This window comes from Melopsittacus undulatus, chromosome 10, assembly GCF_012275295.1.
Source record: "Melopsittacus undulatus isolate bMelUnd1 chromosome 10, bMelUnd1.mat.Z, whole genome shotgun sequence".
Classification (NCBI taxonomy): Eukaryota; Metazoa; Chordata; class Aves; order Psittaciformes; family Psittaculidae; genus Melopsittacus; species Melopsittacus undulatus.
The window spans coordinates 27673559-27745647 of NC_047536.1; the positions used below are offsets into that span (position 1 = coordinate 27673559).

At 39.3% G+C, this 72089-nt stretch overlaps 1 protein-coding gene across 1 annotated transcript; it reads left to right on the forward strand.

Moving 5' to 3' along the window:
* Positions 1-37631: 37631 nt before the first annotated feature.
* On the forward strand, positions 37632-48600 carry ZFP64 (ZFP64 zinc finger protein). Its single transcript, XM_034067216.1, has 6 exons — positions 37632-37743; positions 38266-38505; positions 39863-40024; positions 40978-41040; positions 41616-41867; positions 45709-48600. The coding sequence occupies exons 1-6, from the start codon at positions 37689-37691 to the stop codon at positions 47004-47006; spliced, it is 2070 nt and encodes a 689-aa protein (XP_033923107.1). The 5' UTR covers positions 37632-37688; the 3' UTR covers positions 47007-48600.
* The last annotated feature ends 23489 nt before the right edge of the window (positions 48601-72089 follow it).

A 72089-nucleotide genomic window follows, 5' to 3' on the forward strand; every position in this document is an offset into this window, starting at 1 on the left:
CCTTATGAACAAGTATTGGCCATGATATAAATGTAGATAAGCTTCCCTGGCCACCTGTCTTTCTGCATGGTCTTTGCTGTGTCCTGATTGAACCTTGGCTTGCTTGATTGTATCCAAGACTCTTACTCTGGATCTTCTGCTTGCTAACCCAGCAGGATTAAGTACAATGAAGGTAAGAACTGAACTTCTGTGTGCACCATACATGCTTCTTACTGCGTATTACAGCCAGTTGGACACAAGGAAATGCAGTATGAAGCTTTAGGCTGACACTGTGTTGGAAGAACTTTATAAAATACTTCCTGAGCCTTTCTAGGTTTAAAATATACCACCATGAAATCAGAGGAATGGAGACAGCAAAGAACAGGAGAGCCTGAAGAACAGGTATGTCAAAATACCTCTGCGTTTCAGCTCATCCAGACACAAGACACAGAAGCTTGTAACTCATTAGGACAGTGCTGAACACACAAATAGCCACATGTGCAGCTAGGGCTGCCTTAAGTATTTAGACACAGAGCTACTACTGCAGACCAGTCATCACAGGATTGAAAATATTCACATGTAGACCCTGCTACTTTTACCTCTCACCCACCTGGCTGTGGGTGTCTGTGCTGGGTGTTTTTTATGGTGCCACCCACTGCTGGTAAACTCGAAGAACCTGACCACAAAACTTAATACATTCTGCTTTGTTTCTGGAGGCTTCAAAACTAGATGTATGGACGAGACAAGGAGAAAAGACTATGAACTGTTAGAAACAGCAGTTGTGTGGGACTCATTATTCACTGTTTTCCTAAGTGGGACTCATTATTCACTGTTTTCCTAAGTGATATATGAGATTTATAAGGTGTTAAAGGGAATTTAATCTCCTTACATGCCCTCGCTGCATCACGTTCAGGTGCAGTGTGCAAAGATGATGAGAATGGTGCAAGAGAGCTCCAAAACTTTCATACCCTCATATCTTTCTTGCCAGTAACCCTACCTAATTTGTGAATATCCAGCAGGCTTATATCCTTCACAGCAGGTATTATACATGTATTGTTATATTTGTCATTGTTAAATATAATGTTGGAGCCAGAGAATGATCACATACATTGTATTTGGACCTAGGTCTAACTTCAGTATCCCCAGTTTTCTGGCAGGAGTCACAGAAGCAGTTCTAGTCTTACCCCGGCAGGGTGTTGAACTAAAGGTTTCCATTCAGACCCTTGACTTATTTTTCCAATTTGTTCCCTATTATCATACCTTCCATAAATCCAGACTGAAGCTTCCCTAACAAAAAGGCCCTTTCTCATCAAGACTGAAAGCAGAATACTTTAAGTAATTTAGAATACAAATGTGCAATGAAATATCAGCCTGGGTGATGCTATGAGAAGGAAGAGTGTACAGTATGCTTTATGTGTTTTTAGCTGTTCTACCCTACACTGCAACATGTGCACCCACTCTTGTAACCTCTACTGCTGTGCAAAGATGATCTGTCATTTCTACAAAATAGATATATATTTATACTGAGGCAGCTTTGAATCCTTACTGCCCTCTAGAGAAATTCTGCTAGAAAAGCTCAAACTGACAGAGTCAGCAAAAAATAATTGCAGTCCTAATCTTAACTACACCAGCTGCATGCAGTGTCAGTGACAAAATCTGTAGGAACAGAAATGCACTTAAAGGACCCTTTTTCTCCATCATTTGATGTTCTGGCCAGACTCAAAAACACTTATCCCGTTCAATGCACAGGAAAGCTCAGCAAAAGCAGTTTCCATTATCCATGGGTTTAAGTGAAAAAAAAGAAATGAAAAAATTCTTTTTAAAGAAATTGCAAGTTATGTTTACATCACCATTTAAACTACACATCTGTAACTATGTGCTTTGTCATTCTCACAGTTCTATCCCTATGCAAGCCTGAGGATCGTGGATGAAAGTAGCTGTGACTGAGTGCAAAGGCCTGGAATGGAGCTGCAAGTCTGCACAGGAATTGAGCTATTCCTCTGGAAAAGGCTGAACTTCCACATGTGCAGGTGAGCTCCTGGAGGTCTCAGTGACCACCTGCACAATTAACCGCTGCAACTACGAGATTATTTTTTGACAAGATGTGTTTGTGTAATTCTGTAAAATCAAAGCATCAGAAGGCACGGGAAAAAGTCTGTTTTACGGTACCATGGGAGTATTTCATGTGGTCGGGCCAACACAGAGGAAACAGCAATTGCAATGTTAGCAGTGAATGATAGCACAGTGCAGCTAAGAATACATTCAGCAAACTGAGATCCTATTTTTACACTGACAAAAAAGAGAAAAAAATATAAAATGTGTGTCTGTGTGTGTATATTTTTTTCCAAAACAGCTGAATCCCACTATCCTGCAGAAACTTATTCATTTAACAGGCTGTCAGTGTAAGTTCCTTTACATAGCTCTGCCTTTTCATGCCTAATGGGGTTTGCCCTGAACCAGACAAAGCCTATTAAACATGGCAGAGAAACAGATGATATGAGAGGCTACTGGAAGCAGTGTTGGCTGCCCTCTAATGGCATGTGTTCCATAAGCACACACCTGAGCTCCCCAGGGATTCTGTGAGGATGCCAGCAGATGCGTTGTCCCAGAGTACCTGGTATTCCCTGCAAGAGGAATGTTCATGCCCTGAACAAAAATGGAAATCTGGTACTGCATATTCAGTTTTTCAGACCGTGACAGCGAGATAGAGGTGGCAAGAGCACTCCAAAAGCACTGTCAGAGCAAAGGGGAAGGTGTACAGTTGATGAAGACACCGGACTGAAGGGCTGGCTTACTTAGGAACAAAAATGTGTTCAGTGTGTGAGTACCAAGCGCTGTGCCTTGCAGCTATCTGTCAGCTGAAAACTATAAATACTGAATAGTGTCAGCATTTTATTTCCTTTGATTCTAGGGGGGAAATTCAAAAGGTTTATGGGTTCAGACTGAGTTAAAACTCCTGATCTGAATGTGTGCTGAGTCAGAATTTTGTCTGATTTGAGTGTGTGCAAATATCAGAGCATGTAGGAATGAGCTGGGCACTACCTGCAAGTCTACTAAACAATCATGAATTTAAATCTGTAAAAACAGAAGAAAATAACCCCCTAAGCCTGAGAGTGCAAAGTTGGAATTGTCACACAGAGAAAAAATAGGAATTATTATTATTGCTGTTCTGTTATAAAAGTAATAAGGGATTCAGTGCACCCCTCTCTACTGCCAGTGTCTCCAATCTTCTAAATAAGTAAGGGCTGAAAAGGAAATTTCAGGGTTCAGTAAGGAATTATTCTGCCCAGTCTCTATGCAGCTCAGAAACAGTGCTTCAAACTGAATCCAGATCTTTTGAATCTCAGACTCTCCCTCACTCCCTGAACTTTTGATGTCCTTTCATGTTCACTGTTACTTACAACACTTTGCTCCCCATGTTGTTTAAAATCTCCACTTGAATCAGATTTTCTAGAAAAAAAAAATTATTGAAACTTTTCTGAAACTTTAGAAAGGTTCTGCTCAGTTTGAGACAAAATTTCAGTCATATTTACTTGATGTGAACCATATCTTATTCCATACATTTATTGTCATTTCTATTGATTCTTTCTCCTCTCCTCCATTGATTAACCTGGAGGTCTGCAAAGGATGAACCAAGGCTTTGAGCTAGCAGGCAATTGTAGTTATTTAGACTTTTTGATTTATTTTTCCAATATGTTTACTCTGAAGCGAAGATTTCTTTGCTTCCTAAATAGTGACCATCATTCTGTTTATGTTACCACTGATTAAAAATGGCTTCTAAAGATCACACATGTTTTCCCCAAGGCATTGATGACCTGCGGGTAAGTACTAATATAGACATCAAATACATGCTAGTTCAGAAAGCAAAATTACCACTCCAAAAGTGTGTCCTGCTTGGATCCATTTAGTAATCTCAGATTTAAGACTATATTCTCAAGGGCAACACTCACCTGTACATCCATGAGTTTTTGTTGTGCCCATAGGAATGGACCAGTGCTATCTGATTCACCTGAAGAAAGAAGTCCATATCTGGGGGAGGCAGAGGACACAATACCTCACCGGAATGGCAGAAATGTGTTCTCAAACATTGATTTTTTTTCCATTTATTCACATTTACTCATCTGCATGTTGGCTAGTGCAAGGATGGAAAAGGGAATTATCACAGCTGGTGGTTGCTGTTGAAATAAATGTGATGAGGGAGTATTGCCTCCCTCCCTGCTATCTGACCAGCGCATGCTCATGGACAGAGTGTTATTTACAACTAACTTAGCACCATGGTCTCCTGGATCCATTAGCACACCTCTTAGGCTGCCGAGAGGGGAATAACAGCACCAGATTTCTGCTTGACCTGGCAATTAAAATCAGAAACCAATCCTTTACTTTTCTGAACCTGAGGAATTAGCTGTTTGACAGCATCTCCTTTCTTCTTGCAGAGTCCAGAGAGGACACCAAGCTTTATTGAAGAAGTCAAATGAGGGAATGGACAATAGGTGCCAGTTCTCACCAGAATAGGTACAGAGAATACAAAGGATGGATTATTTCTGTGCTGGAAGAAATACCCCAGATATTCTGTTTCTAGTTATTTTTTTCTCTCTATTTGCTCACATGTGAAAGAACATACAACAAATGAATTTTAACAAGCAACCAGCATCAAGGAGGTATTTGAACTTGCATCTTTGCTGCTGGTGAGTGCCTTACCTAGCATTGGTTCTGAAGTTTATTTTGCTTTTGGCTAGAAAATCTCCTTGAAACTCAAAAGATCTTCCTGACAAACACTTATTCAAAACTGACACACTTCCACACAATAAACTGATATAAATAATCAGTAATTTCCTGTGAAAACCTTTTCAGGCAAAAGAATACACATATAACTCTATTAATTGACCTAACCCTGCACTACTAGTGATAACTAAGCACATGTTAGATAAGGCCTGCTCTGTTCATTATGAGGACAAACTACACACAGAGGAGCTTTGGTTTGTGACCATTATACATCTGAGCAATCCATTCTCTACTACCCCACCTCATCAGTAATCAGCTGTTTGGCTTCTGTGTTTGTTTTTAGATTCTTTATCACCTTTTCATTACTCATTTTTTCCATCTTCTCTGAAAACCTTTCTGTCACAGTTCATAGGGGAAACGGGGAAATGGTCAGCTGGCAACTTCTTGGCAAGTCAGGTAACTTTTCGCAGCATTTCTCACTGATCCCCAGACAGCGGGGTGCTCTTCCACTGGTTCCTCAGAATAGCTGAATTTCCAATGAATCTTATCCCTGGCCCATTTGAAATACATGTTTACATTTATGTCGGATATGGACTAAATTGGATACTTTGGGGTGGAGTCCAACATTGGCAAATTTTCTTTATGACAATTGTCAGTTGCATTCCTCAAACCAGCTTAATGCTGTATGAATTCTTGCACAAAAATGTAACATGCTGATAATATCCATTCCCTTTCTTCTGTATCTTTGTCTTTCTCCATCATTATAATTCTGTCTTCTAGCTTTTCCCTCTGCTGAGCTTTCAGAGACCTTCCTAATCAACATCAGACACAGTGGGAAAATGGGTAGCACAAGTGTGGGTAAAAGGCTGTACTGTAATTTGAGGGGTTTTGCAGTCATCTTCACAAGTGACGGCACAACCCAAGCAGCAAATACAGCTCACTCACTCTGGGGGAAAAGCTATTTGATTTTAGATATAAATGTATTTATATTTATGTGCATATGCTTGTAGGCGTCAAATATTAATTTCTTTTATTCTAATTTTCTCTCATTTGCATCTGTCCCTGTGCCTCATCATTCTGGGGCTCAGTTGGCTTTGCACAAGCATTGCCTTTGAGATGGCACTGAGCAACATCATCCCAGGGAAGAAACTGTGTGTCCAAAAGGCTCAGTTCTCATTCTGCTTCTCTCTGTCACAGAACAACTGGACTGGGCTGGTGAGACTCTGTCAGTTCACATGCCTGCCTGTCAGTGCTGTAGAGTACTTGGGTAGAGGTTTCCATGTGCAGCCCCTGGTGCGGATGGTACTCTGTGCCCCAGAGCCTGCCAGGCCAAACTATCTGGCCATGGATGTTGAAGCTCATCCAGGCATGACAGGGACATGTCTTACAAGAGCCTAATGCAGATGACAGCAAACCTGGGAGCACACCTTGATCCAAGACCATGATCTCACAGAGGTGCTGGCCAAGCCCAGACATTAGATGTGACACAAACCACCTCAGATTATTAGCCCCTATAATTAGTAATTCTTATAGCAAATATCCTCATTCCTTTTGATCTCTGTATGAGGTCCTTTATGTCCTTAAAAGGGGAAAAATCACCTTGCCTCCCTCAATGCTATACTAGAGGTCACCAGGTTAATTCCATGCTAGATGCATGGATAAAAAGGAGGATTAGAAGAAAGAGTAGGTCATTCAGTGGCAAAGGTTGAGAAGATCTGCTTTAAACACTTTATGGGAAATTGTAAAATTCCTAAACAATTTAATAGATTAACTTCCCCTTTCAGTGGCATCAGTAAAACTGAATTATCATCCTCACTTTAAACTGATGCCTAGACCCAATACTCATCCATCAGGGATCATTTAGTGATAAAGTGATCAATCCTGCCATGGAGCAGAGGGGACAAACTATGTGAGATACCATCACCAAATATCCTTTCCACCCCAAAGCATTCTGTGAGTCTTTGTCAATGAAAGTGCATTTGTCTAGTCTTATCTGCTGCAGTATACATGGAATACAAAGGAAGAAAGTAAAATATGCTTTTGATGTACATGTGCAGATGCCAGACATATTATCAACCCAAGGACTGCCTTTTTTCCAGGAACTGAACACAGCACCTGATAATCAACCACTGCACCACTTCCTCAGGTACCAAATTAATAGATGTGAAAGCAAACATGAAGCTGTCTTAAAATAACGCTGTGATATGTGGAGGATTTGAGAGAACAATGGGAAAAAATAAGTTTCTCCCTTTCCTGACTCCTCACCAGTAACAGTTTTACTTTTGATGCTTGCCTTTCTAGTATATTAAAGATTTATACATTGAGAAGATTACAGATCAGAAATAACTGAAATTTTACAAAACTTTCTGTAATTATTTTAATCGGCATTTGGATTTTATTTAGGTGTGTACAATGGGCACTGGCATTTCAAGAAATAACATGAAATTTATTTTTTAATCAAAATATCCCCACTTTAGGTAAGTAATTGTCCATTTCCACTACAAAACAGGTAGGTTTTTAGTAATATAAAATCATGTTTGAATTAAACATTTAATAAGTTATTTGCTAAACCAGAGATAAATGTTTGATTTTCCTATGAACTTTAATAACATTTCTAATTCATTTGACCATAAAGGAAAAAATTAGGGTAAGTTTGTTTCTCAGCCAGATATGAATTTTACTAACACCAAACTCCTTGGACATTTTGTGAATAATAATGTGGCTACTGGAGCAAAAGGGAACCTTTCCCTGCAGCTGCCTAGGAGTTGGGATTTTCATCAACAAACAGGTTCAGGCTAAATTAAGAGGCTCAGTATAGTGGAGTTCTTCAAAGGCTTTGTAGTTGTTCAACTCCAATTAAAAGTCAATTGAATTGGACACTTAATTCCCGTTTGTGTCTATGAAAATCTCTTTTCTGTAATGTACTGTGTTACAACTCTAGGCTGAAAAAGCAGGTGCACAGAAAAATAGAAAGAATGCAATGCATGTACTTCTTTTGAGGAGTAAGGAAAAGAACAACTATAATAGCAAAACCCTAGGATTTACAATCTTTAACAGAGTGTCTACATAGAAGTACACAAATAACCAAATAATATCAAATTAAGATTTTAATATCTGTATTTATGCATGTGGTCTATCACCCAAAAAGTCAAATTATTTTTATGTCCAGAAAACGTGTTTTATGTTGTGTGCCAAAGGAAGCAAAAGCAGCTCATAAGGGATAGCCAGTACAACAGACCTGGTAGTGACACGCTACTGAATATCTTTATAAGGGAATTAACAGGGGCAGCAACTGTAGTGGGGCTCAGAAGTGATGACAATAGAAAATTCTTCAGGGAAGATAGTCTGACTTTGCAAAAAGTTACTGACATATGTAGGGCGGTAGAAACAGCCCAGGAGCAAATACAAATCCTATCTGAAGATCGTGTGGTGAAATGTATCAGGAGGAATTACAGGAGATGAAAATGCAAAGGTAAAATGTAAGGCAGAATTGCATGCTGCCTGCTGCAAAGAAAACCCACACATCACAAAGATCTGGTCTGAAAGAAGCTAACAGTGTCAGAACTACAGGAGACACTGGAATGGTCAAAATCTGATATTCTGTCTCAAATACTTCTGAATTTCTATGGGAGCCAGGTTGGAGTGTCCAGGCCAAAACCTACCCTAAAGGGTTTTGAATTTGAGAGAGAATCCCAAGTGGAAGTTCTTTATTTCTTGCTTATGATTTGGATGTGAGTGAAAGCTCCTGGAGCAGCCACTCCCTGCAAGGTTGTGTCATTGGGGCTGGAACGCTGTCAGAAATGCTCTTGAACTTTCAATTTCCCTGACTACTGTTGAGCAGACCAAGCTGCCAGTTCATGCTCCTAAAGCAGAGTACAGCAATCCTAATACAAACTTCAAGCTTGCAAATCAGTTCAAGTATCTGGTGACTGCTATATTCCTATTGACCATCCTTCTCTGCTGAGTAGATTCAGTGTTAAACACCATGTCCACCTATGAGCTGCTAAAGGGAAGCAACCCACTGGGAGAGCTGTAGCTCCCCCCATCCTGCCTCTGGTCATGCAAAGTTTCTGAAGGCTACTTCTTCAGCGGTTTTGAGTAGTTTTATTGAACCTGCAGAAAAACCGTCTTTAAGGACACTGGGCTCTGAGAACAGTAATTACACAGAAAATGAATTGCATCCTTGAGGTGTGACCCTGTGGAGCGCCATTTGGTCAGCAGCAGTTTCAGATGCTAACAGCATGAACAAGAAGTCAGCTCCACTGGCTGAAGAATTATTCCTTCAATCTTGAAGTCTAGTTTTACCCAGGGAGTCTTAAGCAACAAAAAGCTCCTGCTATCAGTATGCTGATCGCTCATTTTACAGAGGACATTATCCAGCACGTCACTGTAAAGCAAATATCAGTAGTTTTTATGCATTTCTTAATTCTGTTAACCAGTTGCTGGCTGATAGAAACTTCTGTCATGTATTTGTAAATGATGCAAAGCAAGTTGAAGAAACACAAACTTGCCCACTAACATAAAATATGGTATAATATGCACATATTCTCTGCATGAACAAACAGGAAAGCACAGAACTATAAACAAGTAAGTGAAAAACTCACAATTAACAAATGCAGCAGAGAAACATGTTGACATGGGGAAAATTATTCCTCCATAACATCAGGCAACTGAAAGTTCCTCACACTTTCCTGAGTAACAGGCATTCGTTACATTCATTCAGGTTGCAGCCTGGATGCTCACCCAAGGCAAACCAAACATAGTTTTGGAGCCTGTGGAGGTCAGGGCCTGTCTCCATTGCACAGAGGACTGCACTTTACCCAAAGAGCAAGGCAGGAGGAACAAAAAGAGAAGATGCAGAGCCCATGGGGAACCTGCAGGAGCCTCCCACAGCTCCTGGGCTTGTTCAGCTCTGCACTGGCAATGGCAAACCTCTGTGCCAAACACCCAGTTGATACCCAGCCTGTTGTGACTGCCGTGGTCACCACCGTGTGAGTGGTATCTATATGCATAGGCTGTCATAAAATCTTATTCCAATACATCTTTCTCCAGGCATCTTGTTTTTTAAATACTCCCCTTGGCCCCCATGGAAACCTTCCTGAGATCGACTTTTCAATATTTTTAACAGTATTAGAAGTGACTTCTTGCCTCTATGCATACAAATGATTATAACTATCCCTGTTTATCACTGTGACAGATATGTGTGCTAATTAGATATTCTTTCATATATCCAGCCAAATCCCAACTCTTTTGAAAAGCAGAGCCTCTGCTAAGCTCCTTGAAATGGCTTCTTCCTCTAGGAGAATGCTTTCACATCATGCTGTATCCTACCACAAGGAAATGGTGATGCTGAGGGTGCAAACAAATGAACGCTGATCAAGAAAGCCACAGTAAAACAAACTTTTGAAGCACAATGATTTCTTAATATAAAGGGAAACTGTGGATTGTTTTTACAACCTATGCAAAGGAAACTGGGCAGAAGACAACACATGTCTTCACATCTTTGTGCTATGTTGTACACAATTGAGAGAGATACAGAGGCCAGGGGGCTGCCCATGCAGCTTGATGCTGAGAATTCTGCCTTGCTCCTCAGGACCAGGCACAGGACATCAACAATAAAACACGTGGTAGCAGGGTGCGTGCCTCTGCTCACCTGTGCTCGTGGGAAAGCTGCAGCCTGTATTCACTCCACACACACGCCAGCAGCAGAAGCCAAGAATGATGAGAGTGATTAAAGACCTTCCAGGAGACACACTAGGCTGGTCCTTCTCTGCCAGTGTGTGCACTTGTGATGTGATGCACTTCACTAGAAAACAGTGGAGGGACCCTCACCAGGTGCTTCAGTCCCTCAAAGTGTTCCAGGTCCCACCATAAAAATCTGCACAGCACTCTCATTCCTCAGGTAGCCCTGGGAACCGATCAGGATCAACAGATATTAACAGAGGTAACACTTACATGCAAATGTTCAAAACACCTTAGGGGCAGTTTCGATATGTTTATTACAACAAACTCAAGATTTCCATAAGCATTTTCTTTCTATTTAATTAAATAAGCAAGAGCCAGCTTTTTCAAAGTGCTTCATATATCGCACCCCACTGCGATACCACTGCTGAGCTCTTCTGGGAATCTGGCTGCAAGGGTGTGTGTTGAGTACTTGGAAAATCTAGCTCATTCAGATCTGGCAGGCTGATTCTGAAATAGTATCTGGAAATCCACTTGCAACATTTGTAATAACTATCCATTTGCATATACAAAAGCTGACTTTTGGCATGAATAAAATTTTCTTATACCTTTCCTTTGAAAATCTGATCCAGACTGTCTAGACAAGTCAAAAGTCTCATTTGTGCTTAATATTTTATAATTTATTATTTTGCTTTCCCTTCTGATTAATTTGGAAAGGTCCCTTAGCAAATTTGCTTTCCTTTCAAATTAATTTGGAAATATCCCTTAGCAAAGATGTAGTGATAGAAGGATATAGTTTTATAGGCTACTCGTATAATCCCACTGCTCTGGTCATACATACCCTTGAAGTTTGCTCGAAAGCTTATATACATAAACCCAACCTCATAAATCTAATTCTACCTATTGGCATGTACTTTCCACAGTTCATCCAAACACACACTTATGCATTTGCTTTTTATTTCTTCCTATATTTTTTCTATAGAGGCATTGTAAATGTTTAAGCAGGTGAACATTGTATAGCTAAAAGACATTAAAACCTGCTATATTTTTGCTAAGCAAAGATACCATAGCAAGACACTGAGACACTTCTAAAAGAGTCTGCTTCTCTCTTTTTCTCTCTCCTTCTTACTCAAAATACAGCTTTTACAAATATGACATCTTAAAATTAAAATGTTTGTTCTGAAAGTAATAGCCAAGATCATGGAATATTTATGTGATCATTAATATTTGAATTTTGAATAATGTATACTTATATATTTCCACAAAAGAATGCAATGTGTGTCTTATACCAAAGTCATATTATTTTCCATGTAACAAGCAAAGAAGCAGCTTTATTTGCATTACTCACTTGCAGGTATGTAATATCAGATTACACTGTTAATTGTCTTTGTTTCCTGGAAATATCTATGTCAGGCTTTTTTACTTTGCATACACAAGAGGTCCATATTCATAACAGTCTGTTTTAAATGCAGGAAAGTTCTGTGCACTTAGCTGTAAATTTTGAAACAGCTTCTCTTTTAATTCATTCCATTTCATTCGTTACTAATTGTATCTGCTTCTTACCGAAAGTTTTGTCTCTAGGAAATCTAAGCCACATCCTACCACTTCATCAGTAACAGTAGATCTGTGTGCAAGGACACACAGCTGCATATCAAATAGCACTTCCACGCGCTGCCATTCGCCATCACTCTTCAGGATGCTGATGAATGTGCTGACAGACAAAGGCTAATTGGCAGACTGTACGGAGTCAGTTTTTGATGACACAGGAGAAATAATAGGAGACAGAGCAGGTAACAAAGAAAGTTTAGAGAAAATAATAAGAGAGACATAGACAGAGAGGATTTCATGAGAGGAGTGCACACAGACTGAAATACAGCAGGAGGGAACCAAAGAACCCAAGAAACACACAAAACATGAAAGAGGGGAAAAGGTAAAGGGGAACTAACCCTTTACATACTGCTGTTAAAAACATCTCTGATATGAAACCCAGTTTGGGATGGCACTTGCAAAACAGTGATCTGGTTCACTGAAATGTTTGCTTAGGGTTCATGAGCCAAGTAAGCAAATGTGAATCCATTTTCATAAGAGCCCTGACTTGATATGTATTTTGTATTTCAAATCGTGGACTCAGCATGCAGCAATTTCACCTGATTTTCACCTTGAGATCTGGGTGCAGACACAGTCATTACAAATGCACATTTAAAATTCATTAAAATATTTTGCTGGACATTCATTGGCAAGCAGAATTACAATATGTGAACCAATGTGTTCATAGTTTATTGTGTGGCTACTTGTAAATGGACAATTCTGAGTGTGTGGATATGGAGTTAATTTGAACACAGCCCAGATTTTACACTCATTCATGCTGTCTCTTACTATGGATTTCTATAGCACCCAGTTGCAGGGAAGCCGATTGGGTCTTTGAGCACAATTGTACAATGTAAAACGTGAAGAAGGGATTTTATGTGAAAACCACCTGAGAAAGATGATGCAAACTAATCCAAATCCACTAAGTTGTCCACAGACAGTTCTTCTTTAATTGCAACTGATTGGTAAAGGATTTCCCATACTTAACTCTGTAATTAAAAGAAGATTGACAACCTCTAGTACATTCTTCCATTAGAAATCTTGCATATATTTCCAAAGCTGAATTTTGAGCCTTAGAAAATGCATCTGAAATATTGGATAACATAAATCACCTTTTATTCACTATTCTCAGAAAAACTGCACAAGTTGAGGATATGGATCCGTGTTTCTAAATGATTTGCGTAAGTGCTTATTAGCAGAAATGTGGGGAGGGTTTTCCACGTTCAGCCAACTAATGGATGTAACTGACTGAAGAACATCTGCATTTAAATCATTTAAGCCTGCAGCTGAAATCTTTTGCCACAGTTTTTAAAGAGAGCCAGAGTGCTTGGCATCTTCTTCCCAGCATAATCCCATAGAGCCAAACAGACTGTGGCCAGACAAAGCGTCTGCATTGCCGACTGTGAGGTTCCATCAAGGATTTAGACATCTCCCTGATCTAAACTCCAGTTGTAAATAACTGCAGGTGAAATATGCACCCAAAATTATTGTTTTCCTCACACACACACAAAAAAAAAAGTTGGCATTTGATCTTTGTCTTGTTTTTATTATAAAGCACAAAGATGAAAAAGACACCATCATACTGCGCTGTTCACAGACACATTTTGTCATTTAAGCCTCCAAAGGAATACCAGGCCCAAGCAAATGACCTAATTACTGTGTCAGCATTCAGTATGTCCCAGGTCAGTGTGCAGATATATGCATAAAGGCAATAGCAGCTTTGGGAAATAACCTTCTTGATTATGGAACAGCCATGTACATGTTCTCCTGTGTGTAAATATGTGCCACTCACCAAAATATAACCACACAGTATTGCTGATTAAGTATCAAAAGGGACAAGGAGGATTTTTAAAGCTATTTATCCCCTAAATCACAACATCATCCAATGGGAGTCAGCCTTTTAAAACCTGACCTTTGCATCATGTGTAATGTCTTTAAGTTGGGTATTTTTCTCAGTAACTTACTCCAGATTTAGACGAATAACACCCTCTGATAAACCGAACAAATGCAATCCACGCATTTACTTTTATTTTTCCAGTGTCCATAATTCTGGAGGGTATTGTTCAAAAATGAGCATTTACTACTGCACTGAGGTAGAGAAGGCAGCGTGTCTTTTTCCTCTTCTCTTGGCACATGAATTGGATTTCTAAAAATTCACTGTAGTAATCACAAAATGCTGCTGCAAAGAATTACTTGATAAAACCTTTTGAGATTCAGCCTACCTCGTCCCTTTGTTTCATAACTAGAAGGAGTATAATGAATGCAAAAACTCTGTGAATAGAGCTCAGCAGGGCCTACCTTTTTCTCATGACTCCTGTGATTATAATAATTTGATTTTATAGGTGTCTATCCTAAGACCCCAGCTAGGGAGCAATCTTTACTGAGTCATGAACTTTCACATCATTAAATCTTTCTACATTTATTTTAAACATATCAGAAGTGTCAAATAACTTCAGATCTACTAAATTTTATTTGCATTGGGTAAAATGAAGTTTAGCCACTTGGGAAAATAAATGAAATAGTTTTCCTTAGCACTCAGGAAGGCAGTTGGGCTCTAGAGTCTGCGTGATTCCACCCATGCGGCAGCACAGCCCATCTCCTGAATGGGCCAGGACACATGTTTACAAGGACAGGAATCTGAGTAATTTCCTACCAGTCTGAAGGGAATATTAAACTCTTCTGTCAGTTGGATGTATATTATTTATGTTCCTTTTTTTATTGTTGGTGTTGTTGTTGATTTCAAAAAATATTTCTTTGTTGGTTCAACGCTGACTCCCGATAGAAAGTGATGAAATGCCCAATATGTTAAAAAACCTTATCACTAAATCAGAAGCAGGACTATAAATTTTGGCTTTTGAAACTGAACTGACTGTTGAGGATCATTTTGCTCCTGAAATATTACAGCAGTGATCAATTTGCTGTAAAATTAAGCAGTTTAGCTCTGCAATCTATAGATGGAAAACATGTTGTTCTTGAGCAAAGTTTATGCCCTGCCCAAGGGATAAATTAAATTTTATGGATAAGACATGCATTATTATATGCTTATCTGTTTAACATATCATTCTTTTCCACATCAGTATTATAAATATTTTTAATCATACATTTGATCTCTTGTGCATAGAGTGATATGGTAATTCACCCTGCCCCCCTCAAAAAATATAACCAAACACAGTTAATTCATCACAGAACAGGGGAGAATATTCTAATCTTCCTAAGAAATATGCTGAAGATTGAAGCAGAGGCATTTAAAATTGGGGCTACTTTGCCATCATTCAGTGGAATAGAATTTTCCTGAAGGAAGGGGTGGAGCTATGTTACCTATTTTTATTATGGTTGTTATTATTGAATATTTATATTACAAGTCTCTAATAAAAAGTGGGGGCTGCAGTGAAGACTATTCAGTTATAAAAGTTAGAGAAAGCAGTCAAATATGTTCCTTTAAAAACTTGTTACTGGTTTTATACATTTCTGCTGCCTTTCCTTGAATTCTGTAAACTAGACTCAAGACTTCCAAACTGACCATTGCACTGACTGTCCAACACTGGTAAACCTGTCTTAGAATTCTGCTTTAACAGAAATGGATCTTCTGAAGGAAAGAGTGGGAAGCTGTGACTCCTTTGCCTTTCACACATGAGAGACAGCTTGAAGAGGACCCTTAAGGTGTTTCTAGGAAGAGAAGATTGAGGCATCCTGATGCAGTGACAAAATCATAGGTACAATCATCTGTTCAACATTTATAATATGTGACACAATAGTGCCCAAATTAGAAGCAGATTAACTCCACTTTCCCATGTTTAGCATCAGCTACAACACTTGAATACATTTTTTAAATGGCAACATTGTAGGAACAGAGTTGAAGTGAAGGTTGAAGCTGGTAATGTCAGTCATCTCCAGTACCTTTTCACCACTTTTTCCTTTCCTTTTTCTTTTCCTGTTCCTTTCCCTCTCCTCCCCTTTCCTTCCTTTCCCTTTCCTCCCTTTCCTCTTTTTGATTTTATTTCCTTTTCTTTTTTCTCTTTTCCTCTTTTCATTCCTTTTTGTTATTTTATTTTATTATTTTATTTTATTTTAATCTTTTCTTTTTCTCCTTTCTTTTCCTTTTCTTTACTCTTTTCTTTACTTTCCTCTTTTCTTTTTTTCCCTTCCCTTCCTTTTTCTCTTTTTTCTTTTCTCTCTCTTATCTTTTTATTTTCTTCCCTTTCCCTTTCCTTTCCTCTTTCCTTTCCTTTCTCTTTTCTCTTTTCTTTCTTCTCTCTTCTTTTTTTTCTTTTTCTTTTCTTCTTCTCTTTTCACTTTTTCTTTTCTGTTTTTTTTTTTTTTTTTTTGCTTCTGTTAAAACAAATTAAAAGGGGTAGAATCAAACCCTCAATTACAAGTTAATTCATCTGGTCAGCTTAAATGAGAAAAGTAAACAGCAAAGACATCTTAATTTGGGTATTTGCTCACCAGTTGTCTTCAGCATCTGTTATCTGTACTTGATGTTGTCCACTGTGAATACTCCATATCATACTACGTTTTATGTAAAATCTCTCACCATATATAATTTTCACTTGAGATACATACAAATTCTACTAATTTCATTTGGAACTGTGAAACATACTTCTTTACTTAGCTTTGAAAATATAAAGCGTGGGTCCTTGTAACATTATCTTCGTGGCTGACAGCCCTTTTCTGCTCTCACCACCCACTTGCTTCCTTTCAGTCATACAAATCATCAGTCTTCTAGTTTTGGTGACATGGGTTTCACTGACATATTACCGGATCTGCACTAGTTTCTTACTTTTTATTTCCTGTAGCATATGATTCCATCAGTTTTTCTTACCAGTTATAAATGCTTTAAACTAGCACATTTTAGTGCATAGTTTAGACTGCCTTTAATATGTTTCCATGTGAATAATCTTTTCCCATTTTCATGGAATTAGAAGTTTAAGTTGAATATCATATATATATAATATTCACTTTCCTTTAAGGTGAGACCTATGCCACTGTGGAGAACGTGCTGGATAATACACTGCAGGGGACAACCTTGCTTTGCCAGGATGATGTACATCCTGATAACCTGCCTTCCTCCCTTGTGGTGTTGTGAGGATTAATAAATGAATGTTTCATGACCCTTGGAAGTTGTAAATAGCTACAGAATTGCTAAATATTATTGTTCTCTTCTTGCATCCTCACACTTTATATTCAAAGGTGAATGGTTTTGAGGAGACATTGCAGATACGTCCTTTATTATCCACATTCTCCGTCACAGCAAGGAAGTTCTGCAAATGTACGTACATCTCAGGAGTGTGCTGCCAAAACATAATTGCTGCAGGTGTATAAATGGGCTGCCTTCACCGGCCTTTTGGTAAACTTTAATTCCATTTTTATAAAACCCCTTCTGAAATATTGCTCTCCGGAGCAAGCACTGTCTGTATGATCTGTGTTTGTACAGCTCGGTGGGATCTTGATCTGTGACTCAGTCCTGGATACTAACACACAAAAATAAAACAAAAATGAATAAAAATGTTACTCGCTGAGCCGAAGTTGTATCAGGCAAAAGATTCAAGTCCTAGACATAATAAAGATGAAGAAAACACCAAGATATTCTAACTAGTCTTTATGAAGGATGTAGTGCTGATATGAAATTATGCTATGAGCACTGATTTGTAACTGATTTATGAGCACAGATTTTTACCTGCGCACTAAGGGGAGGTCATTGTACATCTGGATTTTAAGACTCTGTAGAACAACTGCCATGATCATATATAAATGGAAACTATTTGAAAAATGAGCAGACAATAAAATAGTGTTCTCTAGATAAGCACTCTGGTGGCAAATGCCTGGGGTAAATATAAGGGAATAACATTCTTCTCAGGTGATTTGATAAAACTATTTTGTATGTTGAAGATCTAGAGAAGAAAATGCTGAAATTAAAATGTTAGAAAGGCTTCTCAGCAAATGAACGAGGTGGACAGCCCCTGTGTTGTAGCGTGGAAGGAGGCTCCTCAGCTGTGAGTGGTCTGCAAGAAACATTCTCTATGTGGAAAATTACTGTATATCAGGTAAGATAAACATATATATACATGTATGAAGAATGTTTTTAAGAGGTCATTTCTCTAAAATACCTTTTAAGTGAACAAATATGACAGTGTTGAATCTGTTGTTACTATTACAGCTTTATAGAGATTAAATATACTAGATCTATTCAGATCTGTTAATCCCTGTTAATGCAATTCAGGTTGTAGTCTGAAGATGGGAGGATGGTGTGAGGCATCCTAAATGTGATGCCAACTGGAGGCCATAGCTCTGAGAAATCTGCATTCAGAGGCACCCAGCAGACCTCAGACATGTGAGATAATGTGAGATGGGGTTTATGTTCTAACTTACAAAATATCCATTATAACTTTACAACACAACATGTATGGAATTTCACATTTGAAAAAGCCATCCTGTGTGAACTACTCCATCTTGTAAATGCCAAGGAACAAGTTTTAGGACAAGCATGAACTATTGTAGCAGGATATTAACAAAGACTTCAGTACCATGCATTTAGTTCAATGACAATTTGCCACTATCTCCACTGAAAACTGGAATGAGTCCCCATATGGGACACTGAAATATGTTCATACACTTCCTTGTCTCCTGGAGAAGAACAAGACAAAGGAGGTGGTTCCAGGACTCGGATATCTCACCCAACTCAACTACACTTGATTATTATTTGCTTCTCACAACCTGAAAAGAAACCTACTACCAGATTTGTCTGTCTCAACCCTGCTGAAGCTGAACACTTTCATACATATGTATGGATAGCTTAAGTTTTTATGAGCATAATTTGGGCTTTTCAAAATAGTGACACAATAACAAAGCAAAATTGAGACATGCATGTAATTTGAATACTGATTTGGTTTTATCTCTTCCTGGTACTGGCACTTTTGATGCTGCTTCTTTCCATTCCATCTTCTTTCTGTTCTTATTTCCCAATGAATGAAATTAGTTGTGAGTGCATTTGCTGCTTCTACCAATCAAATATGAAACCTGTGGAAATATGCATCTATGACCTCCTTAAGAGTTTTGGACAGTTACTCATTTGCTGATACCTCTGAGTTTTCTATCAACTACTTAAAGACATGTTCCTGATCCTCTGGTCAAATAGGAAAATGAGCACTGTCAAATGGCTAGTCTCATGTTTCGTAGCACCATAAGCCCTGATTTTTATTTACAGCAATGGAGCATTTCAAGGATACTACAGCAAAGGATGCCTTCTGATTATATGTCAAGTCAAATGCCCTCACTGAGCTGTTTGCATGGATTTGGAGACAGAGGGCAGAATTCTCAGTACTCCATGGACTGAACAGAAGCACTCAACAAGCCATCTTGTGGGTCACAATAGTCAGGTGCATGCCTGTCTCTGCTACCGCATCATCTTGCAAGTTTAGAGTTATCAATGGGTAGCTTATAGTAGAGAACTGGGTATGATGAAGCTCTGCAATGCCTCCTCAGCCTTTTTTTGAGGTTTATGAGTAACAGGCAACAACCCAGACCTGTCACACCAACATAACAGCACAGAAGCCCCTTGCATGCAGTGGCAGGCAGGTCCCAACACTTTAGTGTTGTGGAGAATCTGGTTGTAAAGATTATTCATTAAAAGTACCTACTTAATAATTTAAAAGAGAAAAAAAAAAACTAAAAAATGCTCAGGGGGAATCTATGAACAGAAAAAGGGGGTTAAATTCACCTAATGAATTATTAGCAGGTTGAATAATTCACAGAAAATCCAGGACACATTTAGAAGGGTTTAATTCAGTGTGTCAGCCTCTTCTGGAAAGTGAAACCACCTCAGAAACTTCACATTTTGCAAGGTGTCATTCTGGTGTATTGCCACAGCAGAATTTGCATCTGGAGCCAGATGTGTGGTTCAAATTTTTGTCCCTCACACCAGCCAGTACCTCATGGTAGAGGGAAAGACACAAGAAAAATCTTTCAACTGGTTTATTCTGTCACTATCTATTAAAAAGCTTCTTGCATTAGGTAGAAACAGGAATAAAGGAGTTTTTGTAACTGCATTCACAACCTGGCAGATATTTCCCCATGTCTGAACTTTCATAACATGAGCAGAGGCTTGTTCAGTTCTTTAAAGTTAAGCAGAGGTACTAACCAAGTGCAAGAATAAATGTGTGTATCATTTACTGGTCACCTTATCATCTGAAGAATTGTTATGTCATGGGCAGACAGACTTAAAATTACTTATATAAATATAAATGAATATCTAAGACCTTTTTGAAAGCTGTTAAATGTGGCTTGATCTTGTGGCAATGAGTTAAATTCCACACAAGCACTGAGTTTACTTTAAATGAGGATAAAAATTTCAAGATGTACAAGAAAGTAGGCTGAAGTATGTTCAAATGCAATTGAAAGCCTGGCATTTTAATACATAGAGTAGGTAACAAAAGAAACATATGAGACTTCATAAACAGAGATTTTTAAAACAAATTTAGTAATAGACTTTTTAAACTACCAAATCACTGTCAGCACATATGTATGTTAAAAGACTATAAATATATTTTAAAACAATCTATTTCCCTTTACTTAGCTGCCAAGATCTCCATTAGGAGGTTTGTGTTTCCTTCCAGTGTTGAAGAATATCTCTAACATCTGTGGCAATGAATGGTGAAGAGTGTTAGTTCTGCTTCTGAAACAAGCAATGCCGCCATTTGAAGGAGGAAATGTGGAATAATGAATATGCCTTTGAACATAAGTCTGGTGCAAAATAAGATGTGCCTCTTGCTAGGTTTGATCTGGGTTTCTTCTATGCACCAAATACGAAGTGTCACAGAACATATTGCAAGGACTTTATTTCATGTTTCCTCCCTTCTTTTCAGGTATGAGGAAAAAGAAAGGTAAAACATGAGACAATCTCAACTCATCTCATCTTAGTAACCATGACTTGGAAAATGACTTGCTTTTTTTCCATGAAGGTTCACAGAGTTTGAATCCAGAGTTTGCTGGGAGTTTGGGAGATTCATGGTCACTTTGTTTTGCCACAGATGCTTTCTGTGTGACTTGGGCCCCTCAGTGCTTCATTTCCCTATCAGTAAAGGAAAGCAATAGCATTTTCTGATGGTTTAATAACCATCAATAAACGTGGGTATACTAATGACTGCAAAATGTTCAGTCATTATAATAAAAGGGAGATAGGTAAAACCATCACAGGTAATAAAAGTGATGCTCATGGCAGGGGAGCATAACCACATGATCTTAAGGTCCTTTCCAACCCAAACCATTCTATGATTCTATGTCTGCAGCAGCTTTACTGGAACCACAATACAGGGTGCCACAGCTCCTGCTGTGGCATAATAGGACGGGCAATATTTTATCACGTCAAGTATCTTTTTTAAGAAGAAAAATACCCATGTTTAACCTATAACCAAAAAATGTAATAACAGGATCTGCAGAACTTCCAAGGCCAGGAGAACTCACAAACGCTTTCAAGCAAAGTGATCACACTCCTCATTTCAAGACAGAAATCAAAACAAGCCATACTAGGTGTTTTAAACTGTGTAAACGATGTCTAACACTCAAAGATGCACCTGATAAATACTTATTCTGCCTAAAACTGCAGAAAAATTTTAGCATGAAGTTTTTACAAATATTTTAGATATTCCCAAATTTTATGTGAAAAAATTCCTGCAATTATTCATGGAAATCTTAATCTATATAGGGTGTGCTGCCACTTCTGCAGATAAGAATGAGCACAGACTTCCATCACACTCCAGCTTAAAAATAACAAAAAGAAAACTTTTTGGTTTACAATTTTCATTTTAATCTCAGAATCTAATCTCAAGCTGTACTTATAAATAATTTCAACTGATGTGCATTGGCTAGTTTTATACCCAAATGCATATGTACAATAAGATGTGTGTACGTATGTAACTTATAAATACACAGGGGTATTCAAAGGACTGTATTTGCAGATCTGAATCTTTTTAAGAACACTGATTCCCAATATTTGTGTCAAAGACGGACGCTGAAAACCACAGTGGTTAAATAATAAACTGCTTAGTACTCGACCTTAACTAAAATGAAGGAGGAAAAATCACTGCAAATCTTGCTACTCAAGCCTTAATCAATTTTATATTTTGCTTAGCTTTTCCTTTTTCAGCATGTATATGATTTTATATATGATATACACATGACTTTCCATTTATTATCTGTATATATGCTCACCCCAAATCTCTAATTCATCCTTAATTTTTTTTGGTTAAAGTTACACACTTAATGTTATTTTAACATAGGGCTTTTTTGTAATGTAATGATATTTAATTTGCATTAGCACAAGTGACATACAATAGATCATGCTATTATCATGATTGATAACAGATGAACTGGCATAAATTCAACGTTATAAATTGAGCCTATAAATGAAACTATGATTTTACAGGAATTACTGTAGTAGAAAGGCTAAGGACCCTCAAGTCAACCTTAGTCAAACCCACCCTTTAGAGTTTTATATTTTATGCCCGCAATAAATGTTTTTGTGAAAGCCCATAACCTGCAAAAAAAAAGTCATTGGAAGTCTATTAATTATAATAATACTATCCAAAAAGCTGTGAGGGCTTATTTTTGTGACATCACTCTTTGATTTCTTACTGCCTTAAATTATCCCTTTGTTGGCTGGGTGAGGGTAACAGTCATACTTTTGTCATTAAATATAAGGAGTTTTAAAGCCTGATCCACCCTAGCTCTAATTGATATTGCTTTCATTTGGCAGATAGTGACCTGATTTATAATTTAAATATGCATCATTATATGCACCTCTTCTGTATAATGAAAAAGTGAAGTTACTCTCATCTTTTCCCGCAATGTTAACATCAAGGAAAAGTATCTTTCTTTTTTTCCCTTTTATACTCAGAGCCTAATTGAAAACTGTTCATTGAATTTCAACATGATAGAAAAGTCTTTTTATCTCTCAATTTGTCCATTAGCTATTATAATTGAAGTATCTGCTACACAGCTGAATTGATATTGTTCTTGTTTAAATTCTGGATTTCTCTAAGTCTTCTATGAAGCATCAACTAAAAAAATATGGGTTAGGAGACATTAGCTAACAATATTGCCTAAATGGGACATTAGACTAGCACTCCACATGTGTAAAGCTACAGAAAGTAGGAAGTCATCTAATTTTACAGGAGAACGTGTTGCATAATAATCTTAACAGCATGACCATAAGGTTTGCTAATTGCCACATCTGTTTAACAGCTGTCAGATGTTTGCCATATGCTGCCATCAATATTACAACGGAGTACATTACAGGGAGTTTTATTGTGTTCGACTGTTATTTATTTGCCACAGACATTACTACAGCCAGTGACGTCTATTTATGTTAGATCACTAATTATATTTTAAAAGCTGCATGCAAAATCCAGGTTTTTCAGCTTCCTTAGACCCCAGTTCTGATGAGGTAACTAGTAACTTCTTCCCTACAGATCTCTGGACTGATTTATAAATTTCTATCTCTTCTTATGGTAAATAATTCTTCTGCAAAATAACTCATTTATGCTGGTTTTGAAGGGTGTTTCTAAACCCAAGTCATGTTTCAATAGTGATGTTAGCAGGAACTCAAAAATAAACTTCTAAACTTCTCTTCCAAAGAACCCACTACATCCCATGTTTTGGGGTTTTTTTATCAGGGCACAGGTCAAGGATGCAGGACAATTCAGTTGTGTGGCTCAGAAAGTTAACATGATTCTAGTCCGAAACCTACAACTGCCTCCCACCGTGACCTCAATTTATTGTATGATCCTAATTCTGCTTTGCTGATCTATCAGCTAAATACCTGCTGTACATCTGTAACATCAGGACTCATTAAATATCTGTAGGTGATACAGCACTGTTACCATGAAAGCATATAAATATGGCTGATCTCTGCTGTTCTTTCAAACCTTCTTTCAGGGATTTTTTAAATGACTTCTTTCAACTGGTCTGTGCTTTACTTTTTCCTTAAATGTAGCTACTACAGCAATTGAAATAGGAAGCAGAGATTGACAAAGTGCAGACTAGGCAAAATATGCATGATGTGATTTAATATGAGTTGATAGGTGTCACTGATCTCTATTATAAATAGACTGTGTGAATTCCATATGATGTATTATTTATCCATTGTAGATGCCTTTTTGTTTCATTAATAAACCTGGAAATCAGACGTATACATTTCCAATGATGAGGGTTTGGCAATACAAGGCATTGTGGCATTTGTCTGCAATTGCTCAATTATTTTGATGATTTTCTTCTTCTTCCTGTATAAATGATTAATGCTTTAGATGTTTGTTCAAGATTCTCCTGATTTTAGCTCATTTGTCCAGCTGAATTCTTTTTTTCTCTTCTAATTAGAGAAGATTATTGCAGTGCAAGGACTCCCGCTTTGACCTGAATTCCAGCTCCTTTGAGCTGCTGCACTGGAGTACACATCAGTCCTCTGACATAGGTTTGTGTCCAACTGAGGTCTGAGAACTCCAGCACATCTCACATTAACAATGCTGTTTCAGTTTAGATCTGCCTCAAAGCAGAAAACTCTAATGCTGTTCTACCTACACGTAAAAATGTTTCCCTGGCATTTTTGTACTTGAGAAAGTTAAGAAAATTACACGGTTTATTTAGATAAGAAAGGACTTGATTTCAATTTTCTACAGAGAACAGTAAGCAGCAGCCAGTACCTTCCATTTACTCTTTCTGAAGACACTCAAGCAAAGCTATCTTTGAGGACATTAAAGGGCAAAGAGTTTAAAATAAAAGGCAAAGCTGTAGGGGTTGTTCCAGCAGCCCCATCCTCAAGCTTCAGGGTCCTTTGAGATGGGTGACGATGCTGGGGGGGGGGTGTCACTGAAGGAGGACAGTCGAGCTGTGAGTTCAGCCAGCATGTGCCTCAAGGAGGTGTTCAACTCCCATGAGAAATCAAACTGCCTTACATGAATGCTTCCATCAGTAATCTGAAATTTGTCTGCCTTCTGCATTTGATCTCCTTATTTTCCTATATGCTTTTTTAATGCTGTTTGTAGCCATTTCAATTATGTGATTTCCTTATCTGTATACCAGTGAGAATACTGTACAAGACTTTATAAACAGCTACTAAGTTTATCTGACTGTCATTTGGTTTTCATTATGCGAGATAACAATCTTTCTCATATCTTATAAGAAAATATAATGTGATTGTTTCTAAATGGGGAGGGGGAAAAAAGGCTAGTCTGCATTATCCTTAGCCTCGCAGTATTTGCAACATCAGTAGTGTCAGCACAATCTCCAACATTTTTCCTTGCTGTGGTCCAGGAAGAATTATCTCTGTAGTTTTTTGTGTTTGCTGCTATCTCCTCTTTTTCTCCATTTTAGACACATTGAGTTTCTTATCTGGACCATGGCTATGTGGCCACAGATCTGCCTATATTCAGTCTGATCATTCCTAACTGGTTTGTGGCGCTTGTGCACTGAAGGGAGGATGAGAGGCAATTGTCAACAGTTCACTGTATTAAATATGGATAGATATTATTCATGTAATTTGACAGTTCTTGACTTTCAGCTGTATAATGACAGTGAAACGGCAGGAATTTCAGCAGCTGAACTTCTGTCTTACTTCAAGATAAGCTTATCAACTGTAGCCTGAATCCATTCAACTCATAAGCAGATCAAAACTCATGTCATGCTGAACTGCTGTGCTGATTCCTGCTTCCTACTATTGCTTCACATGTCCATATGGTCTTAGTTGTTTGCCATCTTCCAGTTATTTTGCAAGGTTTTTAGGAGACAGACTGTCTCTTGTAGTTGTTCAGCACCTTGTACAGTGAAGCCCTGACTCCTGCGTGATGCCACCAAATGCTCATGTAACATAAATAACATGTAATGAAGTGATAATAGGTGATGGTCAGCCCTTGTAATTTTTTCTCTCTTCATCAGTTATGCAATCGATCTTACGAAGAGTAGCTGCTTTGTTTGGCTTCCCATTTAACATGAAAAAATACCCCGAGGTTTATTCTGTGCTATTTATCCTAGAAGTTCAATGGGATCTCTGAACAATATGCAGGAATCACATATATCACTCCACCACAGCAGCATGGTGTGGCAGCTGCAGACTAAACAATGTCTTTAGGTTAAGGATTGGCCAAGTGTCTGTGGAATTTCCGTGCTCCCTTACTTGCCTTCCAGATTACACTTTCCAAACTGATGGGATTTGGTGTCAGGGGGAGAAAGGTAGATTTGGAGAACAAAAACAAAAGGAAACAGAAAAAGAACTGCAAAAGCAAATGTGAAATCTCTTTTTAGTTATCTCATTTTCTTCTCTGCCAGTTCACTGGGTTTGGATCTTACAGGGGCTGTACACTCCTCTGGGCTACGACTGTCTTTCTGTTTCTGCCTGTACAATGAAAAGCATAAGAGCATATAAAAAGGTACAGATGTTGCTACTGGCTGCAGCCACAGGCTGGTGTCTTATCTTCAGCTTGTCTGCCTACTCACCATTGTGTCCAGTATCCCCCCTCCAGTTTGCCCTCGTGGAGCAAATATGGGACACTAACATCAATCACTACAGATTTCCCAGAGTATTTTGAATTAATTTATATTTATTAAATCCTTGTTGATACATTTTTCCTCTCTGAATTTGATCACTTTTTTATTAGACTTTTGAGCAGCAGTAAACAAAAATTATCATTATCAGAATAATGGAAGACAAAGAAGTTTTGCAACTTATTAATAGTAGAAAACCCTTTGCTATTTGAGTTTTCACTATAATATGTTGGTAGAAGTATAACCTCAAGTTTCAGGATTAAATGCACGCCTCAGTGGCTCAGTTTATGCATTCATAATTATATTTACAATTAGAAATAATGTAATCGGGAACAGAAATATTTTTTTTTATTGGCTGAGTGCACAAAATTACTTGGGGAGAAAATGTAGTTTTAATCCATGCTTTCTTCTCCACAATTTAGGATCGATTAAGCTTCATCTCTGACATACATTAGGAAATCATAGGCTAATGAAGTCCATACGGGGCAGTTATTACAGCTAAAGATTGCTGTGTCCCTCACTAGATTTCCTTCTGCACAGCAAAGCCCCAAATGCTCTGGACGGAGTAACAGGACATTAAATTACCACAGTGACCCAGTGCAGTTACACTGTGCAATGGTTTCCTGTAAATATTTTAATTCCTTTGTAACAGAAAAGTGAGGCTTTAAATGGAAAAATGGATGGGGAGAGGGCGCACGGCATCATGTAATTGAGAATTCACGTGCCCTGCTAGGCAGGGTTAATGGGCATTGCCCTGCAGTAAACTGGCTCCTGTGAATCCTTAAAATGTCAAAGTGGTACAGAACAAGACTGTGAACCAGGTCCTTCTGGTGTTAAATGGAGGCTGCAGGGCAGCTCTGAACCCAAATGCATAATTTGTAGACACAGGATATCATTTACCATTGCTTACCTCTCATTAAAACTAATCAGAATGGCTTTCTGTGAAAAATTGATTTTTAATTGGAAAAGTTAAATCTGTGAACCTGTTTGATTTTTCTTTGCTAAGCTGGGAACATTTTGCTGAGAACTGACTGAGAATGTTCTTATTTCTAGATACTTTCAAAACCACTGAAAGCCTTTTTTCCTTCAGTCTTTAGCCAACAAAAAGTATTTGTTCACATGCTTTGAACAGCAATTTTTGTCAGAAAAGTCACTTTCCATCAAAAAAAAAAAAATCAAGGGATGTTTTCACTTGCCAGATTGAGAAGCCCATTAACGCTGGGATGCAAACAGGAGGGCAGGCTCTTACAGTGGGCTTCCACACTTCTCATGATACTTTTCAACAGGGCTGTCATTAGCTGTACAAGGTGCAGCAATGTCAGTTTTAATTAAAACCTTTGTTTTACCTACTGCACAGAACAGCTGCAGCACAAACTGAGAAGCAAAGGCACCTCAGCTTGTACACGTTCAGGCTTTGTTGCATGTAAATAGGAGACATTACCAACGTGAACACCACACAGTGCTGGTTTGTCCCATAAATTCTAAGAAATGTCACTCGCTTCTCCCTGAAATGTTCCACACAAACTTTTCCTGGTTGTCAAAGAATGTCAACTAGAAAAATGTTTAAGATGAAGCGGCTTTAGGTGACAGATATTTGAAGGTATTAAGTTCTTCTGAAATTTCAGCATGACTCAGGGATTGGCAATATAAAATCTTAGCCCTCCATAAATAAAACTCTCCCCAATCCCTAAGGTTCAATACTGCCCTATGTGCCACTGCTCATCCCTGCCTGATGATCTCACCTGCTGCTCTGACTCAGCTTCCACCACTCTTTTAGGACATTCAACCTTGTATGTAGTTAGTGTAGTTCTCCAGTTTTCACCAGCAGAGACAAAGGAATGACTTGGGGTAAAAACCAAGCGTGGGCAAAGAAGTTGACACAAGTATGTACATTTTATGCTGCCACATCCCATGGGATAAATCTGGCCTGAAATTGAATGTCCATTTGAGTATGTAGGGAATCAGATGGACAAGCAGATGTGACCTGGAAGGAGGTAAGTTATTTCCTTTCCCAACAATTAAAATGGGAACACCAACACCCACACCACCAGGGATAGGCCCTAATCTCCCTGAGGATCCATTATTAAGTAATTACTATAGGATATCATAGGCTGGTGTTTGATAGTTTTTGGTTTATGAATCTGAGCAGCAACCATGAGGGTGTAAGTAAAAATTCACTTTGAAGCAGGTATGTGAGCTACTGTGGGCCAGCCAGCCTCAGCCACCAGCAGAGCCATCTGGGTGTTCCCAAGACATTCCACCCAAAATCAACCAAAATGATTTACACCAGTGTGTTAACTGAAGCTGATTAGGGAGCATTCAGGATGACTGCCCTGTTGTAAGGTGGTGGAAGTGCTTTGCATGGGAAGTGGTGATAAGGACCTGAAAAAGATAGGGTAGCCTCCAGCTGCAGTATCCCTGCCTCTGTTCCCCCTACCCAGCAAAATGCGGTAAATATACTCATCTCCAGGGAGGGGAATATTGCTGATTAGATAAGATAGTCAAGTTATTTTAAACTGAAAACCTGCAAAGTCTGGTGTGTAATGTGTTTTCATTTCTTTGTTTCTCAGATGTGTTTTTTTCTTCCTTAATTTGTGAGCATTCACAGAAATATTGTTGCAAGATGTTCATCTCATTTTCACGAGTATTACATGAAAACCCCAGGGAAAAGCAACCATATTACCTGAATTTACCTTTATGTCACAAGATACAGGTAGCAGCTAGTCAAGAGACACAAAGCAGCTTTAGAATTTTAACTTGTTAGGTGTTCTGCTTAATATAGCTGAGCAAGAATTTATGCTGGCATTGAAGTTTTCAGAGCTAGGCTACGCTATTTGAAATGGAATTTAACACTAATAAGCCTAAAATAAAATAATGTGTGGAAGGAGATTTCAAAGTATATACTCAATTGTATCAGTCGTTCTGTAGAAACAGAAAAATCACAAATACAACCAAACAGCACCCTCTTCCGGACACTGGCACCCATGCAAAACGCTTGATCAAAAATACAGATTTTGCAGCAAGTCGTTACGAGCTATTCTGGTCCTAAAGGAGAAAGGGAGAGAAGGTAAGATGCTACAGATAATGTTTCACATTCCATTTGCCAAGAAAAACATTGAAAATATTACGCTACTTTTAGTTTTCTGTATGTTTTATATTAAATCATAAAAAATTAACGGAAACAGAGCCCATTTTCTTCAGAAGTGGATCCTGGTGATTAAAGATTAATTTTCATCACAGTTTTATCATTCCTGTAAGATTTTTCAGTGGGTCACTCAACAGATCAGGGTTTGTTGGTTTTGTGGGGGTTTTTATCCTCCATTGTGGTCTATTTCTGAGCTTATATTTTTTCCTGCTATCAGAAAATAGTTTGTGCAGCTACATTTATTTTGTAGGGTTTTTTACAAGCAAATACATTTTAGATAGTTGAGATTCCACCTTTTTCAGGAAGGTGCTCTCAGGCTTCTGATTTTTGACTGAATAAATTAAATTCTCAACTTCAAGTTTCCAATGCAAATTTAAAATTTGCTTGCCATGAATATGCTGCCACATTCTCTGGAACTCATGAAGCCCAATAATAGACAAATGTATTTGTTACAGGATTCCTGGAAAGCAAACACGTATGCCCACAGAGAACATTACCATGATAAAGATTTAATTGTAAAAGAATAATGTGCAGCAGATGAAGTGCACATAGTATCTCCCTTGCTCTGACTTTTAAATGCAGATGTTGTTCTGAAGGAACTTAAGATGTTACCCCCTCATGATTGTTACCTTTGTGAAATGAACACAAAGCTAAAGCATTCTTTCAGAAGGATTCTAATAATTTGGTTTTGGGGGGATGAAGGGGAGATGGTAATGTTTAAGAATAGTAGCATTAAGTTGTGGTGCAAAAACAAAACACACCTTTTTTCCTTAATTATTACTATTTTATAGCAGGGCTGACTGAACTAACTGCCTTGATCACGAGACACCAGTAGGCAGAATTTTCTAGCTGGAGTACCCTCCGATGCTTTGCAAAATAGCAGTACATTTATACAGTTCAAATGCAGAGTTGTTTGCACATTATTGCTAACAAAGACGATCTGGAATCAATTTTCCTCTTTTTGTCATGGACAACTTAATTAAAATTAGCACACAAAATGTCCCATATCCTTTGCTGATCATTCTAATGGTATCAAATGTAATCTACAATAGCATAAAAAGAAACTCAACTCTTGCTCATTTGAATAATCCCACTAAACTCAGAATAGGAGTTGTGTCATAAAAAAGTCTTGCAGTCATTGGGAACTGCAGCCCTAATGCCCAGGATGTGGTATTTAATAACCAATATGTAATTACACAATGCAAAAGGAATTTTCTTTGTATCTACCATCAGCTAATCTAGCTGAAGAGATCTTGTAATTTAAAAGCTGGAGAGGTTTGATCTCTAATAGCCAAGATAAAAGCAGAAGTCCTTCTTACTGTCACCTGACAGTAAAACATCTCTTTTTTTTTCTTTTTATGGACCTCTGCAGAAACCACAGTTTTGTGAAAAGGAAACCCAATAAAGGTGATTTGATGGCATTGCCTGCACTGAAATTCTGCAGGCTTTTCTATATGCACAGACTTTGTGAAAGATGGTAAGATTTATAGAGAAAAAGTGGCAGAAGAAGATTATTTTTTATAAGCTTTGGATCATAGGCATTAATAAATTCTAGCTGCCCTGGCTCTTAGGAATTCCATTCTGTCTAAATTTCGGTTTTGTTTTCTACTTTTCCACCCCGGTAGAGTTGAACCTGGGAATAGCATCACTCAATGGCTCGTTAGTTTGATAAAGTGGCATAAGTGACTATAGCTACAATGGGCACTTCTAGCTCAGAAGCATTTATATGTCTCAAGGGAATTCTGAAAAACACCAGAAAGTCTTTAGGTACTGAATCACAGGCAAGTATTTTGAATCTTTAATTTTTTTTTATATATTCTTTCCTATGAGAATGTCAGAACTAAAATATGGAATATGCTTCTCCCACTTGGTTTCTATTACTTGTAAAGCATTCAAAAGCTTCTAGAATAAAATTACCTCTATGCCCTGCTAGGGAGCAGGCAAAACTCCACTGAGTATCAAGACAGTCCCTCTGCTGGTGTTGCTTTCCATTTTTAACCTAAATATAATAATAAAAATGACTAAATATTAGACTGGAGCTGTACAATCTTAGATCCAGCATTTATTTGTTACCATGTGTATCCCAGTGGAGTTTTACCGTACTTCTGTATTTATACAAAATGTGCTGAAATATATTCCATAAATTAACTTGTTTATTTTCATGTGTGCCATATTCATTATCATAATAATGCAAGTTTGTTTTAAAAGTTTGTTCCAATTATGATAGCAGCCAATTTGCATTTAGGAAAAAAAGAAGACTTGAAACAGAAATACAAAGAGGTAAGTGCAGGAAGGAAGGGAAGGTATGGCAGAGAAAGGTTTGCAAAGAAAGAAGTGCAGATAATAGATTTTAAAAGAAAAATTACAAAGCTTAAAAAAAAATCTAACAATTTGATAATAATTTAGGGATACTCCAATTCAGCACAAATCTGAAGTTCACACAACTCTCGGGGGAAAACTCAGTGTACAGCATTTTCTTACGGATAATCTGAGCCTGATATCAGAGCAGCACTTTCATGCACAAAGCCCTAAGCCACTGCAGGCTGCCTGTGCACCAGCTTTGGCAGCACCAAAACCAGAGAGCCCAGGCTGAACATCTACCAGTGCAACTGATCGCTTGTTCTCACAGTCTGCATTGCACACAGTAACTGAGCGAGGAGACTGCACCAACCCAGGCTGTTGAGCATGGGGTGAAGGAGAGCTCCTGCTGAGAAGCGACTGCTGCTAATCAGAAATTCTCCAAGAAACTGAATTCAATGCTGGAACAGTATCGCTAACTTTTCTAATCCTAACTGTGTATTTTCCACTGTGTGAAGGACAGCGAAGCACAGTTGCATAGTTAACCCCATAAACCCCTAAGCATTTCCCCTGTGTGGATTTATGTCTGCTTTCTGACAATGACCAATTAGACATCTCGACATAACAATACATTTCTGTTGTGTTATGGTATTCATTTGAAGTTTAATCACAGTTGTCAACGTGCTATTCCAGTAAATAATATTTTCACATTATTTTACAGTTCATACAGCAGTAAGAAATATCTTAAGGTACTGATTATTTAGACTGTGTTTATTGTAGAGGAAAGCAATAACATTGAAAATATTGAATAAATACCAAGTACATTAAACAGCAAAATCCCTACCATGCATTATGAATTGAAATGACATTATTTTAAAACATTTGAAAATCATCATCATAATTATGTTATCAAGATAGAGACAGATTACCTATTATTTTAACATAATTAATTTGAGCTAGGTGCATTTATGTTGCTGTGTATGTGATTATCCATCAATACAATTATGAAATGCTAAAAATTGGGGCATTTAATCTTTATTTTAATTGGCTAGGTTTTTTTTTTTTTGAAATCCACTGTTCATTTGCCTTCATCTTCAACATCTAAAATCTTTAATTACATTTATGGAGGATATTTTGTTTGTCCCCTAGGCCACATTCCAATTTCACTTGGGATGTTTTCACACGAGGGCCTTCAAAGAGAGATAAGCTTTCCCTCTTCAGTGACCACAAGCTTATAACCAAGTCTATGTTCTCTTCATGCGATACTGTTGGGGATTTTTCACATCTTATTGCTATGTTCTATTCATTTATACATTTATACCTCTAGGGTTTTGGGTTTTTTTTTTCTCTTTTAAACCTGTCCTCCTCCATCTGTTGTAAAAGGCAAATGAAACAATAAATAGTGTAATATTTTAAGGGGCTTTATTAATATAATAAATATATAACATTTTAAAGGACAGGAGAGCAGGGTTTGTTCTGTCTAGCTCAACTGGTAACTTTCTTCCCAATACTTCAACAGGGTTGGGTTCAGTGATTATTTTCTTTTTCTTCTCAGTTTGCAAGGTAGGATATGTTGCCCCTGTGAGATCTGTGAAGACAGCAGGGCTGAGGGAAGGGGTGAAAGCTCTGTATGAAGTCTACATGTTTCTTGTCGTACATAAATGTCTGTCTCCAGGAAAGCACTGAGGCCACAGCTGTCCAACACAGTGCCCAGGAATGCCTGTCTCTGAGGCTCTGATGAGGCCTGACTTTTCATGCCTCTGATTTATTTCTTCTCTCTCTCTCCTGATTGACATTTGTCTTTTCTGGGCCTTGTTTGCTTGCACTGCATTTGTAAGGACCCTGAAGCACTGCAGTATTTTCATTTCAGTCAGGTTAAGGGTGACGAAGATTACACATGCATACTGATTTATGCCTTAAAGGCTGGAAGTAGTGTCAAGTGTGATCTCAGCAGAGCTCTGCTCGATGACTCAAGTGCTTGATACGGTGTTACACTCTCAGACATCAATCCTCATCCAGTAAAATGAAAACTCTGTCCAGAACATCGTTCAATAAAGTCCTGATCTGTAAGTGTTATTAGTTATTAATAAGATAATAATGGGGTTTTCAGTGTTCACGCCAAAGCCAGGATCAAGCCATCATGAGGCTAAGTACTGTTGAAACACAAAGCACCAAGCAGTGCCAGCTGCAAAGAGCCTTCCCTGTAAAAGTGCACTTGATAACCAGTATCTCTGCAAGCTACATTATGCACATACTTGTGTGCTTCAGAGAACATTTTGCTATGGAAGTCTTATGCAAAGAGGCGATATAACTGTCAGACCCATGTTTTTAAAGGCAGGTCCTTATGTTTGGAAGTGCTGTATGTCAGGAGTTCTTCTAAATTGCAGTGGATATAAAGCTGGCTGTTATCCTAAAGACATGAGGTGGGGTTTTTCAAATATTTCAAGCTCTGCACTACACAGAAGCCAGTGCCTGTTGACTGTTCTTAGTTCTTCTGCGAAAGAAGAAATATATGTGAAACAAAAAGCAAAACAGAACCCAGGGAAAGTGATGTGACAGTAGACATTCCCTTAAGATATAAAAGGCCAAGGACTTGAACCACAGGCGCCTGCACTGAGAGTTACTGCTTCTTCTTGTGCAGGTGCCTTTCTCTCTCTGGTTTTAACAATGTGTAGCTGCCTGGATCTGAAAATTCTTTCCCAGCAGAGACATTTTTAAAATCCATGTCCTATGAAAAATATTAATTTGGCCTCAACTTCTCCTTCCTTCAATGAAAAAAGCCTGAAAATTCCCAGCTGAGCTGTATTTGCAGCATGCTGGGAAATACCAGAGATGGGAAGAACAAGCCATGAGCAGTCCAAGACTGAGCACTTTCCTTCCAATTGCCTTCAGTCCTTGCCAGCACAGGGAACCAAGCAGTATGGTTTGCTACTGACCAAGTGAGTTTGCAAGACAGCTGGAAGGAATGATGGAAGGGGTGGAGGGAATTCCTCCTTCAGATGCTAGCTGCAGCCATACAGTTCACTCTGAATCTTTTCCTGAAAGTTAATTTAACATATTTCATTAATAATGTCCAATTGAGTAATGCAGCAAATGTTTCTAAAAGAGATGGTAACATACCAGACACGAAACCATTCATATCTGACTCAGTAATGTAACCTCAGACCACCCCTATATCAATCAAATATTGTTACCCTGACACCCATACTGAAGGAGCAAGCACATCAGCGCGCACAGCTGCAATGCTCTTCCCCTGCTGTATTTGTTCTGGCAGTCGAAAGAGGGCACAGAGCCTGCCTGTCATTACAGGCCCTTGAATAAGTGAAAATTCACTTTTTAACACAACACAGTGCCTATTCTTTTCTAATGAAGTCAAACAGGTTTGTAGCCTAATGAAAAAGCATTAAACTGAGGGAGAAACAGGTATAAGTAAGTTATGCTATACTCCAAACTACACCTGTGACTGCAACTGTAATTGGTGGATAGAATGGCAGGCACTCTGTCAGCCTTGGAAATGGATCATAGTGTTCTGGAAAAAAAACAGCAAAATGTCTTAAAGGACAGCTTTCAATTCTACAGCTCTATCTATACTGTGGAAAAATAGATTCAGGTTGCTTATTCTTACCCTAAGATTTAATTTCTTTTGGATATATTCCCAAAACAGTCTCATCAGCACTAACCATATTCTTATTTCTGTGCTCGCTTTATAGGTACTGGCTGTGTAGCTATGCTAACACAAAACCATCTGTATTTCCAGAAATCAATGTAAATTCCTTATATTTTATTACTTTAGAGGAGAGATTCTGAATAAATGTTGAAACTCCTACTAATGTTCCACATTTAATCCCCATTGTGTGGAGTTTATTTGGCTTCCTTCTTCATTAGTTTTCAATGCACTAATCAAATTCTTAATCTAAAATTGGACTAAAATATACCTGAGGTCTTGGAGTGAGATAAATTTGATCCTTACAGCCAAGACTACAATGTGCTATCTAACAGTCAGTAGGTTTCAGAGGCCTGAACGAGGATTATCACCTTTTGTGTCTTATCTTGGTCCCCTAACAATCCCATGTCTGTGCTATATTGTTTTGGCAAAATGGGTCAACGGAAATGTCAAGCAGACACCCAGTTTCCCAGGAAAACAGAACTTCAAGTGTAATATGAACTGGCATCTGAAGTTCTGGGTATGTTTAGTGCATTCACAAGCCTGTTCTATATTTATTAATGAATACACAGTTAAACCTACACAGCTGTAAAACCACGTAGGACCAAAAACCAGTTCACAAGGACAAAGCAGAGTAAATAGTTTTGTTTTCCAATTCACATTACATCTACACTGTATGATCATCAGTTACCCATCTCAGTTCATTTTCCTCCCTCTGCAGCCTCTTTAACCCTGTGTCACCAGGGTAGCATTTTCCTTCCTACTGCTGTACACTCCTCAGAGCACAGAATATCAGTGCCTAATGCAAGTCTGAAGGTAGTAGGAGCCTGAATTGGATGCAAAATCTGCATAGATGGAAAGTCTGTCAGACTTTAGCTGCCAAACTTTCATCAGTCTTTACTGATCCCATGCAAATGGGGCTTTCTGCGTCTTACAGCTTGGTGAAATTCAAGTAGCAAAAGACATCTACCCAAACTAAAGGGCATCTGACCTCCAAATTTCCATTTCTAGTTAGTGTATATATAATGCTGGGCGCCCTTCTTTAATCACTGCATTTTTAATACAGGTGAAAGCAGCGTAATTTTCAGTGAGCTGGCACTCAGTGAGCCAGTTTGGTGCTGCAAAGCACTAAAATGCCCTTTCCACAGAATGTGCCAATCCCCACTGAAAAGGGGTGTCATCTTACAGGAGTCTTGTCCAACCTCAAGCATGAGGAACACTATCTGCCTGTAATGCACACCGAGGCCTACATCCAGAAACCCAAAAACAGAGGCCTTCCAATAACTTCATTGGGTATCAGATTCTTATTTGGCACTATAAATTAAATTATCTTTGACATCTGGGGTGAGCATGATTGAAGGAAAGGTTGAGGGCTTGTGGAAGACAAACAGCCTGTTAAGACAAGAGTTCTTCAATATGAAGACTGGCAAAAAGAGCTGGAATACCAGAGTGGCTTTCTGGCAATCGTGTCTGTGCAACCAGTTGGGTTCTCTGCAGTTATTACAGTAGCAGTAAACATGATTTTGCATTAAGCCCAGTCCTATGACACAAAACGCCAAAACTTAAGGCTGGTTTTCACTGCTTCTATTGTCCTACGACAATCTCAGTGCCAGCCCTAATTCGTTACCAAACTCCCATAAGCACATCCATGAAGGCCTCTGTGGGAAACAGTGCTGAAGCACAGTAGAAGCCTCAGCCCTGCTACTACAGCCATGGCGGAGCAGCATGGCCACATTATCTGCTCTACATGAAGGCACACATGGGTCACTTCTTGTCCTACGGCAGGCTTAGCGTTGGCTGACGTAAAGTTTAATAATGGTGGTTTGACTTCTTAGGGATGTTCCTGTACGGAGCGGGAGGCAGGAACGAGAGGCAGCTTCAGCCGTCCTAAAGCGAGGAACGGGCGCAGCAGCGCCGACCCTCAGCCCTGCAGTAGGCGAAGGCAGCGCAGCCTCGTCACTCCACTGAGCATGCTCGACTCCTCCACATCCGCCCTGCTCGGCGGCCGAGACGCGGGGGGGAGCTGCTCCCCGCCGGTAATAAGCCCCTTGCTGGAGGCGGTGTGCAGGACTCGCTGCCGCCATGAACCCCGGCGGCGGCGGGGGGGCGGCGCCGGCCTTCCCTGGCCCCGTGCAGTGTAAGTGCCGCTGCGCGCCCGCGAGGTATGCGCGCTCCGGGGCTCGCTCGGCGGAAACCGAGTTGAGCTGGGGCCTAGGGAGGCCCCGAAACCTGAGTAGCGCATGAAACGGGCGGGAGCGGAGCCCGGGAACCTGGCTGCGGGGGGGGGAACCCGGGAATCTGGGTGAGCGCGGCAGCCGCAGCAGCGGCGGGGCCGGCGGGCGCTGGGCTGTCGGCTCTGACGGGCCCTGTGGAGCGGCGCCGCGGCCGCTGAGCGAGTGCCCTCCGCACTACGCTGAGGCCTTGGGGGAAACGTGTCCGGTGGCACTGGCTGCCCGTTCCTCTGGCAGGCCCGCTCTGAGGGTCCCGTAACGCCCAATGGGCCGCTGCAGGCCTAAGGGGGGTCAAGGCACTCTAGGACCGAAGGGGTTGCCCCGCGGCCGGGGCGCTTGGTCAGTGGATGGCTTTGTGTCAGTTTGAGTGGATTAATGCATTCCCATTTTCTCTGGACAAGGTCCTGACCATGCTTTTGCCCCCACAGTTCCTGGTGGCACTACCGTGCTGGTGGAGCTCACCCCCGACATCCACATCTGTGGCATATGCAAACAGCAGTTCAATAACCTCGATGCCTTCGTTGGGCATAAGCAAAGTGGTTGTCAGCTCACTAGTGCAACGGCCGGGGCCACCAGCACGGTCCAGTTTGTGTCAGAAGAAACAGTACCATCAACACAGGCACAGACCACAACCAGGACAATCGCTTCGGAGACCCAAACCATAACAGGTACCATGGTATTACAGCTTGAAAACATTCAGCTCATGTGAAGTGGCAGCATTATACAGCCCTCTGCTTGTGTACCCCCATCACACGAAGCTAAAATCACAGTTTTCACATTAGTCATCGCATGTCTGCAGGCAAAGGAAGAGTAAGTGGTGTGCTGCCATCTTGGTTTGGTATGAGAATTTGCTAATTGAGATACAAGTTTACTTAGAGAATTGGTTAAATCTGATGTGGTGCATAACCAAGTTGTGCAAACTAATTCAAATTGTCAATACTTCTTAAATATAACCAAATTACTATGCATTTTAATTTTTTAAGAGTGCTCTTGATGAAAAACAGACACAGAATTGCTGTCAGGCGCCAATCCAGGCCTTTTTATGTGAGAACACTGCATTCCCTAGTATTGCTCCCATAACTAATTGGCAGGAAAAATATTACTCAAAATTTCTGCCTATGCGAAGGCTCAAGTGAGGTCCTGGTCCTGGAGACATTTAACTAAAACTAGAGTTTTATTCCGTGTGTGAAGGTTTGCCCTTCTATATATAGTTTTATTCTATTTTATTCTATTTTAGTCTGGGACCTTACTAAAATCCACATTATTTGAGTTTAATTTGGATAGACAGATTAGGCAGAGAATCTGGAAGAGCAGTGAAACAGACTGAATTCGGGGCTCACTTCCAGGAATTTTTATATTATAATCCCTGAAACTCAGTGTGGGTTTTGGATGAGTCATTTTTCTGCTTCATATTTACTCATCTTTAAAATGAGGGCAGTTATATCTCTCTGCCCTTTTGGAGTATAGCATTGTCTAATTGATTTAAAAGCTGCTACTTTGGCTGAGTTTGTTTCATCTGTTATTCTGAATAACAGCTAAAAACTGTATAGGTGAAAAACACTGAACTTTTTTAGCAGTTTAAAAAGAAATAAATTGTTTACATGATGTCTCTTTGACAATATTTGCCATATAAATAATTTGAGATTTCTTCCCGTTGGTCTGTAGCACAGCTGGTGTTAAACATACTTTTATTAATGTGAGACCTGGACAAGCATCAGAAAAATAATGAACTGCTGAAGAAACAACAGTGCAGTCAGATAGGATTCAGGGGGACAAGTGGGCCTACGTAGGTTTGTACTAAGTTCAGCATGGCTCATTTTGACAGAATTTTCACTGATTGCAGGATAGCAAGGGAGAGAAAAGACAATTTCCTTTCCCCTTCACCCAGGTGAATAGGAAGCCAGGAAAGGGAATTTTGCTGGAAAAAAAGTTGAGTAGAGACGTAATAAATGAAATTAGGAAATAATTAGGTTTTTCTGATTGGAGAAGTTAATGTTCTCAAATTGAGCTGTTTTATGTGTTTAGTTTCTGCGCCAGAGTTTGTTTTTGAGCATGGCTATCAAACATACCTGCCAAGTGAGAGCAGTGAGCCTCCAACTGCTGCTATTGTCTCTACTCCACCAAAACCACGATCAAAAAAATCCACTTCCTCACATGCACAGAAGAAACTAAACTGCTGCTATCCAGGTAAGATATGAACTATACTTTCTTCCTCTTCATTTTAAAATTGAAAGGTTTTGATAGTTGATACACACAATAGCTCTGTCTTACACAGTTACAGTGTGCAGAATCTGGAAGGCAACTTACAAAGCGTGTGATGTACTACCATTAGTACCAGTAGTAGTTTTGTTATTGACTGTACATATCGTTAGACTTCAGTCCTGTACTCTGGCAATGCTGCAGGGAGTTTGCTGCAGACATTCGCCTATGTCTGCACCATAGCAATGTAACAGCAGAGTCTTGCTACTTTTTTGCTGCCATTGTTGTACATGAGAAATATTATACATGCATTTTGCATTCTTTTTTGGGCAGTTAGCATTTTTATAAAGACAAATTGAACTGATGTATTTGAGACCTTAATGAGTAAAAACTATTAAATATGCAGAAAATGTGTGTAGAGATAGCCATGAGGTGAGTAGTCCTGTTAATGGTAGCAGAAGTTACAGCCTCCTTTCACAAGTTTGCCTTCCTTTGAAAGGCACATTTCAAATGCATAGGATTCATTTCTGTACTCTGAAAATGTAGCACTTTCTTTCCACTTAGGCAGAATTTCTGAACAGTGAGCTGTTACCAAAGTTCCCAGTTGCACTAACTTGAAGTTGTACCTGGAATTAATTAGTTCCCCCAGCATCCCCTGTGTACTGTAAAGAGCATCTCAAATCCTAGGCTGAGATTCCAGAGAATTTGCTTTAAAGCTTACAGAAAATGGTAATGTAGAGAGTGAATTCCCTCCTGGGGGAAGCATTAGAAAACTAAAGCTCATAGGTAAGCTGGTCACTATTTTAAGTAGGTATGAGTAAACAAGACAGGGAATTCATTTTCTGTGAATACTGAATTTATAAGCATAATGCTGAGAATATGGTAGAATATTTTTGTTACATTTTCCTTGAATTTCATGATCTTCATCTTACTGTTGCCAGGTTGCCAGTTCAAGACTTCCTATGGTATGAAGGATATGGAACGTCATCTACGAACACACACAGGTTTATATAGTTGCTGTATTTTATTTTTGGTTTGACTTTTTGCCAAAAGGTATTTTCCCACAAAATAAAGTCTCTGTAGATAGGATATACATGTATGTCTGTACCTGTATTGTAGGTATTGTGCCTGGGGAATTGCCCTTTGTGGGTAAGACATAACTTATTATGGGCTGTACCACTCGTGAGCACTGTGCTCTTATTTAAGGCACAGTTAAATTTCTGAGGTGCTGACCATGTGTTTATCAGGGTGCAGTGTGGTGGTAATGCATAAACCTAGCTTCTTCTTAATGTGGATAGTGATTCCAACATTTTACCTCCCTTCCCCCTAAACTGCAATTTCAGAGTTGTAAAGGGAGAAAGTTCCAAAGGGTCTTCGAAATACGTTGCATTTGTGCATGCAGCCTTTTAGAGCATAGAAGAGTTCTTGGCTAATAGGATGGCTGCTGAAACCCAATGTCCAGCTTTTAAAAACTAGTTCCAGTTCTATTCAGTGTTCAGTGTGTGCTTTTGTTTTACTGCAACAACATCCTTATGGTGCAAAAATTCATTATGTGTTGATGATCTTCTGTTTGCTGCAGGAGACAAGCCCCATAAATGTGAAGTTTGTAATAAGTGTTTCAGTCGTAAAGATAAGCTGAAGATGCACATGCGTTCTCATACTGGGGTTAAGCCTTACAAATGTAAACACTGTGACTATGCAGCCGCTGACAGCAGCAGCCTCAACAAGCACCAGCGCATTCACTCCAATGAGCGTCCTTTTAAATGCCAGATCTGTCCTTATGCAAGCCGCAACTCCAGCCAGCTGACTGTACATCTCAGATCCCACACAGGTAAGTTTATACTAAAACTCAGATCTGCAAAGGTTTGAAGGTCATAGGAAAGACCATTTTTAAAAGGTATACAGGTGTCAAGATTGCAGAATGGGCCTGTTTGAATTCTCGGAAGCACTTAGGCATGCAACTTTTGTGAATTTCATGGGGATAGAATCTAGTAGGGCAATACAGCTATACTAAAAATACCTGGAAGCAATCAAAAGACAGATCTGATTCTTGGTAGATTTTCTTCTAAACTGATTTTGAAGCTATCTATTAGATGCTCTCAAACCAGTAGAACTGTAGGATCTACTTGATTGATTGATTAAGAGATAAGACAACCTAGGTTCCTATCTACATCTCTCAAATCAGGTCCACTATATTAGAAACACTAAAATTACCTTGTAATTAAATTAGTTATATCAGTATAAACCTCAGCTGCATACTTTGGTTTTTCTTGCATCGGTAAATTAGAAAGTAATTAGCAACTTAACTTACATCATTTTTTGACCTTTGTTTGTGGTACCTGCCATTTGTAGACTGATGGACATTAGCAATGTCATATGAGCAACCAGAACTATGTTCTGCCCATTTAATTTTTGTTTTGTGGCTAGGAAGCTTTAGCCTTCAGGCCTATAAACATTGTATTATTTTATATGTGCATTGTTTGCCTTAAGTTTCATTTTAATTAGATTTTCCTTCTATAGATTGTTCCTAGAAGAGATTTGCTGTAAAGATACTGCTTTATAGTTGTCATTGTATGTCGTTTTTCACCTAATCCAGGGTACCAAATTAGTTTTTGTTTTGTCTGTTTATACATTTGATTAGTTTGGTGAATTTTAGCTGCAAGGTGGCTATGGTTCAGTGTTTACTAGATTAGCTTTGAACCTATCCTACATCTGATTCCGAATTCAGGTACTAAACAACATTAGTTCAGATGTGTGCAAGACGGGATTTGTTTTGAGTAGATAAAAGAAAGAAATCCCTTGTGCATTGTGAAGGAGGGCAAGGTTAAACCAGTCTGTCTCTAGCACAAAGGAATATTTTATACTTCACAAGTCTGCTGTGATAGAATAGGTAGGACTGTCAGGCAGTTATTTTACAGGTTTCCCTCTTTCTATTGCTCTATAAGATGTGATAGTCCATCAAGATGGTATGGGTTCTTATGAGAAGTTATCTGTTAGTAAGCACACTAGTCAGAGAATATAGTACTGCATTTTCCCCATGTCATATGAGAGCATGTATGCTTGTACGTTTGTGTGCGTGGCCCAATACACTTTGAATTTGGCTGTGAGGGAACCTGTGAATAATCATGATTCTCTTGTATTTCCAGTGGAGTTAGATTTTTTGTGGCATTAAATATTGCAATAGTCAAGAAGCAGTTTAGGCTTCCTTCTTTCTTTTTGGCAGATCAGTCTCGTGTATCATAAGCAATTGATTTATGCTAAAATTCAAGACTGTCTCTTCCATTTCTCCAAAATAAATCCTTTTTCCATAAAAGGACTTTTTTGATTCCCTGAAAAGTGGCACAGGAATTTTGAAACTAATCATTTCATCCTTGTTAGGTTACAAAACTGTTATGCACGCAGCCAGTTTTAGGAGAAAAGTGAGATGGGTATGTAGAATATATTGCTGACTGGAATTAAAATTAGTCATACTCTAGAAGGTTGAGTGTAGTCTACATTGCTCAGAGTGAGATCATCTACATAGCATTACTTGTTGAAGTACTCATCTAAAGATTAGTTTCCTGTTAGTCTGAGTAAAACCACCGTTACAAACAATAACTCCAGGATCACTCTTCTTTTTTAATTTCTATTCTGTCAGTGTCAATTATGTATGGGCAGAAATGTAAAGAAATAAATGTAAAGTTACAGACCACTCTTCAAGTAAACAGAACCAACATACTTTGCTATATTCAGTAAAAGCACTAATTTTTTTCGTATATTGTGGTATCCTGTATGTGAGAATTAAGTCATTGAAATACATACTGTGCCTTCATCAGTAAAGTAGATAAAAAGTAAGTAGCTGAGTGTGCAGCTGAGATTGTAAAATAAATGAGATGAACAAACAGTGCATCTTCATTAATAAAATCTGTTTAATATAGATAATACACCATGCATCTTAATTATTAAACAGATACATGGATTAGCACAGTAGGCCACAACTTGATTTGAAAAATACGCAGCTAAACCAATGACATATGTAGCTGGATAAGCAAATTATGCAAAATTATACAGCTATCACAAACTCTATAAAATATTAACTTGTAAAATAAATCAGGCATTTGCAGTTTGATTATTAAAGAAGATAAATGCTTGCTGAAGTAAGTACACTCTCATTTTCCTTCTCTCACCAAGGGTGTCTTAGAACCTAATAACACAATTCTTTCACTTTTTCAAAATAATATCTAGTTAAAGATTTCATGTTCGGGTATTTTAGAGAACTACATATTTAGGTTAAAGAAGAAAACCGAACAGTTTCTTAGTTGGGTAGGTAAGTTTGCTTTGGATATTTTTCAGTGACTTCAGAGTTACCAGGTCTTTATTCTGGGAATTGATTATGGACTAAATAGAGCTACAGCTTCATTTGCTCCTGCGTGTTGTGCCACAAGCCTGCAAATAGAAAAAATGCAAAATAGTGGCTTACTGGTTGCTTGTATAGGTAGTCTGACATAAATAGACTTACAGAGCTTGAGTGTGTTCATTTTTCATGTTTTATCAGTTAAAAATTCGACCTAGTTTTCAACTACTATTGTTTGGTTTCTGAATCAGCATTGCTCTTAGGGGGAAAAAAAAGAAAAAAGGCACTTGTGACTATTTTGTATACTTGATTGCATGAATCCAGACTGATATTAGATTTTCTTGAAGTGATCTGTGGAATGTTATTAGGTATGATACATAGAGCAAATATCTCTTTCTTTGTTGTTGTAATGCCAGAAAAACAAAAGCTTAATGTTACTTCTCTATGTAAGCACATTTCCCTAGAGTCATGTATTTGCATGCATGTTTCATTAGTCTTGCATTTGTCTTTGCCAGTTGCATTTATGTAGCTGCTCTGATCCCCTTTTTTGTTTGGTTGGTTTTTTCCTTGTTTTAGTTTTGTAGTAATGCTCTGGTGGTGCAATCACCTGACACTGACCTCGGTATTGACTTTTGTCCCTACATCTCCCTATGTCCTGGCAAGAGCTTCCACTGCCTTCCTGCGCCAGCAATGGTATTTGTGTTGCACTGCAAAAAACAGGCTAAAAAATCAGTTTTTCTTGTCAGCTACTCTAACCATGTGAACGAATGTACAAGAAAGGCAGTAAGGAATATATGGCTGAGCAGTAAGCCTGGTGCCCATTAAGCATCTGTTTCTGCAGTAGCCTACCATTTACCTAGTTTAAAGTTAACCTACAAGCCTCCCTATAGATCCTGTGGTAAACCCAAGACATGGACATGTTTCTGTTGTTTTCTTAAACTTCAAAAATACAGCAGCTGCTACAGCATTTTTTTTATTAGTTGTAAACAATAGATGGGACACACAGTTGCTAAAGAGGGCGAAATGAGAAACTTTGGTGACTTTCTGGAGCTTGCTGAACAGTTTTACACACAAAATGCACTAAAAATGGAGAATGCATCAAAGATGCAGACATCAAAAAGCAGCAGATGTTGTCAGACATGTTTGTGGAGAGTTTGCACACAAATGTGTCAGACAAGGTGATAAATACTGTGTCATTAAAGTTCTCTACATCTTAAAAATTTGTTGGGAGTTTGCAGGTATTTAGAACACATCAGCTATACATAATTCATTACAGCACTGTGTCTCCAGTGGATCTTGGTGTCTCATCTGTAATTTGAGCTGTGGTTTTTGTTGACAGGAGATGCTCCTTTCCAGTGTCAGATGTGTCCTGCTAAATTTAAAATCAACTCAGACTTGAAGAGGCACATGCGTGTGCATTCTGGTGAGAAACCTTACAAGTGTGAGTTCTGCGAGGTCCGGTGTGCCATGAAAGGAAACTTGAAATCACACATTCGTATCAAACACAGCATGGAAAATACTCTCAAGTGTCCAGAGTGTGAATTTCAGTGTGGAAACAAAACAAGCCTTCGGCACCACATAAGAACACATCAGCCTGAACAACCAGTGAAGTGCTCAGAGTGCAACTACTCTTGCTCCAACAAGGCAGCTCTGAAAGTGCATGAGCGTATTCACTGCAAAGATCGTCCTTTCAAATGTGAGTTCTGCAGCTTTGATACCAAGCAGCGGAGCAACCTGACAACTCATGTGAGGAAAGCTCATGGTGACAAAGTCAAGACCAAGAAGCAGACTGTGGAGAAGAAGGAAGGAGATAGGCCAAAGCAAGGTGGATCCAGGCAAGTTGCCAAATTGGATGCCAAGAAAGCATTTAAGTGTGACTTGTGTGATGCTTCCTTTGTCCGGGAAGATTCTCTTCGGAGTCATAAGAAGCAGCACAGTATGTATAATGGATCTAAAAATAATGAACTGGCTGTTCTACAGCTCCAGATGGACCCTAGTCGGCAGACCAGCGCCCCAATTACTGTCAGTCATCTCCAGGTCCCACTTCAGGCTGCTCAGGTTTCTCCATACAGTGAGGGAAGGGTCAAGATAATTGTGGGACACCAGGTACCTCAAACTAACAGTATCGTCCAGGCTGCATCAGTGAATGTTGTGCCTCCTACATTAGTTGGCCAGACTCAGGAAGACCTCTCAGCCAACAGCCGCTTGCAGCTTTTGGGCCAAGTCAGTTTGTTGGCACCACCTCCACCTCCTATATCTCAAAGTGAAGCTGGGCCTGTGGCACAGCCAACAGTTCTTCTCACAACCCATGACCAAAGCGACGGAAGTGCTTTACATCAAACTCTGATTCCAGCTGCTCCTGTCAGTAGTCATGAGGCTTCAGCAAACCAGGCTTTCATCACCAGCTCTGGAATCAGCTGCTCTGACTTAGAAGGCCTTAATGCTTTGATACAAGAAGGAGCAACAGAAGTGACTGTGGTTAGTGATGGAGGCCAGAGTATAACAGTGTCCACTTCAGCTCCCCCTCCTATCTTTTCTTCATCCTCTCACACAGAAGCCCCCAAGCAGACTTATTCTATCATTCAGAGTGGAGCCCACACAGCTTTGCTGTGTCCAGCAGACTCCATACCAGATTAGTCACAAAGTACTGTTACTAAACAAATTTAAATCTCAGAGGCAGTGCTGAATTCAGCAGAAATGCGTAAGATAGAAGTGAATGCAGGATTTGTTCTACAAAGCTAAATACCTTCCACCTACCCATTTTACTTTCTGTACAGAGAAACACATCTTGTATGTGAAAAAAAGGATGTGTGTATTTATGTGCCTCTGAAGTCAGAGGCTCTGTTCTTTGTAAAATCTGAGCTGCAAAGCAACTGGTGAGAATTTCACCAAGCAGAAGGCTGATTGGGATGATTCTTGTGTTGTGCTGGTTAAAGTAACAAAGCCTCCCTCACTTTATTATAAATGACCTTCACAGTGGACTCATTCTTTCATGCACACACAAAAAGATAATAGTCCAAACCATTCTGAAGTTTAAGTGAAGTCTGTTTCAATTACATGTATTAGGTGTACCTGGCTGATTGTTGATCTGTAAGAAATGTCAACTACTGGGTCTGATGCAGCCTCAGAAAAAATTAAGGAGTCTGTTCCTTATTATATGTAGAATTTGCTAGTACCTGGCACTGAATCAGGAAATGCTAATGCAAAAGACCAGGTGACCATTTTTAGAAAACAAAAGAATCTTGTCTGTCCATCAGTAACCACTAACTTTGTTAGTAAGAACACTATTGAAATCATGTATGTGACACAGTGATGTCTGTCAGAGGCACCTGTGTTTTCAAGAGCAAAACAACTGCAAATACATTTTTTACAAACACTTCTTAGATTTTGTGTTTATTTTGGTGCTGCCTGTTTGTAGTTGCATGGGTGGTAAAAGTGCATTATGTTTTGGCTCTGCCCTTTTCAAGTTAAAGAGGAAGAAGGGAAAGTTTGAAGAAAGAATATCTAAATGAAAAAAATAATAGTTTCTAATCAAAGGTCAGCAACTCTAGTATGAATTCAGATCGAATTACAGTGAGATAGTAATTCATCATTATATGATGCACATTTCTGTAATGAAGGAAATCTAGGCTGTATTTTGAACTATGCAATATTATAGTCCTACCTAGAGAGCATTCCTGTAGTGGTAGTAAATGTATCTTCACTACTAAACTCTCTAGTCTGGAGAACAGAGACTCGAGAAAATAGATGGCTCTGTAGGTGCCTGGATCTGCAAAAACCAGAGATCATTTAACAGCCAGATAGCATCCCAGGGAAGGTTAACATACATGAAAACTGAAAAGAGACTGCTGCCAAACCAGCTCTGAGATTCCCTCTTGGGGAATCAAAGTCAAGCTAAATTTCACAGTGTTTGCTAGTGGGAGACATTGAATGATTGCTTTATGTGTTAGAAACATGCTTGGAAAATATATAAAGATTATCTGATTAGGGACACTTTCTGAATAGTCCTCATGTTTGAAATCTGTAGCTTGATCAGATTTTATTTTGTGTAGGTAGGGTGCTCCCTGCTTCTTCTGTCTGTGTCATACATACTGTTTGTACAGTGTAAGGCTTCCTGCTGTTCAATGACGAATAGGAAAATGCAATTATAATTCTCAAGTACAGTTGTACAGGCTGTTCTTGAAAATGTGACCTTTGTTTTTTGTCGAAATAAGGATTGTTTATATTTGAATGCTCCAGTTTCACTGTCATTATTTATGGGAAGTAGTGTTTTTAAAGATCCATATCTCTTCTGCCTTCCAAATCCTTGATTTTTAATGTTCCTTTTTTTTGGAAGTGTTGGTTTTGGGATTCTAGTTTGCTTTCGTTTTAAAATCCAGGGTTTGATGTGAACTGTCTGACACTGTACCTCACACTTGCAGATACCAGAAAAGACCACACTCCAGTGAGGAGAAACTTCATAAATGATTAGTAGTTAAAAAGACGTTAGTAAAGACTTGTTTCCTAGCCCCATGCTGCATTGAAATATGAAGCAAAAGTTCTGAGTTCACCAACAGTTGTATTTCAGGGTTTATTATTTCCTGCACTTGTTCAACTTTTCTGGTGATACAAGTTTGTCTCCTGTTAATTATCTCTTCCCTACAGGTAGGTGATTTAAGGAGCTGACAAGACCCAGTTCAAAGTCACTGAGCACACCTGATTTTATATAAATTAGAAGTGGGAGGGTTTTTTACTACATTACATGACTGCAGAACATTTGAAAGCCCAGATACTCTGAGGGTTAACACTGGCATCACTGATTTGTGGCTCTCCAGACACTTTTCATTGTCGTGCCTAAAGCATAGACCCAATCATTACATTTCAACTACTTTGAGACTACTTGTATCTTGGAAGATAAAAGGCATCACAGGTAAGTGCTTGATCCTGTTAGATGAGATCCAGGTTGTAAATGGTCACTGGAGCAGGGTAGATCAAACACTTTGTTATCTTTGAATTAAAATGCATGGCATGGTAACAGTTCTGCACTATTAGCCCATCTCCAAATATATGTGTACATATGTGTGTGATGTAAATCGTCAGGCTGTGTACAGTGTTCTGTGCACCGGGCTAATAGTTACTGTAAACACCAGTGAAAGATTGGAAACTCAGTCCTGTAACAATAAATACCAATTTTTCACCCAGCTTACAGTGATTCTAGGCCAGCTGGAGCACTCATGTTGCAGGGGAGGAGATGCTTCCCTAGAAGAGCAAGTGCCTGGTGGGGCTGAGCTGCCCAGGCTGTGGCACTTGTGACTCACAGCTGAGCTGCAGGAGAGGGGAAGTTCCAGTCTATGTGACCTGCAGAGAGAAGGGGGCTCCTTCAGGTCATCTCAGTGATCTAGCACCGTTCCACCAACAGTTACATTAGCGTGGAAAAGTAGATGGTAAACTATAACCAAGATGGAACAAATGGGTCAGGTGGACAGTTTCTTTCAGCTTTTTTGCTAAATTATAATACTGAGCAACACAAATGGTGATAGCAGTTAAGTTCTCAGCTTTCAAAACATGTGCTAGGACTTTGCATTGGATTAACTAGTCCACTGGTGATCTAGGTTTTAATACTTACAATTATATATTCTTTCTTTTTTGTTAGACAAAAGAATATAAATTGATCTGGCCTCACATACTTGGTTTTGTCACTGTTCTGTCACAAGTGTGCCTCTGTATCTGCTTGCTTACACACTGTTTCCCCAGTATTTCTAGCTGGTTGATTTTATGAAGGCTGGTGATCTCAAGGATAATTATGTTCTAATTTCTACAAGCCACGTGGGTAAGAGAGTTAAGTATCCCTACTGAGGGCCTTGCATGTCAGAGACCTGTAGCTTTCAAAGTGCTTCAGCCGGACAAGAAAGATAGGAGCTGGTGGACGTGTACTGCTCTGAGTTGAGAGCTGGTGGCTGTGCATTACCACTAAGGGGTGGTAGTCTTATTAACATAAAGTTTGGACTTAGTTTGAACGTAGTTAGACTTAACTGCTGATGCTGGTGGGTATGGTGGGCAGGCTTTCCGTTACAGGAAATTGTACTAAGCCTAAAAACTTGTAAGTGCAAATGTACTACAATTTGGTAACTGAAAAAAATAAAGAACCTACATTAATTTTCATATAGTTGATATAAATAAACTCTGCGTGCAGGGTTTCACAAGCGTGAAGTGTTTTGTGTCATCTATAGGTGGTGCTGGAGATCCAGATAAACTTTTAACTGTGGTCTCTTCTGCTTGGTGATGTTTCCTGTGAAACAGTTCCCCACTTTTAATTCTTTGCCGGGTAAAAACGTTTCAAAATCCACTTTTCTAAGACGTTACAAAAAGCTCAGCTGTAAAACCTTACTTTCACTTAAGGAATAATGAAACAAATAAAAAACCTACAAAGTTTTCTACTCTTCAGATACCATGGAGCAGATCTGTGTCCAAAACTGAATCTCACAGTTTATGTTCAATTGCTCGTTTTTTACTCCCTATTAATTAATTTTACTCTGTACATACTTTGCAGCTGCAGAATTGTCGTGCACTGCAAGAATGATGCAAAATGAATGATTTGACAAAGCTGATGGTTTGAACTGCGATTTATCTGTGTTTGCACTTGGCCAACAGACCTGCACCCAGGGGATGCCCCACCACGTCCAGGAATCTCATGTTCAATCTAATATTGCACTTAGTGTTACACAGCTCAGTTATCTGCATTTCAGTTTCACAAAAAGGCTTGTTTACCTTTTAAAATAGGAAACCAGCAGATTTGTCATATTGTAAATACTGACCTTCATTGTGGTCCTGTGTGTGCCTCTAAGATAAACAGGAAAGATAACAAAATGGTGTGAATGAATAGACAAAGCTTAGTGCTGCTTCTTCAACATTGTTTAGCTGATTACATTATGTTTAAGTGAACAATCTAGAGACTTCTTTCCTCCACCCTAAAAAAGAAGCTGATAACCAAGGCTAACACGGGGGCAATTGTTTGAGTTGTGTTTTTGAGTTTTCCAACATTCTGGCTTTATTTCTGTGCATGACAGTAATGGTCTTTGTGTTTTAGAGCTGGCAGAAGTAGATTGTTTTAATCTGATACTCATTTAGTACATTCTTCAAGTTATCAACAGAACTATCCCTTGAGAGAGCATGGTAATTCATAACAAGTGTCTCTTGTACAGCTTGTTTTCAAGTATGTGGTAAATAAATCGTATACCTTCCTAGAGTCTGCCCTAGCCTCAGTGCTCTGTAGCAAGTTGTCTCTTTCCCAGAAAATGTACTGAGATGGATTTTGTTCCTTTTGCATGGGGACCTCCAGGATAAGCACTGAGCCTCACGATGCATGTGGCACACAGTGGGTGAGCAAACCTCGCTGCTTCTCACTTCTGCTCACTGGTTACAAAATGGATGATGTTTACACAGAGTTTTACTGAACTGGCTCTAAGAGACAAATGTAAAACTAAATATTCCATAGTTAGCTTTGTTCAGCACAGGTTTTGTTCTCTGCAGAGTCTCATGCCTTTCACAGGTTGCTTTTGGCATCCCAATTGTGAGTTTACAGTGTTACAGTCCTTCCTCTTTTGTGCATGTGAATTCCTGTGACTGCTTAAAGAAATGGGGTTAAACAGAGCAAGACCGTTAGCTAGAACACTGAACAAGCAGTGGTGCATAGCCTGTATGCATCTCACATAAAGCAATCCCCTGCTCTTGTATACTTCCAACTGGGTTCGATTTTATTGTTAGCTCTGTGACACTGCTTTTTAAAACCAGACCCAAGTATTACATGAGCCAAGATTTATCCTCTACAAGACCTGCTAGAATGTGCTTTTACTTCATGTTTTTGTGATGTAGAAGCATGCACGAGGGAAAGAAAAATCCGAAGTCCAAATCAAAAATGGTCTTCACTATCTTTAACTGTGTTTCGGGGTGGCAGTTATCTGTGTGAGCTCCTGCACTGTGTCCCCAGAAAGATGCTCTTTGAACAGTAAGCCAGCAGCACTCAGGATTAAGCCCTCTATCAGTGTTGCCAGTTTCTTTTATGTGGTTTTCATAAACACTTTAACTGTCATTTGCATCAAAATGGCAGATTCCTGCTCAAAACTAGCATCAATTTGTCCCGTGCACAGGGGGGATTACTGGATATGCAGATGCACCAGAAAGCACTCCTGGATGAGTGAATGGGATCAACTCCTCATGTGAGGTGAGACCTAAAAGTAGCAGAACTTGGCCCAAAGCTAGCTCCTTTGGGATCTGGGGAAAAACCAAACTTATATTGAATACACATGATTTTTACAATTAAAAGTTGTAATCAGAATATTTCCCAATCATTTTGGCAGAGCTGTTTATTGCTCTTATGCTCTGACTGCACTGGAAAGTACCTTCTGTTGTGGGGTTTTAAATTGTTCTTTAGAAATGTTAGAATCATGCCAAGACATTTTTCTCTAGATTGCAAACAACTGGGGGAAGGCTTCTCTTCCAGATATATTTATTCTGTATTTCTGATTCTTTAATTGTGTTTGCAGTCAAAGTATGGCTGTCTTTTTTGCAACGTGATGCTTCAGTGGCTGTAAAGATATTTGCTGTGTCCTCAGTGGAAAGGCTTCTATCCTATAATTTCAGGAATATTGACTGGATACTCTAATGGCTTTTTACATCTGTAGCTGGAAAATCTTTAGCCTTGTTATTTAAATTTTAAGAAGAGAAACCAGTATTGTTAAGAGAAACTGATGTCTCCTGTCACTTACCCCAATGACCTTTCATGAGGTGATAAAGGTTTCTATAGTGACCTGAGGAAATTATGTCTCAGGTATCATTGTGAATTAAAAGTCTGTCGCAGGAAAAGCTTTCTCTTCTCTCTCAGGTATCCTGTTCTGCTTTTGTCTTTATTCCAGTTGCTAGACACGGAGAAGGGCTCATAAAACATATAGTATTTGGTTACATGGCTGTCTTTCATCTTTTAGAGACTTCACAATGCTTCAGGGAAGTAAAAATGCCCATGACAAAGCAAAGTTGGATTTTTTTTAACGCTGTATACCAGTAGAGTAGCAAAGAACATTTATGTTCAGGGTCTGCTGCTGTAATGCCAATGAACACTGTGACTTGTGTTATCAGATAACTTATTCCATAACCTTCATGAGGTGGGTTTGCTTCTATAAAGAACAGGAATACTGTATTATTGCAGATTCATTTTTGGCAGAGGTGGTGTGGGATTGCTCTGGGTTCCTGGTTTCAGACCTCATGTAAATTTGCTTTTAATGTCTGAAAGCCAAAGCTCTCTTGGTTGCTGATAGAGTGGGTGAATTTTGTAGGTAAAAGTTGAACCTTACCTGGGAAATAATTGTCTGAGGGCCTTTAGGTTTTTTTGGGGGGTGTTGGTTTTTGTTTGTTGTTGTGTTCTGGTGCGTTTATGCCTTATGCTCCTGGATAAAACATGTTATGCCATGGATGTCTGTCAGTTTATCAAACCTGACTTGAGACACACCTAAAACAAAGCTTGAAGAAACCTCCAAATTTTCAGCTAGAGTATCCCACTGATGTGTTTCAAAAAGAAGAGCTGTTACAACCTTTGTGCTATCCGTATAAGCAGCATTTTGAAGTAAAGGCTGGCCCTACACAGCAGATTTGTGCTTCATATCCCTGTTGGTCAGAGCTATGCAGACAGTTTTCTATTGTTTTGCTTTTGATCACAAGATGGAAGCTTATTGAGACTGGGAAGCCCTGGGTGAGGCAGAGCAAGGCCATCAGCACAGGTCAGTGTCCCAGCCCTCAGCCATCACCCCATTCTGCCTTGTAGTTGTATTTGCACCTTTTAAATGTTGGTCTCTGAAAGAAAGTACTCACCCCCTGCCTTTTCTTAATGCAGATCACAGCTTCATACTTCAAAGTAAGTCTCTACTTACTGTTGCTGGCCATATTTAAATATTATATTAGTAATATGTATTTTCAATGGAGTACTGCTGCTGAATTCCCCAGCTAGAGAAGGTGACATGTACCTCAGAAGTATATTGTGAGGACGAGAATAACTTGGATACCTCCGTGATGAGCAAGATGCAAATACCTAGATAGATACTGGAGATAGTCACATCTCATGATGGCCTAAAGGAAAATCTGAAAGAACAGGAATGCATAAAGCTAAACTGCATAATGCATAGCAGTCATAATTAATAGATTAAAGTTCTTTGTGAAACATGCTTTTTTACTCTAATAAAGGAAAGGGGCTATGGATGGTGACACAGTTTTAGAGAAACAACAGCGTAAGATGCCATGTTAATGCCATGTTAAAGTTGTAAAGCTAAAGAGGTGATAAAAATGTACCATGTTTTTAAATTTTAACAGGACTGATGTAAGGCTTAAATAGTAGCTCTTTTGCTCATCTCTGCTTCTATTGGATCGTTCTCTTAGGTACATATGGTTGCTGGAGGATTATGAGAAAGTTGCCAATCCTTGCTCCTTAGTCCCTTCTAAAAAGTTCACAATTTCTCTTGTGAATCACTTTGCCTACACAATGTTAGATTTTGCTTTTGTTGTAAAATCATGTAAATCAGCCACTGATGCAACTTTCATTGGCTGGAGATGGGCATGATTTTTTTTCCTTAAAAAAAAAAAAAGAAGCCTGCCAGCAAAATTGCTTTTTGGTGATGACTGTGCTTGAAAAGTGCTCTGCAGGGGCCCATTCCCAATTGATTATCTTTCACAGCTAATAGCTTCAAAGGCTATTTGGTGGACAGTCCAGTTTTACATTTAAATGTAAATCTTGATAGCCTTGACAGACTGATGATCAGAAAAAAGGGAGGTAAAAACAGTAAAATAAATGTACAGCTGGTATAACTTTCACCAGCTCCTCCAGGGCCAATTGTAGTAAAATTAAAGCGGTTACAGTTTGACAAAGCTCTTTAGAGTGGACAGTGAGTGAAAACTTCCCTCAAAAGATCTAGCATTAATAAGTTGCTAAATAGCGTGTCAGCCTGAAAAGTTCAGTACAGTGTCAATGGCTCCCATTTGTGCTTCATTTGAATTCAGGAGTAAAGTTCAAAGCACTGAAGCCACCTGGGTAAAGCCAATCTTTTTGATGAAGCTACAGCAGAGTTGTCTGGCAAACCAGGTTCACGTTTGCAGCTAAATCCTCATTGCAGGCTCGGTGGCATCAGCATAAGACATGTTGGTTGGCCACCAATGTCCTGCAGCATGGGAGAGGTGGTTCTACCCTTCAGGCCCAGGAATAGGAGCTGTGCTTCTCCTTGGTCCCTACTTGGATGGGCAAAGGTGGTGTCTGGATTTTGACAGACCTTACAGGTATCACCAAAGCAGCATAGAGATAAAGCAAATGGAGATGTCAGGAGTCTGGTTCCCCAGCATCATGCCAACTGCCCCATCCCTTTTACAAGCTGTCTGGTGCTTTGGTGTGGTGAGGCAGGTACAGGCTTCAACCATGTATTCATCTTGGGAACAGATGAGGCAATGAGAGGACATTGAGGATTACATAGTTGAGGGCTCCTTCAGCAGTGCTGTTCCTGTCATCTTTGCTGTACAGTGACTGAACTGTGGCAGCCTGGAGGACCCTGCAGAGGTAGCCCACATGCTTTGCCATAGCTACACTCCTTCTTTGACCCTTTCCCTTTCCCTGACCCTTCCTTCCACATTAGTGTCAGATCACAGTTAGCATGTTTGTTGGCTTCACTGCCTGAACTGCTCAGGGCTCTGAGTCCTGTGATGTATTCACACGTCAGCTGCACCATGTTGAGAGAGAAAAGCACTCACTGAGGACGGAGCAAGCAAAGGCTCTTCACAAAAGAAAACTACTGGAAATCAAAGGCTGTCCAGAAGTAACTCAGGTTTCTTACTTCGTTGCCATCTTGTTTAATTTCTGATGTGCTCCCGGACCCCTTACATAGTAATAGTTAATATGGTTTTGAACTGTTTGGTTGTGTGAGTCAGCAACGAATCCTTGACCCCAGGAACTGCTTGGAGGTTTACAGATGCAACCGCTACTCTGGTCCTGATAGTCAACCTCGCCATCTGTGCCCCACTGCTTACATAAAGCACTCTAAAACTGGTCACTGAGTAGTGCTGCCTCTCTGTGTCGTGCTAAAATAATGTTGTCAAGGAGCTGTAATCTCAAACTGTAATCTCAGACTGAGCCACTGACCATTGCTAAGCATCAGTGCGAGTGCTGCTGATCCCTGTGCTGTGCTGGCTGTGCTGCCACAGGCCATGAGAGAAAAGGTGGACAAGGAATTCCTCATCTCCAAATCTCAGCAGCTGTGAGCAGGTACCTTCTTCCCATTTTTTTAGTCGTTGTTGCTATGGCAACTGAGCCACGGACACTGGCTGCTCACTTTCTCCCCCATAATCTTCATGTCCAAACACTCGGGAATACCAGTTAGCCACTGTCCAGCATTTCCCAGACTTTCAGAGGAAAGAAAAATAAGGGACAAAAAGGGAAAATGTTCAGCATAAAGCCATTGAGAAACAGGAGATCAAGGAAGGAAAGTCTGTCTATCTCAAAGTAAAATACAAGGTAAAGAATTAGGGCTAGGTGATGAAGAAATAGAAAAGAGGCCTAGCCTGAGCAAGGGTTGCTTGCTCCAAGGAACGCTCCACAAAAAATGCCCCTTGCTCTTTTATACCAATTTCTCGAGTCTATGGCCTCAAGATGGTTTGTACTACTGCAGCCATAATAATACCTGGCATGGCTCATCCACGCATAGCAACAAAACCAGCAGCCATGTGGGAACTGCACCTTGCTGATGCCTCCAACCTAATCATGGGGCTGTTTAGCTACCTTGATGGACACATGAAGTCAGCAGCAGCCTCTCGGTGTTGAGCTAAAGCCAAAATGTTCGAGGTAGGGAAGGTGAGAGGGGCAGACCTTGCACTTTTCTCAATAGCAAGTCCTTTGAAGGAACAGAATGCTTTTGTTTAAATTTAACTCCACTGGCACAATATTCCCGTGTAACAGAGTAAAATTCATCCAAGCCTCTCTTTTCCTTTTCCTTTTTTCTTCTTTCTTTTTTTTCTTTTTATTTCTTTATTAAGAAAAAAAAGAAAAAGCTCACAAAAAAATAATCCCCACCAAACTTCTATAGCTCCATAAATGCTCTGCAATAAGTCCTAAACTCCCTTAGGAGTGATGACTAGCATAGTAAAATGCTATCAAATTTGTGTAGAAGGGCACTATAGTAAGTAGTAGTAAACTGAGCATAGTAAAATGGTATCAAACCTGTGCAAAAACCCACCTGCCTTTTGTTGGTCCTTCAGTCTAGGACCATAAATTAGCCTTCCTGCCAGTGAAATCATATCCTACTTCCAGTATAAAATTATAAACATACATAAAGCATGTTAGCAAAACTCAGCACATACCCCCTTCCTTCCCCTGCAGAATTCACTCCCAAGTTTCTATTTATTCAGGATGTACAAGAAGTCAGCAGATACAGGAACCTCACCCAATCAGCAACAGAAAAGGAACAAAATTAAAAGGCTTATACCATGAGAGAACTCAAACTGGGGGATTTTCCTGAGCCTGAGCCCCTCCAGAGCCTGTAGTACTGAATGTCCCTGATGTCATGAGAGCAGAGAGCAGATGGGCAGGGCCTGGCAGCAGCTCAGAACAGGGAGCTCCTGGCACAGGGGCTGGCTGTGGCTCTTTGAGGGATACCCCTCTATGCAGAGACAGTGACTGAGGAATGAAAACCCAGCTGGCTCCGTGCAGAGTTACTGAGCACCAGCTCGTACAGAGCAGTTGCAGCAAAGTACTTAAATTTGAATTAATCCTCTTTTCCTCCCTATGTAGATAAGTCTTTAATAATAAATCCAACTATCAATCCGGTTCATATGAAAGGGTATGATCTATAAAATCCATGTGCAGAAATACAAAGTTCTGTCTATATTAAGCTCTTGAATATATTATTTATGTGGCCACTGAACTTTGTAGGAGTCTTTCCATTGACTTCACCAGGCTTCCTGTTAGATCCCTAGTTAAAATATGCTTTATTTTATGGCTGGTACAGAAACTAGCAGTAATACAAAAGAAAGCAGAAAAAGAAGTTGTTTTACTTGTTCTTTTACCTTTGTGATGTGCCACCTTCCTGCTCTGGGTTAGGTTTTCAAATATCTGGTTCAGAAGCTGGTGATGCATACATAATTGCTGTATTTGCATGTGCAAATGTCTGTTATTTTCCATGTATCTGCATCTGCACAGTACATTGTATCCATTCCATTTTTTTGCATGTGTTAAATAGAAATACTTTGTATTTGGAGGAAAAGTAGGCCCTCCCCTCAGTTCTTCTAGTCAAGATGAGAACTAACAGCAAGCGTTAAAACCAAAAGTGAAAAAAACACACTCATCATTCAAACGGTATTAATTCCTGCATAAAAACCAGCTCATCCAAAGGGTCTCCATTTTGTACCCACCCATGCTGTAAAGATGTTAATTTCCTTAAATCACAAAGACTGTAATTATTTTAATTCATATTTAGGCACAGAGACACCATAAACTTAAGAATGTTCCTCTCTTTCTTTCTGCATTGTTATTAGTGGAAAACAATTGCAAAACACAATTTCTTTGAAGGAAACTTCCCAAAAGCTTAATCCCTATTCCTTTTAATTTTAAAGATGCTCCATTTAAACATTGCATATCATTTTCTGCATTCATGCTTGGTAAAAATCTAGGTGTTCACTAATTTCGTGTGCCCCCTGTCTTGCTTCTTTGACCTAGCTTGTCTGAAAGAAGAAGGTATCACTATGATAATTGAGAGCAGTTTGGCAGTGAGGGGTTAGTTAGCATTGCTGATGAGTTATGTCGCCAATACCAAACTGATTTCCAAGATAAATGCAACACTGAGGCATAACAAAGCACAAGTTGTGGCCAACTGTCTGCATATGTGATCATCTTATAGTGATAATATAGCTTGGAGTTGCTTTTATCACTAGGCCAGTGATGCATTTATTGTGGGGTTTTGAAAGAAAAGGTTTAAATTAAGACAGTGTGGAATTACCAGCTAAATTCTTTAGTTGAGCTCCCAGTCACTGAACAAGTTGCTCTGTTGACATTGAATGAGTCTAAGAAAAAAATAAAGTAGTATATGTGATTTGGTAGAAAAGCAAATAATTTGGCTTACAGTTACAGAAACAGAATGTGAGGCCCCTCAGTGACCACATCACCTTCTATGTACAAACAATTGATAATCTTATCAATGCAAAGTTGTCTCCATGCTGCATTTAAAAGCAAGTTGCCTTTATTCCAGCTTCCACTCCATTGAAATCTGCTATAAATACCTACTTTATAACACTGACCCAATATATAAATTGCTTAGTTCAAAAGAAAAGCTTTTTTTTTTTGGGGGGGGGGGGGGAGAATGGAGTAAATGCAGTGTGTTGTAAAAGCTAAGTGGTTTTATTGGCACTTAAAATACCCTTTTATGCTGAACTCTATCTGCTCCGATTATATATAACAACAGTAGTTATGCATTAAAAACGTGTGTCAATAGTTCTTGTAACACTGTGATTTGTCATTTGTGTGCCAGAGGTCCCAATAGGCTTGATTGACAAGATCTAGCCATGGCTTAAAGGGATCGGACGCTGGTGTATGTTGTTTGTCAGGTAAATTGATAAGAGTAACGATCTCAGTGATTTAAGTCAGAAACTTCATATATCAACCACAAAAAATCCTAATGCAGTCTGCACTTGCACACCTCTTATGGATGCCCATTGCTGATGCTGGTGGAGACTCCTAGGCTGGTGTAACAAATCACCAGCCTGCATGGTGCAGGAGGTTCCTGTAGGAATTTATCAATTAAACAATACATAAAACCTCTAGTAAAGACTGAGGAGCAGGTTTCCTCATATTTACATAGGAAGGTTGATACTCTCCTGTACTCAGTGGTTTAGTATATGCTCCCATAACTGTGTGGCTAGATGTCAGTGCTGATAGACCCTATGAACTCTTGCTCCTGAAACAACACCTCTACCCCAGGAGGTAATGATGTGTCTCACTGAGAAATATTCGACTTTCTATTTTGCTTGGATGGTCTACTCAGAAGTAGCATACATCTGTTTGAGACTGTAGCCGCTCGGACATAAAGCAAGCAATATCACAATTGCTTGCAAAGATCAGTCAAGCTTTTAGAAGGATGAGTTTCAGACACTACTTTATATAAAACAGTAAATAAAGTTTCATTGCACTTGGTAGAAGTGAAGCTGTCCTCAGGCAGCAGGTGTTGAGCCTGTTTGTTCAGTGAGGAGAACCTCCTTTTCTAACCCACTTGCTCTGCCTGCATGTGAATTCGCAGGCTGTGAAATGAAACATCCCCCAGACAGCACACTCTTTGAATTCTCTCAGCTGTATCGTACATAAATTATGGTACTCTGAGGCCAGAGGAAGTAATTTAATGCTGGAATTCTCAAAAGGGTTTGCCTGCTCATTTTGCTGAGGTGTAGCTATGTTATACATTATATATAAACAGCGGCTTTTGAAAACCTCCTCCTCTTTGCAGTCATAACTATTCCCATAGGAATTAGACCAGTGACTTTATATTAATTGCAGAGTACTCAGTACTTTGTTTTCTTCCCATACCATGCTCAGCTGAAGTGCATGCTGAGTAATGCCTGCAGAGCTAGGCAGCTACTTTTCACCCTCAGTGACCAACGGGCCACAGCTGAAGAGCATGCTCCTTCATTCTCTCTATATATACCAGCTTCCACCACCTTTGCAACCATGTCTTTAGGTGCATTTTCAGGTTATACCTCCTCCTTATTGTGTACAGCAGTTGCTGAACAAATGCCTATGCATGATGCCTGTGCTCCCTGCGGTACAGCTTCTGTTACTTAGTGGGGTAGCTGGAGTTAGTTTATAGAGCATTTGGTGCCCTACTGCTGCTCTGCTTCATCTTAAAGAAAGCCCCATTATTATTGGTGGTTAAAGCTATTGTGCTATGCTCCAAGGTAGGATGATGAGAGAAAGTTTTCTGCTCTGGAAACAACAACCTCCAAGAAAGAGCAGGATACAGCTGGGACCAGAAAGATCAGGAGTTACCTGGGTAAGCCTCTTGGCTCTCACAGGAGCCCTGGGCCAGAATGGTTCTGGAGGGAATATCCTGCCAAACATTAGTGGTGGCTCTTACTGGTGAGTCCTCATGTGGATGGGAATTATCACTTTAGGGTGACAAAAATGGTCTTGTTCTGTTTGTAAAGCACCTACTACTCTTCTAGTGGCTTACAATTAGAAAGTAAAAGAAACAACTGTTTCAAAACATTCTTGTTTTAAAACTCCATTTATAACTTTGCAATCTAGACTGATGGGGATTGTCACAAAGGCTGGCCATCACCTAATGAGGTTAATCACACCCTGCCTGCTCCGTATCAGTGAAGGGAAACAGTTTTCTCCAGGGCTGAGTCAGAACAGTGTCAGCTTTGACTCACCCATTGGAAGAGCTCTCTCTCTGATATCCAGTGAAATTAAACCCATGAGTTTCAAGTTGGGCTTTGCATATATTCCCTTTAAAGACCAAGAGATGTGTCAGACACTCCCTTCCTTTATCTATGATGCTTAGTCTAGAGGCACTTTTTTCATTTTTAAAAATAGAATGTTAATTGTAGATTTTATTTATTATTATTATTATTTATTTTAAAGTAAGTTGAACTTTCTATATAAGCTGCATATTTCAACTCCAGTTTCTGGGTAGCCAGCATATTAACCAAGCAATGCCCAGGTGTTTCTGACTATACTCTGTGGAGGAACAGTGATGTACTGGTCCTTCTGTTGTATAATAGAAAACGTATCCAATAAACTACGCAGCCAGTTCTGTTAGCAGCCTTAAGATGTCACTAACTGACTTGGCCTTGGCTTTTTCTGCTGGTTTGCAGCAGAGCTAGGGCTGGAGAAGCGGAAATAGGCTGTTATTTTTAACACATCTCCCCCCTCCTACAGTGAGTGACAGACAAGGTGCTGATGTCAATTGGCTAGTGTTACAGGCATTAATTAAGTCAACTAAAAGTCCTTTTAGTTTCCATTTCCTTCTGCCGGGACAGCTAACCTACAGAGATGGGAAGTGCAAGAAGAGAAGGTGAACGCCGGAGCAGCTAGCTGTGCTGGGGAGTGAAGTCGGGCTCTGCGTACCAGCAAGCCCTGCGTCTGCTCAGGGTGTTCTCGTGTGAGGGCCCCAGATGGACGCTTGCTTTTATTGTGAGAGTTGTGTTAAACATCTCAGTGGTTTTGGCTCCTCTTCAAACCTCTCCTTTTCTGTTACGTTTCACCACTCTGTGATGGCCCTGTGCTGTGCCTTGTGCTGAGTTGCTGAAGCCCCTCCGTGGTGTGATCATCCTCTTCACATGACTCAGGAGTTTGCTTATTATCTCCTGCTTTGCCTGCACCGAATCCTGGTTGTAATGAGTTTCTTTTAGCAACAGGGCTGTGATGGTTTGTAGCACCTGCATTGAGATACTTGCAGTGAATGGGCATGGGGTATGGATGGATGCAATTGGAGACTGGTAGGAAACTGTTTTGTTAGAGGGCTAGTCTATACCTGCTACTGAGTACATCCTTGCAGCTCCTGTCACTCAGGATGCTGCATGGAAGTTTCTGGGTACCTGAATAAGACTTGAGGAGTCAGACAAAGACTAGTACAACCTTATTCCTTATCTCCAAGCTGCTGTAACTGACTGCAAGGCTGGGCAGTGATAAAATCCGTGACTGTAAACCCCTGTAAAGAGGTTAATTCTTTAAAAAGGTAAAGTGCTTCATTTTAGGTTAAAGAGGTAAAATTTTACTTTTTTTTGGGGGGGGGATTAAAAAAAATTTTACAAAATTGCTTCATTTGACATTTGTGGTGGGACAAGACTATACTAAGCCAGCTGATGCATAACCAGTGCCAGACCTTACACTGCTGATTCTTTAGCTTGGTCTTGTTGGTACCATTCTGAACTTTGCCAAACTATGAGACCACTGACAACTTCCAGTGATCTTTAAATTCGATCCAATAGCATTCATCATAGTGACATACATATAGCTGGGATTGGTGCCAGAATTGTTTTTTCTGTTAACCATTTGGGTACTGTAAAGGCTAGAATTTAACATGGAATTTCTACTCTAGTGCATTAAGATATTCTGTGTATACCCTGAGCATCTGGCAACAAATAAAGGTTAAACAGGGAGACATATTATTTCATTATTATTACTCTTTAATAGTGCTCATTAATTAGGAAAATAAATGAGTATAAAAAGAAATGTTTTTGTGTTGTGGAGTGAAACTTTAAAGCACTAGAGTTAAATGCTTAGATCTTCAAGAGAATATTGTATTCACATCTTATAAACTTTATTGCTTTAAAGGGAAAAGAAAAGCTAATCAATGGTAAACATCAGGCAATGTGGAAGAGCACAGTAAGAGACAGCATGCTGGCTCTAGGTTATAGTAGAGTCTGATTCAAGGTTTACTACTCTACCATGGTTTCATGAACCTTTTTGTGACCCCAAGCAAGTTACTCCCATCTCACTATTCTTCCATTTCCTCTTTCTGTAAAATGATATTAATAGCACTTCAGCTGCAGAGCAGGTTTATTGTACAAGGCTTAATGAATGTTTGTCTCCCTCTGATTGAGATTCTTTCCTGCTGGAGGCAAGAATTTTAAGCAGGTTGACTAAATAGAAAAGGTTTCCAACTCTGAAGCTATTGTTAAAAGCAGAAGGAATTATTAAACATTAGGGAATGTTTAATTTTATGTCTATTAGAATTGTCTAAAACATAGCAGCTTTGGTTCTTCTGTTATTTAGCAACTTTAGTTTTGTCCTTCCCTAGAAACTCTGTTAGGGAAATGCTCTGACTTTTGAAATGATCCTAGGTAACTAATGCCTACACAGACACTGCTAAATGTACTGCCCTGAGGAGCAACAAATAACAGCAGTTATATAGTTGGAAGACTTGTCACTGTATTGGCAATATACACAGAGTTCTGAAATTGGGGGGAAAAATGGATTTTGGATGTTTGACCAGATCCAGTCCTTTTCCCTAAGGCTGTGATGTTAGTGCGATGCCCTGGTATGAGATTTCAAGCACTGAGAGGTGCGAGACTCTTGCTGTTTACACAGAGAAAACACAGCAGCCCCCAGCAGGATGGATGAAGGAGGCTGTGCTGACCATGGAGCACTAAATCAAACCAATAGGAAATGCTGAAGACAGCTTTAGGATAGCCCAAATGCCTTCTGGAAGTCAGCAGTGATGTACCTGTGTTCACCTGCAACATAAAGCCCAGAGATGTCTTGCCCTTCAAAAGAGGGTTCCCGCTCTTCCTTCAGAACATTGCTGCTAAACAATGTGGTTGTGCCCTCTTTTGCTATGCTTCGTTGCTGAGAATAGTTTGTGTCCTCTATCTTTGCAGTCCTGAGGGGTTCAGATGCAGTTCCATCCATTGTGAGTGGTAACCACTGTACTGCGTGCACCCTAAAGCCAGGGAGCCTCCTTTCTCATGAGAAAAAGCAGTTAATGCTCTCTGGCATTGCTCTCTTTCTGTGGCTTCTGTAAAACCATCTTTGAGTAGGACACAGCAACCCTCCTACAAGCAGGGGCTGGAGTTCAAGGGCTTTAGGTCCTGTGCCAAGTTTTAATCTGGAATTACTCCATTTTTTTTTCTCCACCTCTTGCTGTCGTGATGTTCAGATAGCTTCTACCACTAAGAACATTTGGGAAGTGACTGGTCCTGCTGAAGGAAGATTATCGGGTATTACTTACAGTGGGAGTACTTTAATCCTCGTAAGATTAAATAATGTGTGGTACTCAGAAAGTATGAAGTAGGCAAAGTGTGAACTTTATTTGGTGTACCCTAGTCTTGTGTGTGGTTTGCAACTCCAAGTAGGGGCTCAAAGGGTCACATACCATGGTGATGGTGCATGGCCATTTCATCCACCTGCCACTCAACCCAGCAGCATGCTCATAAATCAGTTGTGTCAGCATAAAGTAACATGCATACCCATGGAACATGCTACAGGATCTGAATGCTCAGCTTTAACACTTCTGAAAACTATCACAGAATCACACTTTCCAGGTATTGTACACTTAAGCATACCTCCATAAAAACAAAGCAATATTTAACACATTGATAAAAGCTTAACTACAGTTTCCTGGTTTGCTTTTGTATGAAAAAAGGATTTTGTAAACACTCCCAAAACTTTCAGAAAAGCTTCAGGAAGTTCCCCAAAAGTTAAACATTTAGAATGCTTTCATTGAATTCTGGAATCAGTCCCCTTTGCCTGTGATATTAAACAATCTGAGTTATCGAATGTTTCTCTATATTGGCTGTTTTCACAGTTGTATATAGTGCACTTCCTAGGGAATGAGTGCAGCAAATCTGAGAAGGTTTTTGTTGGGGAGCCTTACAGCCAGATCTTCACTACAAGTGCTGAGCAATAGGTGACTGCTCCTCTGTCTATAACAAGCGTAGGCAAAGAGGCAAATATAAGTCTTCTCTGAATTCAGATATTTGTTGCAAAATGTATCTGTGTGTTTGACTAAGGAGTTTTTACAAGCAGTTGTATGAACTGATGTTAGCAGTTATGTGAATTCAATCTCTCTTCTGTGGATATGATTAAAAGCTTGGCAAGAATTTAGACGGTAGCCAAGGCGAGTATTACAGAGCACTATTGTGGGTCAGGGATTATATAGCTACTGCTGGTGGCCAGAGACAAAAGATGCGATGTTTTAAGAGTTAGCCCCAAATAGAAACCACAGCGTTTCCATTATTATACAAACAGGGCTTAAAGTCCTTGTCTTTCTTCTTGATGTGTTAAAAGCAATTGCACTGGTTAATAAAATTCAGGGATGAGAAAATGGAGTGGATGGAACTTCTTCAGAAAGCTGTATGATGTGATTTTTCTAATATCTACAACTTATAGCTAAGAAAACTAATTCACATTTCTCATGTTACAACCAAAAGAAGCTTTGTAAAATTGGCAAAGGGAGAAAAATACAGGGGAATGTGTAAAGGAAGATTTTGCTGTGGGAGCAACAGCTTTAATATGCAACACACACATGGCCAGCAAATCTTACTTTTTTTTTAGCTTTTTACTTTGATTCATTGACCTGACATTTGCTCCTAAACCTAAACTTCTTCTCTTGTTCATGATATCAACTACAGAATAAATAGATCAATGTCGGGAGTCAGCATGATGACATGGGAGCAGTGCTTAAAGTGGTGGGATTTATGGGTGGTCAACAGAGGCAGATATACAACAGAAAAGTGGGGATGTTGGCAGCTTTTATACCAACGGGCTGTGAATACCTTTGCTATGAGGCACCTGTGAGTTGAGCCCAAATTAACATAAGGAAGGAAGAGCATATTCCATTCTCTCTCCTTGGATATCCTGAGGTACAAAACCATTAGAAATTGTTAAAATCATTTTCTGTTGTCAAACTTACAAAATGAACAGTCTTGTGTAGAAATGCTTGTACACATCTGGAAGGAGGTTGATGTGGAGCTGTGCAAAATGATTGCCATAAAATCTAAACAGTGCCAGTTTTTTCAGGGTTTGGATTCCAGATAACAAATTATGCTCACTTGAGTGAGAAAACTTTTGAGGTTTTAAATTAATTCATTGTTTGCTTATGTTTCTGTGTTAAGTGTAATATGTTTTTTCTGTTTGGCAAAGAACCTTGTCTTCAAAATGTTTAGTGTCAGCTTAATCCTTCCGATATTTGCGGGTCATTCATTAATGAAACCCTCAGGTTATTCCTATCCTGCTCATGCAGAAGTTACTACAAAATTAGCATGAAATCTCCCAACAGAAATCAGAGGTTTCATGGAGCTTTTGCTATGAAAGAATAACAACAACGATCATTTCTTGAAACCTGTTCAGAATGTCATACTAAGTTTTGGATGTGTTAAATAATAAAATAGACCTTACCTGTCATTCAGTTATCCCCAAATAAATGGCAAGAGTTTCTCTGGTAGCTGAATTCAGAGCTTGTGTCTTTTTTACCACCATCACATTTTGGCATGCTCAGGCAATAAACCCAGTGGTTTTCCACACATAAAAACATGTTTGATAAGCTGCAAAACTGCATGCTGTTTCCTTTTCCCTGCTATAAGGATCTTTCAGCATCAGTGCAGAATTGCACATACAAAAAAATGCACAAATGGAGGAGGCTGCAGTGAAAATCAGATTTACGATCTTCTTTCACAAAGAATCATGTTTTTTCAGGTTGTCTACAGAGTTGTCAGAATCCATTAAGACAGAGGTGCTCTTTTTCCCATCCTTTCATTTTTCAGAGTAGAGTGGTTGTGCCTTCTTAATAACAGTTGTGGTAGTTGTTTGGAGGGAAACTGCACATTTGTGTAGGTGATTAAATGCAAGCTTTTAATCCAAATTTGTTAAAGATATTTTTGAGGACACACTTCTTAAGGCAAATTGTCCATATTTCTAGTTTTCCGTGTTAAAAGTTTATTTACTTATTTACTTCAGCTGCTGATCTTTCTCTAGCTATTGCATTCCCAATCACTTTTCTTCCATCAGAGGAAGCAATCAGAAAAAGCTGTCATTGCCCCTCAAGGTTTCTTGTTGGCTAATTGAAGTTTTTGGCTCTTTATCCTGATGATTAAAAGAACAGCTGAGTGGAAGTCAGAATGCATTTACAGAGCTGACACACCCAGCACTGCTCTTTGGTTTACTCTGATTAATTTAGCAAATGAAACTCCTGTAAATTCACAGAACTTTTTGCCTATACAAAGCTACCCTTGCTATATAGTTTCAAGTAAGCCTTGAGTAAACTATCCTGTAGATAACTGGATCAGTATAACAAAAGCTTCTAAAAAGCTTTTTGTTGAAAAGTACTTTTTGGTAAAGCAACATTTTGTGCTCTGGCATATAGATTGTATGAAATGAAACAGCCCTTTTCAAGAAGCTGCCTTTATTTTAGCGTATGAGAAAAACAACTGTTACTGTTTACGCTCTTCAATCAAGGTAAGCGTGTTTGTCTAAAGTATTACTACAGCTTGGCTTGCAAACACTTGAAGATTGCTTACTATTTTTCTATGTATAGACTGCTCTATGGAATTGTCTTTATCAAAACTTTTGGTAGAATCTTTAACAGAATCCGAGAAACTTGCCTAATTTATGCAGCCATCTATTCTCCTTTTATTGATTCCCCCCATGATATACGTTTATCCTCCCTGCCTGTGAAAACCTAGAATTAAAACTGAAGCATTCCTATTTTATGCCTGTAATTGCTGGTAGAAAAGAGGTGGGTTTTATGGGTAAAAGCTGTAATCTGTTTGGTGAGCTTTAAAAAAATCATCTTGTAAAACCGAATACAAAACTATCACAAGTTTGCAAGGCAGAAACTTCCAAACAGTAAAGCCTTACTTCACCGGAGATTTTTAGAAGCTACTTTTCAAGAGTTAGCTTTTCCCACACCTTTTGTAATGAAATAATAGCAAGTGAACCATCCAGCTCCCTGGTTTTGAGACAGGAGAGTGCTGGGGACATGGTCCCCACATCAAAACTATCCTGGAGAGATCAACCATTGATGATTTAAATCTTCACTACTTTATCTCTTTGTTTGCTGCTTGGAATGCTATTGATACCTTCTTTGTCTTTGTAATTGTTTTAATTAGCCACCCAGCATGGGCCCCTGACAGTGCTTGTGATAGAGTATTATGGACAACCCAGCAGGACAGTGAGCCTGTTAACATGAAACACAGACATTATGGCAAGCTTAATTTCTTTTATTTGTGTAATTTTTTTTCCTGTCTTCTTTGTTTTTGTGTGTGCGTGCGTTATTACTTGAGAGAATGAAAAGTGTCCCAAGTACTTTGCTTGTTTAAAGGGGGAAAGAAGCATGAAAACACCATCGAAAACATTTCTCGGGGATTGTACAATTAAAGCTGATACTATCACGTATAATTTCTGGAGTCAGACAAAGAATGAAACATTGGCCACATTGATTGGTCTTTTCATGAATCGTGTCTTCAGCAATTAGGCTGATATTTATGTCAGTTACTGTACTCTCGACTCTGCAAATTTCTTTTTAATTATTTTTTTTTTGGCTCTGTGGTGTTTTTTGTTCTAGTTGACCACATCCTTCTTTTGTGAATGGAAATCTGGATGATCAATTATGATGCAGATCTGCAACTCATTAGCAGTAAGCTCTGGTACTGTTGCCATTCGAAGACAGTTCTGTCATTTAACTTGTGGCAACTTTTAGTAATATGTGTATTCTAGGGAAAAAAAAAACCCAAAAAAGTAAAAACTAAAAGTTTGTTTTTAGACATAAACAATTCAACAGTATATAAACCCCTCAAATCCTTTCATAGTATACTTTTGGTTGGGGGTTGTTTCTTTGCTTGGTGGTTTTGGTTTTATAAATTGTGCTTGGAATAGAGGCATGTGAACAGAGAGGTGCTTTATGAAAGCACAAGTTTCCTTTGGATTTAGTTTGTTTAAATTAGCCTGATGTCAGTCCCTGCCAATTATTGCCCCATTTCAGCTGTTCTCTGAACATTAATAAAAGCATCTGCTTTCTTAACTAGGGATCCAGTTTTGTACTCTCAAAGAAATAATTTTGGTGGGTATTTTTTTTTCCTCACTGTTAAATTTCTATCTCATTAGCTTATTTATTTCATTTTATTGGCTTCCTTGAAATATATTTATGATAAAGTGTTAGTCTGTGACTTGATAGACCAGGCTGAAATCATTCCCCACTTTGATGGAGTTGAATGTAAATCCTAACCGCCTGGGAATTCCTATGTTGTGTTAACCTAGAGGCGCTGCTTATTTTCAGTGTTGCCAACTCTCACACTTTTTCACATCCCTCCATTGAGAGGAAAAGGTGTGTGCAAAGGGGAGGCTTGTTTCTTAAGGAAGGTTTTAATTGTGACTCTTTTGAAGAGAAGCTGAAATACAACCTGATATACAACACTTCAAGCCAAAGGGAAATCTGGGGTGAAGGAAAAGGAAGAGGACCGCGATGTTGAGTGTGAGTCATGAGCTCAAGCCTCATAAGAAGCGTATTCCTGTAGAGGGAACAGAAATCTTAAAGGGTATTGTCTCAGTGTAGGGTGGCTGCACAGGAAGTGTATCTGCGCCTTCCACAATGTACAGCTCAGCAGCCGAAGGTAAATTCTCATCCTTTTCTATTTATGTTAATACAGCAGTGGTGATTGAGGGGTGGAGGGCTCTGAGCCCTGCCCTGCTGGGGTGGCAGCAGAAGCCTGTTCAGCTTCTAGGGGGACAGTAAATCAAAGACATGTTAGCTGTAACTCCATAATTCAATACACTAGAAAAATTACTTTATCCACATTGGGAGGATGAGAAATCCCTATTGCCATTAAAACCATGAAAGAAGGCTCTTTAGTAGAACAAACAGACAAATAATGTTTAAGACAAATTAATTTACATAAGACAAATTATTATCTAGGCACATGAGTTCCTTTGGGGAAGGAAGCAGTAAAACATTCACTGGCCACATTTACGCATCTTCAAGATAGTCTAAAATGCAATAATATTAATTTTCTATAGTCTAAAATATGCAAATATTTTCTCTGCACCATGGCCCCATTTTCTTTATTGTCAGGTATGAGGACAGAGAAATGTATAGTTTTCCTCAGCACAGCTCAACTGCATTAGCAGGGTTGGGCAATGGCAGAATGTAAGTTGTCTAGAGGTTTGCTAATTCTTATTCCAAATCGTGAAGCATGTATCTTGGCAACAGACTTCTTGTTTGACTTTGGGCAACTTGCAGAGCCCACCTCCTCCCATTATGAAGTAGGGGCAGCTCTTTTTGCTTTTCTAGAATGTCATAGGGCTAAAAAGCCACTAAAGATTGCAAAGGGCTCAGAGACTGCTTTAAAGGAAGCTGCTGGGGCTGGGTGGGTGAGAACTGATAGCATCTCTTGATTCCAGTGTTTAGCCATCCTGTACAGAAAAATAATCTTATTTATGACTGTTTATTTGTTTCTCTTCTGCAAATAGAAACATAACTCTCTAATAGCACTCAGACTGAATAGCTGTGTCATGCCATGCTTGACAAACTGATACTTATGTGATATTTTAGTATTTTAATCAAAATAATTAAGCTACACATAGCAAATCCTTTTGTGCTGTGAAATCATGCACTTGTAAACTTGGATTTCTTTTTGTATTTCTGAAGTCTCCCTTCTGATTACTTTGAATTTTGATGTGCATTTACTTGCAAGGAGCAGTGGTAGCACTGCTGGTTAGGTAATTAAGTTTTGATTTGCTGATTTCCATATATATTTATGGAAAATGTGTGTACAAATTAAAGGTACAATTTGATGTTTGGTGCTCATTATATCCTAAATACTGCACATGCTCTTTTTGATAAACCTGAATGATTGTAAAGTAGATAATGCAATTTATGTGATACCAGAAATGCATCTGGCTGTGGGCAGCATGGGTTCAGTGACAAGTTAAGATCCAGAAGCCAGATCATTGCTTTAATTACCTTAGACTCTGAATTATTTATCCTCAATCCACTGAAGCTTCTTTCGTTGATCCCACTGGTTTTCTTGTTGGCAGCTGATGAGTGCTGAGGCTGCTTGGGACACCTCAACCCATGCATAGCCACTGCAAACGCAATGACAGCTTCATCAGCTCATGCCTCCCTTTCCTCTGCCATCCTTTTCCATTCTTTTCCATCCTTGTTCACTGGTTATTTACTAGATGATGAAGACTCCTCTAAAGTAACAGTAGAATTTTTTTTTGTATCCCTCAATCTGACT

Bases quoted from the DNA above. Each gene is read 5' to 3' on its own strand.
- ZFP64 (XM_034067216.1), top strand. From the start codon at position 37,689: ATGAACCCCGGCGGCGGCGGGGGGGCGGCGCCGGCCTTCCCTGGCCCC. The intron at 37,744-38,265 runs GTAAGTGCCGCT...TTGCCCCCACAG, and splicing joins CTTCCCTGGCCCCGTGCAGT to TTCCTGGTGGCACTACCGTG. The intron at 41,041-41,615 runs GTTTATATAGTT...TGTTTGCTGCAG, and splicing joins TCATCTACGAACACACACAG to GAGACAAGCCCCATAAATGT.